General features: G+C 39.4%; 1 protein-coding gene across 1 annotated transcript; it reads right to left on the bottom strand.

Annotated features, from left to right (window-relative positions):
* Window positions 1-45865: 45865 nt before the first annotated feature.
* Window positions 45866-62815, bottom strand: LOC137725733 (hyphally-regulated protein-like). The gene is made up of 3 exons (XM_068464508.1): window positions 62355-62815; window positions 62016-62210; window positions 45866-46040 (listed from the first exon to the last, which is right to left on the bottom strand). Exons 1-3 carry the CDS (start codon window positions 62813-62815, stop codon window positions 45866-45868), a joined length of 831 nt encoding a protein of 276 aa, XP_068320609.1.
* Window positions 62816-72089: the final 9274 nt, after the last annotated feature.

The raw sequence follows: 72089 nt of genomic DNA, 5'->3' as shown, positions 1-72089 counted from the left end.
AGGCTAGCTAAGGGGTTCATCTCCATACATGTTATACTTGCATAATAAAACGATTTCCAATTGCATTTCAATAAATCTTTAATTCTCAACACTCCAAGTTAATTAGGTCCGCTTAAATTAACTTTCAAATCTTCCTAACGTTATTGAATTGGATGATTGCATACGACAACCCAAAACATTCCCCACAAGTCCCCTACATGATTGCATAATAGAGATACAAGCAAGAATCATTACGCTTTATGAAAATTATAAGTGTTGACGAGGCATTCGTTACTATGGAATACGCATGAAACTTATGCCAAGAATTCGTTTAACGCGATTGTTTATAAGCAACCTCCACTACTTGCGAATATAAGTTCGTAACTATTAGGTGAAACTCACTTATATTCTAGCGTCATATTCATGCATGAAAATTAAGCGCGCATTCTCAATAAACATACATAAATAAGTTATCAATCAAACGGTTAAACAAATTGAATCCACAACTTATGAAACGCAATTAGAAGTAATCAAATCAAAATGCAAGCATAAACATATATTTCGAATCCCCCCCTAGCCAAGGGGGGGTTTAGTTCCTCATAACTTTGAAATCAAAGAAACACCTAAACATTCCAACAACTCAAACTTGAATTGTATGAACGTTTAGGCACTCTTCTCTTCCATTCCTCATACGTACAAAACAAAGAGAATTGAATTTAAACATTGAAATCAAAGAAACACCTAAACATTCCAACAACTCAAACTTGAATTGTATGAACGTTTAGGCACTCTTCTCTTCCTCGTTGTTGTATCACAAGGTCTAAGGATTTGTAAGGAGTGATAGGCACGGCAATGGATTGTTTTTGTGGTGTTTGGATTAGTAGGGAAGTGGTGGATTTGCACGGCAAAGGGGGAGGGGTTTTGGTGAATTTCTGAATATGGAAGAATGAATGAGAATGAATGGAATGGATGCTTATTTATAGGTGAAATGGGGGGAACATGACAGCTAGGAGGGAATGTGGCTACATGTTTGAATGATTAAAGGATGCATGTGGGTTGGAAATGCATGTGCAATGAATATGTGGCTGCATGTGCAAGGGGACAATCTGGAAATGAAAAGAGAAATGCATGTGGCTGCAATAGCATGTGGAATGGATGGGAGTGCATGTGGCTTAAAGGGGGAATGCATGTGGCTGAAATGAATTAAAGAGTGGGAAGTGCATGTGCATGGCAAAGGATGTATTTTCTGGATGAATGAATGTGCATGTGAATTAAAGCTAAAGTGGAATGACAATGGCATGTGGAATGGCTGAATTGAATGATTAAAGTGCACGGCACAAAGGGATGTGTTGGTAATGGAAATGCAATCTGAAATGGGAGAGCATGTGGGTGGAAATGCATGTGGGTGAATGTGTGGCTGCATGGATTAAAGAATGGGAGTGCATGTGTTGAATGATTAAAGTGCATGTGCAATGTTTTAAAGGATGGAATGATGGAGGAACAAGTGCATGTGAATGCATGGTGATAGCATGTGCACGGTTTTGGTTGGAATGCAAGGGAATGTGCTGAAATGATGGTTTCTTTGGTGATGAATGTGGCTGCAAGGTGTGAATGATTATGGGTATGATAAGTGATAAGTGTATGGTTATAAGTGATATGATATGTGGTTATTATAAGTGATAAGTGGTGATGATAAGTGTATGATATGATAAGTGAATGATATGATAAGTGTATGATATGTGGTGAATGATATGTTAAGTGAATGGTTTAAGTGTTTAAAATAGGGAACAAAGCCCTTCCTTGCATGGCAAGGAAGGGAGACACAAGGAAACATACGATAATGTCCTAAGGTTGCAAGGAATGTTGTTTTTGTGTTCTAAAATGCGTAGGAGTCTTCAATGATGCTCAAACATGAGGTCTTTTAGGATTTAACTTTCCTACTTCAAGTCTTCAATTTCGTCCATCCTCTTGGCTCCAAGCATATGATATCCATTCCAATCTCTAATTTGCTCCAAAAGGCACCAAAAGGCATCCTTTTGCATACCTTGCCCTTAGAACCTACAAACACACGAAAATAGCTTAAAGTACTAAAATAACTAAAGAAACATAACGTAAATGCACGAGAACAAGCCATTTAAGTCGCATGAATATGCTCCTATCACTTATAAACAATCGCGTTAAACGAATTCTTGGCATAAGTTTCATGCGTATGATAGGAGCATATTCATGCGACTTAAATGGCTTGTTCTCGTGCATTTACGTTATGTTTCTTTAGTTATTTTAGTACTTTAAGCTATTTTCGTGTGTTTGTAGGCCGAAAGGGCTAAAGGAGCAAAAAGATGCATTTTGGAGACTTTTGGAGCACTTTTGGGCTAAGGATGGATAGCTTATGCTTGGAGCCAAAGTGTTGGACGAAATTGAAAACCTAATTGAAGACCAAAGTGTTGGAACCTTGTTCCCTTTAGTTTTAGGATATTTAAACCTTTCCTATATCCTTAGTCGTGCATAACATTCCAACATTCCACTCCTTCATTCACCACTTATCATATCATACACTTATCTTATCATCACCACATATCATTCATTTATTACTTATCATATCATTCATTCATCTACATATCAATAACCACTTATCTTATCACTCAACATATCATTCATTTATCACTTCACATATCATTCATTTATCACTTATCACTTCCACTCACTTATCACTTATCACTTCCACTCACTTATCACTTATCATACTCATAATCATCTACACATTTCAACCATTTAAACATATGCATTTCAACTCACATGCACACCCACCTCTTTCCACCTAATCCACATGCATTCACACACATGCACATCATTCATTCTTCTTCCTAGCCGTGCATCCCCTTAGCCATTTCCAACCACATTCTTCCACTTCCCACTTCATCATTACACCACCTAATCCACATGCACTCCCATCCATTTCATCATTGCATTCATCACCAAAGAACCAACAACAAAGCCGTGCATTACTCATCAATTCCAGCCACATTCCACATGTTTTCACAACCTAATTCACATGCACATTCAGCCACCTTTCTCCCAAAAACAGTGCACATGCATTCATTATTCATTCACTTTGCATTCCCTTTGCAATTACACCCCACATGTCCATTTAATCATTCAACCACATTCCCATTAACCACAAAACAAATCACACAACACAAATAACAAGTCTAATCCGTGCATTTCCCTTGCCATTTCCAGGTTGTCTAATTCATCATATTCAGCCACATATCCACCCACATGCACCCTTTAAACATTCAACCATAAAGCCACATGCAATCTCATTCATCCACCACACATTGCACATGCTTTCACAAGCTTTAACCAACAACAAAACCATCACACAACCTGCCATCATTCACAAAAAAAACTGACTTTGCCGTGGGCACCATTCCACATTCCAGCTTTCCCTTTCTCTTTCCAGCTCTAACTCTTCATCATTGCAGCCACAAACACCTTAAACAAACAGCCCTATGTTCCCTCCACTACTCCTATAAATACCCTAGCATTCATTCACTCCCCATTCAATTTCACACTCTTCCATACACATTTTCAGTTACAAACACCAAGCAACAAACCCATTCCATTGCCGTGAGTCCCACTTCATTTTCTGCATATTTTCTCTTCATTCCAACCACTCCAACCACTCCTCATCCCCCAAAAACTCACCTTAGACCTTGTGCTACAACAACGAAGAAGAGAAGAGTGCCTAAACGTTCATACAATTCAAGTTTGAGTTGTTGGAATGTTTAGGTGTTTCTTTGATTTCAATGTTTAAATTCAATTTTCTTTGTTTTGTAATGGAAGAGAAGAGTGCCTAAACGTTCATACAATTCAGTTTGAGTTGTTGGAATGTTTAGGTGTTTCTTTGATTTCAAAGTTATGAGGAACTAAACCCCCTTTAGCTAGGGGGTGATTCGAAACTATGTTTATATTTGCAATTTGAATTGATTACGTTTGGTTGGAATTTCATAAGTTGTGGATTCAATTCGTTTAACTGTTTGATTGATAACTTATTTATGTATGTTCATTGAGATTGCAAGCTTAATTTTCATGCATAAATATGACGCTAGAATATAAGTGAATTTCACCTAATCGTTATGAACTTATATTCACAAGTAGTGGAGGTTGCTTATAAACAATCGCGTTAAACGAATTCTTGGCATAAGTTTCATGCGTATTCCATAGTAACGAATGCCTCGTCGATGTTTATGATTTCCGTTGAACTTAATGATCTTTGTTGAATGTCTCTATCATGCGTATTCCATAGTTAGGGACTTTGATTAAGAATAATTTGGTTGTAATGCGTATTCCATTCAATCCAACGAATTTAGGGAAATCTGAAAGTTAATCTAAGCGGATCTAATTAACTTGGAGCATTGAGTTTCACAACTTATCGAAAGACCAACTGAGAATCAATTTTGTTTGCAAGTGTAACATGTGTGGAGAAGAACCCCTTGGCTATTCCATCATCCATATTTTTATCACATTCATATTTACATTTTGCCTTTAATTATATTCTGTCTTTTTAATTTAATATCGTCCAAACACATTTCCCCCATATTTCGTTGAGTCTTAATCATTCGTATTTGTTTTATTTTTGTATCTTTAAGCTTTTGGAGTCATAAACACTTGCAAATTCGTCTAAATCAAGTTCTAGCTTCTATTTGAGTCAATTTGATTGTTTTAGAGAATTTGAGTTTTTCAAAGCCATTCTGAATCATAGTAGTCTTGTTAAGAGTATTTTAATTTAGTTTTTATGTTTTTAAGTCAATTTAGAAGGTTTTAGCAAGCCCTCCTAATCCCCGGTCTAGAACGATCCCTCACTTATCCATTCTACTACAATTGTCAAACGAGGGTTTAATTTGAGTGTCAAGTTAATTTTCGCATCAGCGTATTCCATAGTAACGAATGCCTCGTCAACACTTATAGTTTTCATAATGCTTAATGATCTTTGATTGTATCTTTATTGTGCTTTTCACGTAAAGGACTTTTGGAGAATGTGGTGAATTGCGTTGCGCTAACCCATCCAATTCATTAACTTAAGGAGAACTTGACGGTTAATTTAAGCGGACCTAATTAACTTGGAGCGTTGAGAATTAATGGTTTATTGAAATGCAATTGGAAATCGTTTTATGATGCAAGTATAACATAGGTGGAGATGAACCCCGTAGCTAACTTTCCATCCATTCAATTCCATCAATTTGTTCTTTCTTTTCTTGTTTCTGTTTTCATGTTTAATTTAACTTGTTGTTCAATTATGTTAAACATGTGGAACTAATTTCTTTTTAGTTAGAGGCGAATTTGAAGCCATGGACATATGTTGGTTATGATTTGATTTACTCCAGTTATGAATTCATGAACTTTAGATGTGGTTTACTTTTCTGTTTTGATTAAGAACTTGTTTATGTATGTGGGTTGAGGTCGACACTTAATTTGCATGCCTAAACTTGATGCTAGGATATAAGGGAATTTCACCTAATCGTTATGAACTTATATTCATGAGTAGTAAAAATCGCTAGTCACGATTGTGTTTAGTAAACCCTAGGCTGGATTAACATGCGTATTCCATAGTTATGAATGCCTAGTCGATGTTTATGATTTCCGTTGAACTTAATGATCTTTGTTGAATGTCTCTATCATGCGTATTCCATGTTAGGGACTTTGATTAGGAAAATTTGGTTGTAATGCGTATCCCATTCAATCCAATGAATCTAGGGAAATCTGAAGGTTAATTTAAGCGGACCTGATTAACTTGGAGCATTGTCATTCATCGTTTGTTGAAGTCATAACTGGGAGTCAAATTATATGCTTATGTTCATGTGTGGATAAGGAACCCTCTAACTAGTTTCTCATCATTCTTCGTTTTACAATCTGTTTTGTTTCCAAGTTTTTGTTTTGTTTTTAATTTCATCCAAAACCAATCCCCCGTTTATTTTAAAGTGTTAGATTAGTTAGAAATACATTTAGTTTGTGTTTATAAGTGTTTTGATTCATTTTGTTTCCCAAATTCGTCCAAAGTACTCAAGGTGCTCAAAACTGCCCAGAAAGTGTTTTTAAGGCAGTTTCGAGTGCTTTGGGTACTGTTTGAGTCTTTTGGTTTGTTTTAGAGTTTTAAAAGTTTAATTTTGCATTCTTTGAGTCTAGTATAGTGTTTTAAACTTTATTTTACGTTTTTGAGTCAGTTTCCAAGTGATTAACAATCCCTCCTAATCCCCGGTCCAGAACGATCCCTACTTACATACTTACTACAATTGACAAAAAGAGGGTTTAATTTGTGTGCGTATAAATCTTGCATCAGAGGATTCCTACTTGAAGTAGGAAAGTTAACCCTAGGTTTCCCATTTTGGTAACCTTTCCTAATCTTAAACGTCCGTATTTTCTAGTCACTTTGAAGGCCTTGTAGGCACTTTAGGACACAAAACAAAGGCCCTAGCCCCCTTAAACCCCTTTGCCGTGGCCTCTCCCTTTCTTTCCTTCCCTTGCCGTGCAAGGGGGGGCCAATTTTGTCCTAGGTTATGCAATTAAACACATGCTCTTCTCCTAAACTAAACCCTAGCCGCACCTTGCAGCCACTTCCCTTTTAATTTCTGATTTAATTCCCTAATTCTAGAAGCCTTTGATTTAATTTTAGTTAATAAAAATAAGCTAGGGTTTTATTTTCTGAAACCCTATATAAACTAAAGCTTAGCCGCACCCTAAGGTCTTCTTTCATTCATTATTTCATATTTCAGCCACAAAACATCTGAGCCGCACCCTTTATTTCACCCTAGAGCACTCCCTTTCATTCATTCTCTTCATCATTCACCGTAAGCCCTCTAAGCCGCAGCCACCATCCCTTTCTTCCTTCAATCCGCAACCACCATCACCCTAATTCCATCTCTGCCGCAGCCTTCCCACCATTCCAGCCACCATTCCCAACCTCCTTACACCACTCTCACCCCTTGCCGCAACCCTTCACCTCCCTAAAACCATCTACAACCCCGAAAATCATCCAAACTCACCCTAAAACCCTCTCTGCCGCAGCAACAAGAAGAAGAAAGAGGAGCTTGAAACGTGCAGAAATTCAAAGTGGATTCGTTGGGCGTTCTAGGTGTAATCAATCTTTTGTTCTCTATGTTTAATTTCAATTTTGGTTCTCTTTCTGTGAACATGAGAGGCTAAACCCCTAGTTAGCTAGGGGGTGATTCAAAACCATGTTTATGCTTGCAATATAAATTGATTACCTTTGGTTGGAATTTCATGAGTTGTGGATTCAATTTGTTTAACTGCTTGATTGATAACTTATTTGTGTATGTTTACTAAGAGTGCACACTTAGTTTTCATGCATGAATATGATGCTAGAATATAAGTGAGTTTCACCTAATAGTTACAATCTTATATTCACAAGTAGTGGAAGTCGCTTATAAACTGATAGGAGCATATTCATGCGACTTAAATGGCTTGTTCTCGTGCATTTACGTTATGTTTCTTTAGTTATTTTAGTCCTTTAAGCTATTTTCGTGTGTTTGTAGGTCCAAAGGGCTAAAGGAGCAAAAAGATGCATTTTGGAGACTTTTGGAGCACTTTTGGGCTAAGGATGGATAGCTTATGCTTGGCGCCAAAGTGTTGGACGAAATTGAAGACCTAATTGAAGACCAAAGTGTTGGAACCTTGTTCCCTTTAGTTTTAGGACATTTAAACCTTTCCAATTTCCTTAGCCGTGCATAACATTCCAACATTCCACTCATTCATTTCAGCCACACTCCCACATATCATTACTTATCATCACCACTTATCACTTATCATAACCACATATCATATCACTTATCACTCATCACTTATCATATCACTTATCATAATCACTTACCACTTAACATGCACCCATCACCTAACACAAAACCTTGCAGCCACATGCATTCCCCTTTTGCACATGCTTTCCCATTTCATTATTCATTCACCTTAATCATTCCCTCACATGTTTTCCCAACCCATTGTAGCACATGCACATTCACCCTTCATTATTTCCATCCACATGCATTTATCATCTTTCACCCTAGCTTTAAGTCACATGCAAACACATTCAAATCAGCCACATGCATCTCCCATCTCATTTCCAGATTGTCCCCTTGCACATGCAGCCACTTATTCAAAGCACATGCATTTCCACCCTTTAATCACATGCATAAATCAGCCACATGCATCTCCCATCACCATTCCAGATTTCCACCACCCTCCTAGCTGTCATGTTCCCCCCATTTCACCTAGAAATAACCCTTCATTGCAGCCACAAGGGGGGGGATCCATTCACCACAGAAATAAGGCCTTTGTGCCAGAAATTCATCCATTCCATAAACACTTCCATTCCATTGTACATACCACCAACACTTCCCCCTTTGTGCCGTGAGTTTCCCTTACAATCCAAACACCATCCTTCCATTTTCACCACTCCCCAAACCATTCACACCATCAAACTATCCTTAGACCTTGTGCTACAACGAAGAGGAAGAGAAGAGTGCCTAAACGTTCATACAATTCAAGTTTGAGTTGTTGGAATGTTTAGGTGTTTCTTTGATTTCAATGTTAATTTCAATACTCATTGTTTTGTACGTATGAGGAATGGAAGAGAAGAGTGCCTAAACGTTCATACAATTCAAGTTTGAGTTGTTGGAATGTTTAGGTGTTTCTTTGATTTCAAAGTTATGAGGAACTAAACCCCCCTTGGCTAGGGGGGGATTCGAAATATATGTTTATGCTTGCATTTTGATTTGATTACTTCTAATTGCGTTTCATAAGTTGTGGATTCAATTTGTTTAACCGTTTGATTGATAACTTATTTATGTATGTTTATTAAGAATGCGCGCTTAATTTTCATGCATGAATATGACGCTAGAATATAAGTGAGTTTCACCTAATCGTTATGAACTTATATTCACAAGTAGTGGAGGTTGCTTATAAACAATCGCGTTAAACGAATTCTTGGCATAAGTTTCATGCGTATTCCATAGTAACGAATGCCTCGTCAACATTTATAATTTTCATAGAGCGTAATGATTCTTGCTTGTATCTCTATTATGCAATCATGTAGGGGACTTGTGGGGAATGTTTTGAATTGTTGTATGCGCTAACCCATCCAATTCAATAACGTTAGGAAGATTTGAAGGTTAATTAGTGCATCACGGTTAACTTGGGGTGTTGAGAATTCATGGTTTATTGAAATGCAATTGGAAATCATTTTATTATGCAAGTGTTACATGTGTGGAGAAGAACCTTCTAGCTAGCATTCATTCCATTCAATTCTATCACACATTCACATTTACATTATGCTTTAATTACAATTTGTTCATTTAGTTTAATTTCGTCAAATTAAAATCCCCCTTTACTTTATTGTCTAATTTAGTTAGAAAGTGTCTTAGTTTGTGTTTATAAGAGTTTTGAGTCATTTTGTTACACAAATTCGTCCAAATTTGTGTTTGTGCTCAAATCTGCCCAGAAAGTGGTTTTTAGGCAGATTTGAGTGTGTTTGTGTTGTTTTGAGTCTTTTGGTTTGTTTTAGTGCTTTAAAGTTTAGTTTTGCATTCTTTGAGTCTAGTATAGTGTTTTATATTGTTATTTTATGTTTGAATCAAGCCATAATCTTAAATTCGTCCAACATTGGGTTTAAGGACAAACACACTCAAATCTGCCCAGAAAGTGGTTTTTAGGCAGATTTGAGTGTGTTTGTGTTGTTTTGAGTCTTTTGGTTTGTTTTAGTGTTTTAAAGTTTAGTTTTGCATTCTTTGAGTCTAGTATAGTGTTTTATATTGTTATTTTACGTTTGAATCAAGCCATAATCTTAAATTCGTCCAACATTGGGTTTAAGGTCAGAAACTGCCTAGTTAGTGTTTTTAGGCAGTTTTGAGTCTTTTGAACTTGTTTTGAGTCCTTTGAGTCTTTGTGAACGTTTTTAACTTTGTTTTTATGTTTTTGAGTCAAATCCAAGTGATTAACAATCCCTCCTAATCCCCGGTCCAGAACGATCCCTACTTGCATCCATACTACAATTTGACAACAAGAGGGTTAATTTGTGTGCTTAACTATTTTCGCATCATAAACGATCGCGTTAAATGAATTCCTGGCACTAGTTTCATGCTCATCATAGTAACGAATGCCTCGTCAACACTTATAGTTTTCATGTTGCTTAATGATCTTTGATTGTATCTTGATTGTGCTTTTCACGTAAAGGACTTTTGGAGAATGTTTTGAATTGTGTATGCGCTGTCCCATCCAATTCATTGACTTAAGGAGAACTTGAAGGTTAATTTAAGTGAACCTAATTAACCCGGGGTGTTGAGTTTCATGATTCATCTAAAGACCAACTGAAAATCATCTTGTATGCAAGTGTGACATATGTGGAGAAAAACCTTCTAGCTAGCATTCCATCCATATTTTCATCAAATTTGTATTTACAATCTGTGCTCTTTGTTTAAATTTCTTCAAAAAACTAAATCCCCCTTTACTTTAGTGTTCAATTTAGTTAGAAAGTGTCTTAGTTTGTGTTTCTAAGTGTTTTGATTCAAGTTATAACCCAAATTCGTCCAAATTAGGTTAGGTGTTCAAAACTGCCCAGATTGTGTTTTTAAGGCAGTTTTGAGTGTTTTGTTGCTGTTTTGAGTCTTTTGGTTTGTTTTAGTGTTTTAGTGGTTAGTTTTGCATTCTTTGAGTCTAGTTTAGTGTTCTTAAGCTTTGTTTTATGTTTTTAAGTCAGTTTTCAAGTGATTTAGCAATCCCTCCTAATCCCCGGTTTAGAACGATCCCTACTTATACATATACTACAATTGTCAAAAGAGGGTTTTAATTTGTGTGCTTATATATTTCGCATCAACTGACCATGCAGCCTTGAAGTATCTTCTCACCAAAAAGGAGGCCAAACCAAGACTCATTCGTTGGATGCTCCTACTTCAAGAGTTCGATATTGAAATTAGGGACAAGAAAGGGTGTGAAAACGTGGTGGCTGACAACCTAAGTAGAATGGTGCGTGAGGAAGAGCCCATCCCCATTTTAGAAACGTTTCCGGATGAGCAACTTCTGTCCATTCAGGTAAGTACCCCTTGGTATGCCGATTTGGTCAATTATTTGGTATCTAAGCAAGTTCCTAGTGATAGGAGCATATTTAGGCGACTTACTTAGCTTGTTTTCGTGCATTTATATTGTTAATTCATAGTTGTTTTTGGCGTTTAAGCCATTTTCGTGTGTTTTTAGGTTCATGTGGCTAAGGAAGCAAAAAGATGCATTTTGGAGCATTTTGGAGCAAAATTGGACTTGGAAGGGATAACTTATACTTGGAGCAAAAGGAATGGACGAAATTGAAGAGTTGATGTCACAAGGATTCCTACTTGAAGTAGCCACACACCTTCCACATTTCAGCCACATGCACTTGTTCCTCCATCATTGCACCAACAACAACATTGCACATGCACTCCCTTTAATTAATTAACCCACATGCACCCTTTATTCTTTCATCATTCCAGCCACTCTACATCCCTCACCAAGAAATCATTCAACACATGCATCCATAATCATTTCTCCACACCAAAACCGTGCACATGCATTCCCCTTGTGCAAATCCATCATTCCACACCTCCATGGCAGCCACCAACCAACCTAGTTGTCATGTTTCCCCTTTAATCATTCAAACATTCACCCACATGCATTTCTAACCCACATGCACCCTAGATTCTAATCAGCCATTCACATTTAATATTCATTCCCATCAGATTTCTAGCATATTCACATGCATTCCATCCTTTAAAACATTGCACATGCACTCCACATGCATTCATCCTAGCTGTCATGTTTCCCCTTTCATCATTCCCTCACATTCTTTAAATCAGCCAACACATGCATCCACCTTTCTCCCATTAGATTTCCAACATTGCACATGCATTCCCCTTACAATTTCAGCCATCCTAGCTGTTTTGCACATGCATTCACTTAAACTAGCTGTCATGTTCCCTCTCCCATCCATTCATCTCCCTATAAAAACCATACACACTTCACACAACATTCACACACTCATTCACACCTCAATTCATCCCATCCTTCCACATTTCAGAATGTAGACATCAAAACTCCTTTGTGCCGTGACTCTCCCTTACAATCCAAACACCATCCTTCCATTTCCACCACTCCCCAAACCATTCACACCATCAAACTATCCCTAGACCTTGTGCTACAACGAAGAGGAAGAGAAGAGTGCCTAAACGTTCATACAATTCAAGTTTGAGTTGTTGGAATGTTTAGGTGTTTCTTTGATTTCAATGTTTAAATTCAATTCTCTTTGTTTTGTACGAATGAGGAATGGAAGAGAAGAGGGCCTAAACGTTCATACAATTCAAGTTTGAGTTGTTGGAATGTTTAGGTGTTTCTTTGATTCTCTTTGTTTTGTACCATGAGGAACTAAATCCCCTTTAGCTAGGGGGTGATTTGAATATATGTTTATGCTTGTATTTTGATTTGATTACTTCTAATTGTGTTTCATAAGTTGTGGATTCAATTTGTTTAACCGTTTGATTGATAACTTATTTATGTATGTTTATTGAGAATGCGCGCTTAATTTTCATGCATGAATATGACGCTAGAATATAAGTGAGTTTCACCTAATCGTTATGAACTTATATTCACAAGTAGTGGAGGTTGCTTATAAACAATCGCGTTAAACGAATTCTTGGCATAAGTTTCATGCAATCATAGTAACGAATGCCTCGTCAATACTTATAATTTGCATAGAGCGTAATGATTCTTGCTTGTATCTCTATTATGCAATCATGTAGGGGACTTGTGGGGAATGTTTTGGGTTGTCGTATGCAATCATCCAATTCAATAACGTTAGGAAGATTTGAAGGTTAATTTAAGCGGACCTAATTAACTTGGAGCGTTGAGAATTAATGATTTGTTGAAATGCAATTGGAAATCGTTTTATTATGCAAGTATAACATATGTGGAGATGAACCCCGTAGCTAACTTTCCATCCATTTGTTCTTTCTTTTCTTGTTTCTGTTTTCATGTTTAATTTAACTTGTTGTTCAATTATGTTAAACATGTGGAACTAATTTCTTTTTAGTTAGAGGCGAATTTGAAGCCATGGACATATGTTGGTTATGATTTGATTTACTCCAATTATGAACTCATGAACTTTAGATGTGGGTTACTTTTCTGTTTTGATTAAGAACTTGTTTATGTATGTGGGTTGAGGGTCGACACTTAATTTGCATGCCTAAACTTGATGCTAGGATATAAGGGAATTTCACCTAATCGTTATGAACTTATATTCATGAGTAGTAAAGATCGCTAGTCACGATTGTGTTTAGTAAACCCTAGGCTGGATTAACATGCGTATTCCATAGTTATGAATGCCTAGTCGATGTTTATGATTTCCGTTGAACTTAATGATCTTTGTTGAATGTCTCTATCATGCGTATTCCATGGTTAGGGACTTTGATTAGGAATGCTTTGGATTGTCGTATGCAATCATCCAATCCAATGAATCTAGGGAAATCTGAAAGTTAATTTAAGCGGACCTAATTAACTTGGAGCATTGTCATTCATCGTTTGTTGAAGTCATAACTGGGAGTCAAATTATATGCTTATGTTCATGTGTGGATAAGTGATAGGAGCATATTCATGCGACTTAAATGGCTTGTTCTCGTACATTTACGTTATGTTTCTTTAGTTATTTTAGTTCTTTATGCTTCTTTTGTGTGTTTTCAGGTTCTAAGGGCTTAGGGAGCAAGAAAGTGCATTTTGAGGCTATTTGGAGCATTTTTGGGCATGGATTGGATAGCTTATCCATGGAGCCAAAGTTTGGACGAATTTGAAGGCCTTATTTTCACTTTGGACATAAAACAAAGGGCCTAGCCCATTCTCTCTTAAACCAACCCCAAGGCCATGCATTTCCTTCCAAAACCCACAATCACTTCAAAGGCCATGCAAATCCATATTCAACACCTTAAACTACAACCATGCATCATTACACCACCTTCTCCATCTTTATTCCACATATAATTCACCTTAGCCATCACATTCACACACATGCCGTGCTTCCCCCTTTGTTCCCACCAAACACATGCACTCAAACAAAGCCAACCTAGCTAACCCTACATGCATTTTTTATTCACTCTTCATCATTGCATACATCACCAAACACTTCCATTCTTGCCGTGTATCCCTCCATTTTCTGCACCTTTCCTCCTTGCAATTCCACATGCTTTCATCATCATAACCCACTTACAATCCACCTAATTCACAAAGCTTCTCCCAACAAACAATTTCACCAAACACATGCACCAAAACCTCCATGCCGTGGGTTCCCTTGCCTTTCCAGCATTTCCCTTGTGCAATTCCAGCTTTCCACCCACTTTCCTAGCTGATTTTCACATGCATTGCAGCCACATTCTCACCCACTCTCTCCCTATATAAACCACACACACTTCATTCATTTGCATTCATTCATTCCCCATTCAAATCTCTCCATTTCTCACATCACAACACTTCACACAACACAAATACCATTCCATTGCCGTGAGTCCCACTTCATTTTCTGCATATTTTCTCTTCATTCTTCCATCTCCAACCACTCCCTACTCCATTCCACATACACCTAAAGCCCTTAAGCTCACCTTAGACTTTGTGCTACAACAACGAGGAAGAAAAGAGTGCTTAAACGTTCATACAATTCAAGTTTGAGTTGTTGGAATGTTTAGGTGTTTCTTTGATTTCAAAGTTTAAATTTAATTCTCTTTGTTTTGTACGTATGAGAAGGGAAGAGAAGAGTGCCTAAACGTTCATACAATTCACGTTTGAGTTGTTGGAATGTTTAGGTGTTTCTTTGATTTCAAAGTTATGAGGAACTAAACCCCCTTTAGCTAGGGGGTGATTCGAAACTATGTTTATATTTGCATTTTGAATTGATTACGTTTGGTTGGAATTTCATAAGTTGTGGATTCAATTCGTTTAACTGTTTGATTGATAACTTATTTATGTATGTTCATTGAGATTGCAAGCTTAATTTTCATGCATAAATATGACGCTAGAATATAAGTGAATTTCACCTAATCGTTATGAACTTATATTCACAAGTAGTAGAGGTTGCTTATAAACAATCGCGTTAAACGAATTCTTGGCATAAGTTTCATGCGTATTCCATAGTAACGAATGCCTCGTCGATGTTTATGATTTCCGTTGAACTTAATGATCTTGGTTAAATGTCTCTATCATGCGTATTCCATAGTTAGGGACTTTGATTAAGAATAATTTGGTTGTAATGCGTATTCCATTCAATCCAACGAATTTAGGGAAATCTGAAAGTTAATCTAAGCGGATCTAATTAACTTGGAGCATTGAGTTTCACAACTTATCGAAAGACCAACTGAGAATCAATTTTGTTTGCAAGTGTAACATGTGTGGAGAAGAACCCCTTGGCTATTCCATCATCCATATTTTTATCACATTCATATTTACATTTTGCCTTTAATTATATTCTGTCTTTTTAATTTAATATCGTCCAACCACAATTCCCCCCCCCTATTTTGTTAAGTCTTAATCATTCGTATTTGTTTTATTTTTGTATCTTTAAGCTTTTGGAGTCATAAACAATTGCAAATTCGTCTAAATCAAGTTCTAGCTTCTATTTGAGTCAATTTGATTGTTTTAGACAATTTGAGTTTTTCAAAGCCATTCTGAGTCATAGTAGTCTTGTTAAGAGTATTTTAATTTAGTTTTTATGTTTTTAAGTCAATTTAGAAGGTTTTAGCAAGCCCTCCTAATCCCCGGTCTAGAACGATCCCTCACTTATCCATTCTACTACAATTGTCAAACGAGGGTTTAATTTGAGTGTCAAGTAAATCTCGCATCAAATTTTGGCGCCGTTGCCGGGGATTAGCAACTTTGCTAATCCTTTGTCTTTATTTTTATATTTTTTTTTTTTTTTTGTTTTTCGTGCATTCTTATTTTAGATTCTTAGTTTGTTTATTTCCTTGTTTTTTTAGGTACTGTGTATGACTCGTCGCTCTCGGCCTATTATAGAGAACATCTCCGACTTTGACGGTGATTTTGAACGCACTTTGAGGAGAACGAGGAGTCAACAAGAGCCACCACAACCTCCACCACAACCTGGGCTTGAAGAAGACGAAGTAGGTGTAGAAGAAAAGCCCACGGATCAGATTTTTGAAGAAGAACAAGCCATGGCAGCAGATAATAGAACCATCAAGGAGCTTTCGGCCTCGGGTTTGGATAATGCATTACCTCTTTGTATCCAATACCCCACGGCTGCAGAGGGGAAGATTGAGGAATTTGAACTCAAATCCAGTTTGTTACACCATATTCCGAAGTTCCATGGTTTGTCTATGGAAGACCCCAACAAACACTTGAAGGAGTTCGAGGTGGTTTGTTCGAGCATGACCCCCGTCAATGTGGATGGGAGTATATTGAAGATGAAGGCCTGATAGGAGCATATTCATGCGACTTAAATGGCTTGTTCTCGTACATTTACGTTATGTTTCTTTAGTTATTTTAGTTCTTTATGCTTCTTTTGTGTGTTTTCAGGTTCTAAGGGCTTAGGGAGCAAGAAAGTGCATTTTGAGGCCATTTGGAGCATTTTTGGGCATGGATTGGATAGCTTATCCATGGAGCCAAAGTTTGGACGAATTTGAAGGCCTTATTTTCACTTTGGACATAAAACAAAGGGCCTAGCCCATTCTCTCTTATTCTATCCCTTATAGCCATGCAAAGAACCATCCATTCCATCAAAAACAATCCATCAATTCACATGCAAAACCACCATTAACATACATGCACCCAAACAAAGCCAACCTAGCTAACCCTACATGCATTATTTATTAGCATCTTTACAAGACATTATCATTGCATAACATTCCACTTCCACCTCTTTCCAACCTAATTCACATGCATATCAACCCTACATACATTAATTAGTCATTCTTTTCATATTACACTCAAATGCATTCACATGCATTTCAAGAAGCAAAACAACATTGTGCCGTGAGCTTCCCTTGCATTTTCAGCTTTCCTCCTTGCATTCACATGCATAACCAACCTAGTGTCACTCCCATTCATTCCCTTTAATTATTTAGCCATTATCATACATTTATTCTCCCATAAACAACCCAACAATGCCGTGAGTTCCCACTCCCATTTCCAGCTTTCCATAACTTTTCCTAGTTGTTTTATTACATACATTCCCCCTTCATTATTCCAAACACATGCACCCATAATCATTCATCCCCTCCTAGCTGCAATATTCCCTCTTTTGTTCCCCCATTTCACCTATAAATAAGCATCCAACACTCCTCAAAATTCATTCACTCTTCCATACACATTTTCAGTTACAAACACTTCCATTTTCTGTGCAGTTTTTCTCCTTCATTGCAGCCACTATCCAACCACTTCCCATCCCTCCAAAACACTTCACATAATCCCCAAAGCTCACCTTAGACCTTGTGCTACAACAACGAGGAAGAAAAGAGTGCCTAAACGTTCATACAATTCAAGTTTGAGTTGTTGGAATGTTTAGGTGTTTCTTTGATTTCAAAGTTTAAATTTAATTCTCTTTGTTTTGTACGTATGAGAATGGAAGAGAAGAGTGCCTAAACGTTCATACAATTCAAGTTTGAGTTGTTGGAATGTTTAGGTGTTTCTTTGATTTCAAAGTTATGAGGAACTAAACCCCCTTTAGCTAGGGGGTGATTCGAAACTATGTTTATATTTGCAATTTGAATTGATTACGTTTGGTTGGAATTTCATAAGTTGTGGATTCAATTCGTTTAACTGTTTGATTGATAACTTATTTATGTATGTTCATTGAGATTGCAAGCTTAATTTTCATGCATAAATATGACGCTAGAATATAAGTGAATTTCACCTAATCGCTATGAACTTACATTCACAAGTAGTGGAGGTTGCTTATAAACAATCGCGTTAAACGAATTCTTGGCATAAGTTTCATGCGTATTCTATAGTAACGAATGCCTCGTCGATGTTTATGATTTCCGTTGAACTTAATGATCTTTGTTGAATGTCTCTATCATGCGTATTCCATAGTTAGGGACTTTGATTAAAAATAATTTGGTTGTAATGCGTATTCCATTCAATCCAACGAATTTAGGGAAATCTGAAAGTTAATCTAAGCGGATCTAATTAACTTGGAGCATTGAGTTTCACAACTTATCGAAAGACCAACTGAGAATCAATTTTGTTTGCAAGTGTAACATGTGTGGAGAAGAACCCCTTGGCTATTCCATCATCCATATTTTTATCACATTCATATTTACATTTTGCCTTTAATTATATTCTGTCTTTTTAATTTAATATCGTCCAACCACAATTCCCCCCCCCCTTATTTTGTTAAGTCTTAATCATTCGTATTTGTTTTATTTTTGTATCTTTAAGCTTTTGGAGTCATAAACAATTGCAAATTCGTCTAAATCAAGTTCTAGCTTCTATTTGAGTCAATTTGATTGTTTTAGACAATTTAAGTTTTTCAAAGCCATTCTGAGTCATAATAGTCTTGTTAAGAGTATTTTAATTTAGTTTTTATGTTTTTAAGTCAATTTAGAAGGTTTTAGCAAGCCCTCCTAATCCCCGGTCTAGAACGATCCCTCACTTATCCATTCTACTACAATTGTCAAACGAGGGTTTAATTTGAGTGTCAAGTAATTCTCGCATCAAATTTTGGCGCCGTTGCCGGGGATTAGCAACTTTGCTAATCCTTTGTCTTTATTTTTATATTTTGTTTTTCGTGCATTCTTATTTCAGATTCTTAGTTTGTTTGTTTCCTTGTTTTTTAGGTACTGTGTATGACTCGTAGCTCTCGGCCTATTATAGAGAACATCTCCGACTTTGACGGTGATTTTGAACGCACTTTGAGGAGAACGAGGAGTCAACAAGAGCCACCACAACCTCCACCACAACCTGGGCTTGAAGAAGACGAAGTAGGTGTAGAAGAAAAGCCCACGGATCAGATTTTTGAAGAAGAACAAGCCATGGCAGCAGATAATAGAACCATCAAGGAGCTTTCGGCCTCGGGTTTGGATAATGCATTGCCTCTTTGTATCCAATACCCCACGGCTGCAGAGGGGAAGACTGAGGAATTTGAACTCAAGTCCAGTTTGTTACACCATATTCCGAAGTTCCATGGCTTGTCTATGGAAGACCCCAACAAACACTTGAAGGAGTTCGAGGTGGTTTGTTCGAGCATGACCCCCGTCAATGTGGATGGGAGTATATTGAAGATGAAGGCCTTTCCATTTTCACTTATGGACAAGGCCAAAGATTGGCTCTACGAACTAGCCCCGGGAACTGTGACTTCGTGGGAGAGTATGAAGCGTGCTTTCTTGGAGAAATTCTTCCCTACTTCGAGAGTGATTCTCCTACGGAAGAAAATTAGTGGTATTCAACAGAATCATGGTGAGACATTCCCGGCTTATTATGAGCGCTTCAAGGGCCTTGTAGCTTCATGTCCTCAACATCAAATGAAGGAGGAACTTCTCCTTCAATATTTCTATGAGGGCCTCCTTCCTATCGAACGTCAAATGCTTGATGCATCAGCGGGAGGAGCATTGGTGGACAAAACACCAAGGGATGCCAAGATTCTCATAGCCAACCGAGCGCTCAACGCTCAACAATATGAAGGAGTGGGCCAAAGGGAAGCCCCAAGGCAACAAAGTATAAATGAGGTGAGTGCTATTTCTGAAATTCAATCACAACTTGCTAATCTTAATTCTCTTGTTTCTCAGGTTGTGATTGGTCCAAAAGCACAAGAACACCAAGTTTGTGGCGTGTGCTCAATTCAAGGGCATCCATCCGACAAGTGCCCTCAACTAATCGAGAATGGTGGGTGGGAATCTGCCAATGCAATTGGTTTCCAAGGACAAAATCAAAACAACCCATACTCGAACACTTACAATGCCGGATGGAGGGACCATCCAAACTTTAAATGGAGGGAGCCACAACAAGCTGCCCAACAAGGAGGATTTAGGCCAAACCCCCCTGGTTTTTATTCCAAGCCGTATGCACCCCAACAATCCCAACAACCTTCGGCATCATCTCATTCAGGTACGTCTTTGGAAAGTAATCAAGCTATGCAATTACTAACCTCTATTTCGCAGGGGTTGCAAAATCAAAACAACCGGATAGAAAATAACGAGAAGGAGATGATGGATATGAAGAAACAAATAGGGCAGATTTCTGAGTTCCTTGGACAGATTAGAGAGCAAGGAAAGCTTCCTAGCTCAACCACAGTCAATCCAAAGGGAGGATTCGAATCCGCCAAGGCCATCACCCTAAGGGGTGGAAAAGAAGTTGGGACCGAGCCAAACAATCCCAAATCTGCCCAGAAAGTAGATGAAGAGAAGACACAACCTGAGGCAGATCACCCTAACTCGGCCAAATCAGGTAAATTAAGTTCGAATTCATGTACTTCACTTCCTAATCTGCCCAATGTACCTTTTCCTCGCAGGTTCATGCAAGAAAAAAAGGAAGAAAGCGAGAAGGACATTCTTGAAACGTTCCGGAAGGTGCAAGTGAACATACCGCTTCTCGATGCAATCAAACAGGTTCCAAAGTATGCTAAATTCCTCAAGGACCTATGCAATACAAAGAGAAGAAGGGCAAACAAAGAGGTAGTGAAGGTAAGCGAGAATGTATCCGCTGTTTTGCAACGTAAACTGCCTACCAAGTGCAAAGACCCCGGTAGTTTCACGATTCCTTGTGTGATTGGACATAATCGTTTTGAACATGCCATGCTTGATTTAGGTGCATCCATAAATGTCATGCCTTATTCTATTTATGCATCTATGAATTTGGGTGAATTAAAACAAGATGGTGTAATTATACAATTGGCCGATCGTTCTAACGCGTATCCAAAAGGAGTTTTGGAAGATGTGCTTGTGCAGGTGAACCATTTAATTTTTCCGGCTGATTTCTACGTCTTAGACATGGAGGATTCAGCCCATTCTACATCTTTGCCAATTCTCCTTGGTAGGCCATTCATGAAGACGGCCCGAACGAAGATTGATGTATACAAAGGCACCTTGACAATGGAATTCGATGGGGAAGTGATTGATTTTAATATTTCTGAAACTATGAGATATCCCGTTGATGACCATTCTTGTTTTTCCATTGATGTTATCGATTCTTTGGCGCAGGTATACCTTGAAGAATTGAACGAGGACGCCCTGGAAACAACCATCACTAAGGCCATAAAGTGCAAAAATGAAGGATTTTGGCCAATGCAAGGCCACGGCAAGGAGGAGGAATTCTTTGCCATGGGTTCTAGTGAAGAAATAATTGAGGTTGTGGCAGCACTTGAGTCATTGCCACAACAATATGGTAAGGTTCCACTCTCACTTTCAAATTCAGTTTCCACTAAGATGCTACCTTCTGTTGTTCAGGCACCATCGCTTGAACTTAAGCCGTTGCCGGACCATTTGAAGTATGTGTTTTTGGGAGAAGGCGAAACATTGCCCGTCATCATTTCATCAAGTCTCACGGCAATGGAGGAGGAGAAGCTTGTGAGGGTGCTGCGAGAGCACAAAACGGCCATAGGGTGGACTTTGGCCGACATTAAAGGAATAAGCCCTACCACATGCATGCACCGTATACTTCTTGAGGAGGGGGCTAAACCAACTCGAGAGGCTCAACGCCGTCTCAACCCTCCGATGATGGAAGTGGTGAAGAAGGAAATAATCAAGCTTTTGGATTGCGGAGTGATCTACCCTATCTCCGATAGCCGTTGGGTCTCTCCAGTTCAAGTCGTTCCCAAGAAGTCTGGAGTAACTGTTATCAAGAATGATGAGAATGAGCTCGTGCCTACACGCATTCAGACTGGATGGCGAGTATGTATCGATTACCGGAAGCTAAATGCCATGACTAGGAAAGATCACTTTCCTTTGCCATTCATCGACCAGATGCTCGAAAGGTTAGCCGGTCATGCCTTTTACTGTTTTCTTGATGGATACTCTGGATATAACCAAATTGTGATAGCCCCGGATGATCAAGAGAAGACCACATTCACATGTCCCTTTGGAACATTTGCTTATCGTCGCATGCCATTTGGCTTATGCAACGCACCGGCCACTTTCCAAAGGTGTATGGTAAGTATATTTTCCGATTTTGTTGAAAAGATCATTGAGGTTTTCATGGATGATTTCAGTGTATTTGGGAGTTCATTTGATAATTGCTTGGATAATCTGACCTTAATTTTGAAACGATGTGTTGAAACTAACCTTGTCTTGAATTGGGAGAAATGTCACTTTATGGTGAAACAAGGTATAGTTTTAGGACATATTGTTTCAGAAAAAGGAATTGCAGTAGATAAATCGAAAATAGACCTTGTACGTCACTTACCCTCTCCTACTTCGGTTAGAGAGGTACGTTCGTTTCTTGGCCATGCAGGTTTCTATAGGCGTTTTATCAAGGACTTCTCCAAGATGTCCAACCCTCTTTGCCGATTGCTTCAAAAAGATGTGCCATTCAAGTTTGATGAAGAGTGTAATTCGGCATTTAACCAACTCAAGGAGAAGCTAGTCTCGGCCCCCATTATTGTACCTCCAGACTGGAGCCTTCCGTTCGAGCTCATGTGCGATGCATCCGACTATGCATTAGGAGCTGTTCTAGGACAAAGAAGAGACAAGCGGCCGCATGTCATATACTATGCCTCTCGGACTCTCAATGATGCCCAATTGAACTACTCCACGACGGAAAAAGAACTTCTAGCTGTGGTTTTTGCTTTAGATAAATTCCGTTCATATTTAATTGGTACTAAAGTAATCGTTTATTCTGATCATGCAGCTTTGAGGTACTTGCTCACGAAAAAGGAAGCAAAGCCGAGGCTTATCCGTTGGATTCTTCTTCTTCAAGAATTTGATATTGAAATCCGGGATAAGAAAGGAAGCGAGAATGTAGTGGCTGACCATTTAAGCCGAATGATCCACGAGGAGCATGAACATGCCGTGCCTATCCCTGAAACTTTTCCCGATGAGCAGCTGCTATCCATTGAGGTAAGTGAACCATGGTATGCAGATTTAGTGAATTACTTGGTGGCTAAACAAATTCCAAATGAACTAAACAAGCACCAACGTGATAAGCTTAAAAATGATGCACGTTTCTATGTTTGGGATGACCCTTATTTATGGAAGTATTGCTCAGATCAAATTGTACGTAGATGTGTGCATGATTCTGAATTTCACTCAATTCTAAGCTTTTGTCACACATATGCATGTGGTGGTCATTTTGGCACACAACGCACTGCCCTCAAGGTTCTAGAGTGTGGTTTTTATTGGCCGACTATATTTAGGGATGCTAGAACCTTTTGTATGTCTTGTGATCGTTGCCAAAGAATGGGTAACATAGGTATCAAGGACCAAATGCCGCAAACCCCTGTCTTTAATGTTGAAATTTTTGATGTTTGGGGCATTGATTTCATGGGCCCTTTCCCTCCATCTTATGGTTTCACTTATATCTTGCTAGCCGTTGATTATGTTTCTAAATGGGTGGAAGCAAAAGCCACCCGTACTAACGATTCTAAGGTGGTTGCAGATTTCGTGAAAACTAACATTTTTGCTAGGTTTGGAATGCCGAGAGTAATCATAAGTGATGGAGGGTCTCACTTTTGCAATCGGACCATTGAGGCGTTGCTAAGAAAGTACCATGTCAACCATAAGGTCTCCACACCTTACCATCCTCAAACAAATGGCCAAGCCGAGGTGTCTAACCGAGAAATCAAACAAATTTTGGAGAAGACCGTTGGACCAACAAGGAGGGATTGGAGCTTACGTTTAGATGATGCACTGTGGGCATATCGTACGGCATACAAAACACCCATTGGGATGTCACCTTTTCGGCTCGTCTATGGTAAGCCATGTCATTTGCCCGTAGAGTTAGAGCACAAGGCACATTGGGCCGTGAAGATTTTCAACATGGACATAGATGCAGCGGGAGTTCATAGGAAGCTCCAATTGAATGAACTTGAGGAGATTCGGAATGAAGCCTATGAGAATGCCCGGATGTACAAAGCCAAGACCAAAGCATTCCATGATAAAATGATTCGAACCAAGACCTTCACAGTTGGGCAGAAAGTGTTACTTTTCAACTCTCGCCTACGGTTGTTTCCTGGTAAGTTGCGTTCTAAATGGATTGGCCCGTTTGTTGTTACTAATGTTTTCCCTCATGGTGCAGTGCAAATCAAAAGTTCAAGGACGCAGCAAGAATTCAAAGTGAATGGGCATCGGTTGAAGCCCTATTACGAGATGTTTGAGGAGCATGTCGTGGAGGAGGTACCCCTCCATGCCGTGGAACCTAGTCAAGCTTAAACGGAGGTACCGTCCGGCTGCAAGACGTAAAAGAAAGCGCTTCGTGGGAGGCAACCCATGCATCCGAATAGAGAAGAACTTGGAAACCCCTTTAAGAGACTTATTTTTATTCCTTTCTTTTTCTTTACTGCCTTTACTTTGCTTTCTTTCTCGTATTTGTTTATTTGCTTGCTCTGTTGTGACTTTCTGCTTAAAACATTGAGGACAAAGTTTGATTTAAGTGTGGGGGGGTAAACAATTTGTATTTGCATGAATTTCGTGGGATTTATTCACCTTTCACTTAGAATGTTGTTTCTTGCTGTTTTAAGCGTTTTTAGAGTGTTTTAGTGTGTTTTATAGTGCCTTGGTATAAAACTCCGAAAATTTGATAAAAATTTAACTAAAAAAAAAAAAAAAAAAAAAAAAAAAAAAACCTCAAATCCAGATTCCTAAAAAAATCTTCTCTTTGTTGCTATTTCGTTTCTGCCTTGTTAGGTTGTTTAGTTGTTATTGTTTGTTTGTTTATTAATTGTGTGAGTCTATGATTGTAACATTGAGAAAATGTTTGATTTATTGATAGGCACTGCTAAACAAAGAAAGATGGTGCTTCACAAAGGGTGTTTGCTTGAGGCCCCACTACGTGGCTTTACTCTTGAAGTGGAAGGCATCGGAGCGGAAGGCGTAGGAGCGGAAGGCGTAGGAACGGAAGGCATCGGAGTGGAAGGCGTAGGAACAGATGGCATAGGAGCAGAAGGCATCGAAGATAGAGCATTCCAGGCCTCAATACTTGGCCAAGCGCTGGATGAGCCAGGAAAAAGGTGCCTCTGGAGGAAAGACGAGAACCTTTGACGGTCACTGTGAATCCGACCTTCAGACTCTTGTAGCTCATCAAGCTTCCTCTTCATGCCCGTCGAATAGTTGTTTGCAAGCACGTGCAAACTTCTATTCTCATACTTCAGCTGCTGGATCTCCTGCTTGAGACTTTCCACCTCTGCCATCAATGATTCCACCTGACGGGAGCGGGCAAGCAGGCGTTGGCCCATGTTGGACACAGAACTCGCACACTGAACACTAAGTGCGAGGGACTCTTGAACGGCCAACTCATTGGACCGTCCTGACAGCAGCCTACTATCTTTCGGAGTGAGGAGGTTCCTAGCTACTATTGTAGCTGTTGTGGCGTCCTGCATCACGGAGTCTTCACCTGTGAGAGGACCGTTAGAAGAAAAGAAAGAAGGGCGCCATACGTTACCTTGACGCGGCACGCCCGTATCACTGCTAAGGCTCAATTCCAAGCTAAGGTTCGATGAGTTTGCCATTTTTCAAAAGTGTTCAGAAAGAAGGGGTGGATGGAGTTAATTCTCAAAGGGCCGGAGTCGATTTTTCAAGAATGGGATTTCTTCAGAGTGTATTTGTTGGGGTGATCGATAGCTCCATAAAAAGCCATGGCGACGCGTCCACCGATTCAGAGATCCGGATTTTCCTCCGCAAATTTCGACGACGCATTCGAGGCTTTTCAGAAAACGCGTTCAGCTTTGTCAAAAGATATCTGACAAAGCTGATAGCACGTGGAGGCCATCATCTCATTTACACGTCTTTAGCCGACAAGCGCAAAGTTCGGCGACGCTTTCTCTGCTTTTCAGAAAACGCGTGCAGCTTTGTCAAAAGAGCCGCACCCGTGACTACTTTTGCCATGCAGAAATCGAAGAGCCGTTCGTTCAGAAATCGAAGAGACGTCTGTCGACAAAGGGTAAAAGAGCAGTACCACCACTTTCTATTCAGAAAATCCCTATATTTGTCGACCTTCATCTCTTATGGCAAGGCAGACTTGAAGAAAATGCCCACCAACTCTCTCTCACCTCTGAGGGCGCACTCCCAGCAAAGCCTTTTGAATTACTCAAAATTTTCTTCTTCCCCAAAGATGATACCAGATACTTGGAGTACATATGACCCAGGAGGAAATACATGCGCTGATTCCTTCACCGCTTCTTCAAAAGCAAAGGTATCTCATATCATCAAGGTCAAAAGCAAATGTATCTCATATCATGCTCTTTCCCTGTCCTTTTCTTTGTCCTTGTTTTTACTCGCATGGCAAAGTGAAATAAGCAATCAGCCGGCACTTGGAGTCAGTCTTCCGATCTGGAGCCAACTGCCTGGACTCTATTCCTGATTGCTTACCTAGCGTTGCTCTCGAGTAGTCATCTTCAACGGTTGATACACTTCCAGAGAAGGGACCACTCCTGCACAGATTGAACAAAGAAACAGATAAAAGGGATAAGCTCAGACCTTTGGGGAAGACCAAAAGAATCCTCCAGCCCAGTAGCACAAAGGAAAATCAATGATGGGCGGAAACCAGTTCGAGAGTAAGCCTGTGGATTCATCAAGATCAAGCCTCAATGCAATCAACAAAGAGAAGAGGGAATTTACACTCCATAACCAGATTTGCGTCCCTAAACTCTTCTCTTTGTTAATTACATTCTGCCATGTTTAGTATGTTTAGTTGTTGTTTGTGTGTGTACTTATGTTTTGTGTGAATCTATGCTTAAAACATTGAGGACAATGTTTGATTTAAGTGTGGGGGGGTAACTAATGTTGTTAATGCAAATTCGTGGGATTTTATCACCCATAACTTCAAATGTTGTTCCTTGCTGTTTTAAGGTGTTTTTAAGTTGTTTTAGAGTGTTTTAGTATGTTTTGTTTTATAACTCCGAAAATCACATAAAAATTTGAAGAAAATGTTTTGAAAAGCCTAAAAAGAGTGTTTTGAGTCGTTTTTGTGTGTTTGTGTCTTAGGGTACCTTCCAACGTTATGACGAGGATTTGGTTTGTAATTGCATGACTGTTAAAAAGAATTATAAACATAGAGAAAAGTTTGATTTACTCTTGGTTTATGCTTAGTTATGGTTATAATGTATGACTTCACATGCAATCATAAAAGAAAAATTCGTTTTTGTAACATGCCTGAAGGAAGGAACTCAAACAAATGCTACAACCCTGAGAGACTTGAGCCTATAACGTTCTTTGGAGAGTATTTTCTGTGATTCTTTGTTTTCTAAAGTTGTTGCATGATCTCATTATTCCTTGCTTGGTTACTACTTAGAATGCAATTGTATCATGATACAACTAAATGCTAGAACTTATATCCGTTTCATTCAAAGCATGACATTGAATTGCATAACATATATCAAGATGAAGTTGTGTAGTTGCCACCATAACCAAATAGCCTTACTTCCCATATTTCGTATTTATTGTAAGTTTTAACCCCGTTGAGCCTCGTTTAGCCTTTATTCTTTGTTAACCCACATCAACCCTTACCTAGCCTAGAGTAGGACTTTCCTATACCTTTGTTCTTAAAGGATAGTGAGCATGACTTAATTGAATTCCTTTTTATTAATATGTTGCAGAAAATAAGTGTGGGGGAAGGGATTTTTGTGTGTATGTATGTGCCTAAGTCTTAAAGGAGGCACGGAAAAAAAAAAAAAAAAAAAAAAAAAAAAAAAAAAAAAAAAGAAAAGAAAGAAAAAGAGTGAAAATAAGTGAGAATGAACTCACAAGTGTGATTGTTGATGAAAGGGCCCAAAAAGTTTGAATATGGCCCTAAGTTTTGTGACTTCCCCTTGGGTGTTCAAAGTTAACTTCTGCGTTCTAAAGGGAATTCTAAGTGCCTAATTCAATACTTTGCTCACTATTGCTTTAAGAACGTTTGTGTACTCTACCTTTCTTTGTTAAACCATTACCCTTAGCCCCGTTACATCCCTCAACTTCTATCTTGAGTGTTATGTGTTTCAATTTGCGGAGTTTGAAATTGATATGAGCTTATGGAATCACTGGTTCTCATTCTAAGTAGTAGCATTCCATTCATGAGATCATACCTAAACATGCTTATTAACTCCAGAAATTGCTCTCTTTATGATACATATATGTGAGTGTTCGTTTTCATGTTTACATCAATCTTCTCACATATGACTAGATTAGGGTGTGTAGTTAGAAATTCTGAGTGAAAATCGAGTGCATATCTTGTAAGGAATTGAGCAAATTCTCTAAGGCATGTTACTACATTCAAAACATGGTTTTAAATGCTTAATTGTGAACTAGTATATGGTGACTATGATTAAGAATGTACTTAAGTGTGAAGATGACTAAAAATCTGTGAGAATGATGATTTTTAACATGTCATGTGCATTGGAAATCCCTAAGACGGTTGTTGGAAGGTTTAGGTTGTGTTTTACGTGTTTAGTGTCGTTTTGTTTATTTGTTTTTATTCTGTTTTGCTCGAGGACTAGCAAAAGCTAAGTGTGGGGGTATTTGATAGGAGCATATTCATGCGACTTAAATGGCTTGTTCTCGTACATTTACGTTATGTTTCTTTAGTTATTTTAGTTCTTTATGCTTCTTTTGTGTGTTTTCAGGTTCTAAGGGCTTAGGGAGCAAGAAAGTGCATTTTGAGGCCATTTGGAGCATTTTTGGGCATGGATTGGATAGCTTATCCATGGAGCCAAAGTTTGGACGAATTTGAAGGCCTTATTTTCACTTTGGACATAAAACAAAGGGCCTAGCCCATTCTCTCTTATTCTATCCCTTATAGCCATGCAAAGAACCATCCATTCCATCAAAAACAATCCATCAATTCACATGCAAAACCACCATTAACATACATGCACCCAAACAAAGCCAACCTAGCTAACCCTACATGCATTATTTATTAGCATCTTTACAAGACATTATCATTGCATAACATTCCACTTCCACCTCTTTCCAACCTAATTCACATGCATATCAACCCTACATACATTAATTAGTCATTCTTTTCATATTACACTCAAATGCATTCACATGCATTTCAAGAAGCAAAACAACATTGTGCCGTGAGCTTCCCTTGCATTTTCAGCTTTCCTCCTTGCATTCACATGCATAACCAACCTAGTGTCACTCCCATTCATTCCCTTTAATTATTTAGCCATTATCATACATTTATTCTCCCATAAACAACCCAACAATGCCGTGAGTTCCCACTCCCATTTCCAGCTTTCCATAACTTTTCCTAGTTGTTTTATTACATACATTCCCCCTTCATTATTCCAAACACATGCACCCATAATCATTCATCCCCTCCTAGCTGCAATATTCCCTCTTTTGTTCCCCCATTTCACCTATAAATAAGCATCCAACACTCCTCAAAATTCATTCACTCTTCCATACACATTTTCAGTTACAAACACTTCCATTTTCTGTGCAGTTTTTCTCCTTCATTGCAGCCACTATCCAACCACTTCCCATCCCTCCAAAACACTTCACATAATCCCCAAAGCTCACCTTAGACCTTGTGCTACAACAACGAGGAAGAAAAGAGTGCCTAAACGTTCATACAATTCAAGTTTGAGTTGTTGGAATGTTTAGGTGTTTCTTTGATTTCAAAGTTTAAATTTAATTCTCTTTGTTTTGTACGTATGAGAATGGAAGAGAAGAGTGCCTAAACGTTCATACAATTCAAGTTTGAGTTGTTGGAATGTTTAGGTGTTTCTTTGATTTCAAAGTTATGAGGAACTAAACCCCCTTTAGCTAGGGGGTGATTCGAAACTATGTTTATATTTGCAATTTGAATTGATTACGTTTGGTTGGAATTTCATAAGTTGTGGATTCAATTCGTTTAACTGTTTGATTGATAACTTATTTATGTATGTTCATTGAGATTGCAAGCTTAATTTTCATGCATAAATATGACGCTAGAATATAAGTGAATTTCACCTAATCGCTATGAACTTACATTCACAAGTAGTGGAGGTTGCTTATAAACAATCGCGTTAAACGAATTCTTGGCATAAGTTTCATGCGTATTCTATAGTAACGAATGCCTCGTCGATGTTTATGATTTCCGTTGAACTTAATGATCTTTGTTGAATGTCTCTATCATGCGTATTCCATAGTTAGGGACTTTGATTAAAAATAATTTGGTTGTAATGCGTATTCCATTCAATCCAACGAATTTAGGGAAATCTGAAAGTTAATCTAAGCGGATCTAATTAACTTGGAGCATTGAGTTTCACAACTTATCGAAAGACCAACTGAGAATCAATTTTGTTTGCAAGTGTAACATGTGTGGAGAAGAACCCCTTGGCTATTCCATCATCCATATTTTTATCACATTCATATTTACATTTTGCCTTTAATTATATTCTGTCTTTTTAATTTAATATCGTCCAACCACAATTCCCCCCCCCCTTATTTTGTTAAGTCTTAATCATTCGTATTTGTTTTATTTTTGTATCTTTAAGCTTTTGGAGTCATAAACAATTGCAAATTCGTCTAAATCAAGTTCTAGCTTCTATTTGAGTCAATTTGATTGTTTTAGACAATTTAAGTTTTTCAAAGCCATTCTGAGTCATAATAGTCTTGTTAAGAGTATTTTAATTTAGTTTTTATGTTTTTAAGTCAATTTAGAAGGTTTTAGCAAGCCCTCCTAATCCCCGGTCTAGAACGATCCCTCACTTATCCATTCTACTACAATTGTCAAACGAGGGTTTAATTTGAGTGTCAAGTAATTCTCGCATCAAGGCCTTTCCATTTTCACTTATGGACAAGGCCAAAGATTGGCTCTACGAACTAGCCCTGGGAACTGTGACTTCGTGGGAGAGTATGAAGCGTGCTTTCTTGGAGAAATTCTTCCCTACTTCGAGAGTGATTCTCCTACGGAAGAAAATTAGTGGTATTCAACAGAATCATGGTGAGACATTCCCGGCTTATTATGAGCGCTTCAAGGGCCTTGTAGTTTCATGTCCTCAACATCAAATGAAGGAGGAACTTCTCCTTCAATATTTCTATGAGGGCCTCCTTCCTATCGAACGTCAAATGCTTGATGCATCAGCGGGAGGAGCATTGGTGGACAAAACACCAAGGGATGCCAAGATTCTCATAGCCAACCGAGCGCTCAACGCTCAACAATATGAAGGAGTGGGCCAAAGGGAAGCCCCACGGCAACAAAGTGTAAATGAGGTGAGTGCTATTTCTGAAATTCAATCACAACTTGCTAATCTTAATTCTCTTGTTTCTCAGGTTGTGATTGGTCCAAAAGCACAAGAACACCAAGTTTGTGGCGTGTGCTCAATTCAAGGGCATCCATCCGACAAGTGCCCTCAACTAATCGAGAATGGTGGGTGGGAATCTGCCAATGCAATTGGTTTCCAAGGACAAAATCAAAACAACCCATACTCGAACACTTACAATGCCGGATGGAGGGACCATCCAAACTTCAAATGGAGGGAGCCACAACAAGCTGCCCAACAAGGAGGATTTAGGCCAAACCCCCCTGGTTTTTATTCCAAGCCGTATGCACCCCAACAATCCCAACAACCTTCGGCATCATCTCATTCAGGTACGTCTTTGGAAAGTAATCAAGCTATGCAATTACTAACCTCTATTTCGCAGGGGTTGCAAAATCAAAACAACCGGATAGAAAATAACGAGAAGGAGATGATGGATATGAAGAAACAAATAGGGCAGATTTCTGAGTTCCTTGGACAGATTAGAGAGCAAGGAAAGCTTCCTAGCTCAACCACAGTCAATCCAAAGGGAGGATTCGAATCCGCCAAGGCCATCACCCTAAGGGGTGGAAAAGAAGTTGGGACCGAGCCAAACAATCCCAAATCTGCCCAGAAAGTAGATGAAGAGACAACACAACCTGAGGCAGATCACCCTAACTCGGCCAAATCAGGTAATTTAAGTTCAAATTCATGTACTTCACGTCCTAATCTGCCCAATGTACCTTTTCCTTGCAGGTTCATGCAAGAAAAAAAAGAAGAAAGCGAGAAGGACATTCTTGAAACGTTCCGGAAGGTGCAAGTGAACATACCGCTTCTCGATGCAATCAAACAGGTTCCAAAGTATGCTAAATTCCTCAAGGACCTATGCAATACAAAGAGAAGAAGGGCAAACAAAGAGGTAGTGAAGGTAAGCGAGAATGTGTCCGCTGTTTTGCAACGTAAATTGCCTACCAAGTGCAAAGACCCCGGTAGTTTCACGATTCCTTGTGTGATTGGACATAATCATTTTGAACATGCCATGCTTGATTTAGGTGCATCCATAAATGTCATGCCTTATTCTATTTATGCATCTATGAATTTGGGTGAATTAAAACAAGATGGTGTAATTATACAATTGGCCGATCGTTCTAACGCGTATCCAAAAGGAGTTTTGGAAGATGTGCTTGTGCAGGTGAACCATTTAATTTTTCCGGCTGATTTCTACGTCCTAGGCATGGAGGATTCAGCCCATTCTACATCTTTGCCGATTCTCCTTGGTAGGCCATTCATGAAGACGGCCCGAACGAAGATTGATGTATACAAAGGCACCTTGACAATGGAATTCGATGGGGAAGTGATTGATTTTAATATTTCTGAAACTATGAGATATCCCGTTGATGACCATTCTTGTTTTTCCATTGATGTTATCTATTCTTTGGCGCAGGTATACCTTGAAGAATTGAACGAGGACGCCCTGGAAACAACCATCACTAAGGCCATAGAGCGCAAAAATGAAGGATTTGGGCCAATGCAAGGCCATGGCAATGAGGAGGAATTCTTTGCAATGGGTTCTAGTGAAGAAATAATTGAGGTTGTGGCAGCCCTTGAGTCATTGCCACAACAATATGGTAAGGTTCCACTCTCACTTTCAAATTCAGTTTCCACTAAGATGCTACCTTCTGTTGTTCAGGCACCATCGCTTGAACTTAAGCCGTTGCCGGACCATTTGAAGTATGTGTTTTTGGGAGAAGGCGAAACATTGCCCGTCATCATTTCGTCAAGTCTCACGGCAATGGAGGAGGAGAAGCCTGTGAGAGTGCTGCGAGAGCACAAAACGGCCATAGGGTGGACTTTGGCCGACACTAAAGGAATAAGCCCTACCACATGCATGCACTGTATACTTCTTGAGGAGGGGGCTAAACCAACTCGAGAGGCTCAACGCCGTCTCAACCCTCCGATGATGGAAGTGGTGAAGAAGGAAATAATCAAGCTTTTGGATTGCGGAGTGATCTACCCTATCTCCGATAGCCGTTGGGTCTCTCCAGTTCAAGTCGTTCCCAAGAAGTCCGGAGTAACTGTTATCAAGAATGATGAGAATGAGCTCGTGCCTACACGCATTCAGACTGGATGGCGGGTATGTATCGATTACCGGAAGCTAAATGCCATGACTAGGAAAGATCACTTTCCTTTGCCATTCATCGACCAGATGCTCGAAAGGTTAGCCGGTCATGCTTTTTACTGTTTTCTTGATGGATACTCTGGATATAACCAAATTGTGATAGCCCCGGATGATCAAGAGAAGACCACATTCACATGTCCCTTTGGAACATTTGCTTATCGTCGCATGCCATTTGGCTTATGCAACGCACCGGCCACTTTCCAAAGGTGTATGGTAAGTATATTTTCCGATTTTGTTGAAAAGATCATTGAGGTTTTCATGGATGATTTCAGTGTATTTGGGAGTTCATTTGATAATTGCTTGGATAATCTGACCTTAATTTTGAAACGATGTGTTGAAACTAACCTTGTCTTGAATTGGGAGAAATGTCACTTTATGGTGAAACAAGGTATAGTTTTAGGACATATTGTTTCAGAAAAAGGAATTGCAGTAGATAAATCGAAAATAGACCTTGTACGTCACTTACCCTCTCCTACTTCGGTTAGAGAGGTACGTTCGTTTCTTGGCCATGCAGGGTTCTATAGGCGTTTTATCAAGGACTTCTCCAAGATGTCCAACCCTCTTTGCCGATTGCTTCAAAAAGATGTGCCATTCAAGTTTGATGAAGAGTGTAATTCGGCATTTAACTAACTCAAAGAGAAGCTAGTCTCGGCCCCCATTATTGTACCTCCAGATTGGAGCCTTCCGTTCGAGCTCATGTGCGATGCATCCGACTATGCATTAGGAGCTGTTCTAGGACAAAGAAGAGACAAGCGGCCGCATGTCATATACTATGCCTCTCGGACTCTCAATGATGCCCAATTGAACTACTCCACGACGGAAAAAGAACTTCTAGCTGTGGTTTTTGCTTTAGATAAATTCCGTTCATATTTAATTGGTACTACAGTAATCGTTTATTCTGATCATGCAGCTTTGAGGTACTTGCTCACGAAAAAGGAAGCAAAGCCGAGGCTTATCCGTTGGATTCTTCTTCTTCAAGAATTTGATATTGAAATCCGGGATAAGAAAGGAAGCGAGAATGTAGTGGCTGACCATTTAAGCCGAATGATCCACGAGGAGCATGAACATGCCGTGCCTATCCCTGAAACTTTTCCCGATGAGCAGCTGCTATCCATTGAGGTAAGTGAACCATGGTATGCAGATTTAGTGAATTACTTGGTGGCTAAACAAATTCCAAATGAACTAAACAAGCACCAACGTGATAAGCTTAAAAATGATGCACGTTTCTATGTTTGGGATGACCCTTATTTGTGGAAGTATTGCTCAGATCAAATTGTACGTAGATGTGTGCATGATTCTGAATTTCACTCTATTCTAAGCTTTTGTCACACATATGCATGTGGTGGTCATTTTGGCACACAACGCACTGCCCTCAAGGTTCTAGAGTGTGGTTTTTATTGGCCGACTATATTTAGGGATGCTAGAACCTTTTGTATGTCTTGTGATCGTTGCCAACGAATGGGTAACATAGGTACCAAGGACCAAATGCCGCAAACCCCTGTCTTTAATGTTGAAATTTTTGATGTTTGGGGCATTTATTTCATGGGCCCTTTCCCTCCATCTTATGGTTTCACTTATATCTTGCTAGCCGTTGATTATGTTTCTAAATGGGTGGAAGCAAAAGCCACCCGTACTAACGATTCTAAGGTGGTTGCAGATTTCGTGAAAACTAACATTTTTGCTAGGTTTGGAATGCCAAGAGTAATCATAAGTGATGGAGGGTCTCACTTTTGCAATCGGACCATTGAGGCGTTGCTAAGAAAGTACCATGTCAACCATAAGGTCTCCACACCTTACCATCCTCAAACAAATGGCCAAGCCGAGGTGTCTAACCGAGAAATCAAACAAATTTTGGAGAAGACCGTTGGACCAACAAGGAGGGATTGGAGCTTACGTTTAGATGATGCACTGTGGGCATATCGTACGGCATACAAAACACCCATTGGGATGTCACCTTTTCGGCTCGTCTATGGTAAGCCATGTCATTTGCCCGTAGAGTTAGAGCACAAGGCACATTGGGCCGTGAAGATTTTCAACATGGACATAGATGCAGCGGGAGTTCATAGGAAGCTCCAATTGAATGAACTTGAGGAGATTCGGAATGAAGCCTATGAGAATGCCCGGATGTACAAAGCCAAGACCAAAGCATTCCATGATAAAATGATTCGAACCAAGACCTTCACAGTTGGGCAGAAAGTGTTACTTTTTAACTCTCGCCTACGTTTGTTTCCTGGTAAGTTGCGTTCTAAATGGATTGGCCCGTTTGTTGTTACTAATGTTTTCCCTCATGGTGCAGTGCAAATCAAAAGTTCAAGGACGCAGCAAGATTTCAAAGTGAATGGGCATCGATTGAAGCCCTATTACGAGACATTTGAGGAGCATGTCGTGGAGGAGGTACCCCTCCATGCCGTGGAACCTAGTCAAGCTTAAACGGAGGTACCGTCCGGCTGCAAGACGTAAAAGAAAGCGCTTCGTGGGAGGCAACCCATGCATCCGAATAGAGAAGAACTTGGAAACCCCTTTAAGAGACTTATTTTTATTCCTTTCTTTTTCTTTACTGCCTTTACTTTGCTTTCTTTCTCGTATTTGTTTATTTGCTTGCTCTGTTGTGACTTTCTGCTTAAAACATTGAGGACAAAGTTTGATTTAAGTGTGGGGGGGTAAACAATTTGTATTTGCATGAATTTCGTGGGATTTATTCACCTTTCACTTAGAATGTTGTTTCTTGCTGTTTTAAGCGTTTTTAGAGTGTTTTAGTGTGTTTTATAGTGTCTTGGTATAAAACTCCGAAAATTTGATAAAAAAAAAAAAAAAAAAAAAAAAAAAACTCTTCTCTTTGTTGCTATTTCGTTTCTGCCTTGTTAGGTTGTTTAGTTGTTATTGTTTGTTTGTTTATTAATTGTGTGAGTCTATGATTGTAACATTGAGAAAATGTTTGATTTATTGATAGGCACTGCTAAACAAAGAAAGATGGTGCTTCACAAAGGTTGTTTGCTTGAGGCCCCACTACGTGGCTTTACTCTTGAAGCGGAAGGCGTAGGAACAGAAGGCATCGGAGCGGAAGGCGTAGGAACAGAAGGCATCAGAGCGGAAGGCGTAGGAGCAGAAGGCATCGAAGATAGAGCATTCCAGGCCTCAATACTTGGCCAAGCGCTGGATGAGCCAGGAAAAAGGTGCCTCTGGAGGAAAGAAGAGAACCTTTGACGGTCACTGTGAATCCGACCTTCAGACTCTTGCAGCTCATCAAGCTTCCTCTTCATGCCCGTCGAATAGTTGTTTGCAAGCACGTGCAAACTTCTATTCTCATACTTCAGCTGCTGGATCTCCTGCTTGAGACTTTCCACCTCTGCCATCAATGATTCCACCTGACGGGAGCGGGCAAGCAGGCGTTGGCCCATGTTGGACACAGAACTCGCACACTGAACACTAAGTGCGAGGGACTCTTGAACGGCCAACTCATCGGACCGTCCTGACAGCAGCCTACTATCTTTTGGAGTGAGGAGGTTCCTAGCTACTATTGTAGCTGTTGTGGCGTCCTGTATCACGAAGTCTTCACCTGTGAGAGGACCGTTAGAAGAAAAGAAAGAAGGGCGCCATACGTTACCTTGACGCGGCACGCCCGTATCACTGCTAAGGCTCAATTCCAAGCTAAGGTTCGATGAGTTTGCCATTTTTCAAAAGTGTTCAGAAAGAAGGGGTGGATGGAGTTAATTCTCAAAGGGCCGGAGTCGATTTTTCAAGAATGGGATTTCTTCAGAGTGTATTTGTTGGGGTGATCGATAGCTCCATAAAAAGCCATGGCGACGCGTCCACCGATTCAGAGATCCGGATTTTCCTCCGCAAATTTCGACGACGCATTCGCGGCTTTTCAGAAAACGCGTTCAGCTTTGTCAAAAGATATCTGACAAAGCTGATAACACGTGGAGGCCATCATCTCATTTACACGTCTTTAGCCGACAAGCGCAAAGTTCGGCGACGCTTTCTCTGCTTTTCAGAAAACGCGTGCAGCTTTGTCAAAAGAGCCGCACCCGTGACTACTTTTGCCATGCAGAAATCGAAGAGCCGTTCGTTCAGAAATCGAAGAGAAGTTTGTCGACAAAGGGTAAAAGAATAGTACCACCACTTGCTATTCAGAAAATCCCTATATTTGTCGACCTTCATCTCTTATGGCAAGGCAGACTTGAAGAAAATGCCCACCAACTCTCTCTCACCTCTGAGGGCGCACTCCCAGCAAAGCCTTTTGAAATACTCAAAATTTTCTTCTTCCCCAAAGATGATACCAGATACCTGGAGTACAGATGACCCAGGAGGAAGCAGCATAACAAATACATGTGCTGATTCATTCACCGCTTCTTCAAAAGCAAAGGTATCTCATATCATCAAGGTCAAAAGCAAAAGTATCTCATATCATGCTCTTTCCCTGTCTTTTTCTTTGTCCTTGTTCTTACTCGCATGGCAAAGTAAAAGAAGCAATCAGCCGGCACTTGGAGTCAGTCTTCCGATCTGGAGCCAACTGCCTGGAATCTATTCCTGATTGCTTACCTAGCGTTGCTCTCGAGTAGTCATCTTCAACGGTTGATACACTTTCGGAGAAGGGACCACTTCTGCAAAGGGGAGCGAGTAAGGCAAGTGAAAATGATACATTGAAGCATGTGGAGACAAACATAGGCTGAGTTATCCTCCAACCCTTTTCAATACGAATTGGAAAAATTGAACAAAGAAACAGACCAAAGGGGTAAGCTCAGACCTTCAGGGGAGACCAAAAGAACCATCCTGCTGCCCAGTTCAAGAAGTAGCACAAAGGAAAATCAACGATGGGCAGAAACCAGTTCAAGAGTAAGCCTGTGGAATCACAAAGATCAAAGCCTCAATGCAATTACCAAGGAGAAGATGGAATTTACACTCTATAACCAGATTTGCGTCTCTAAACTCTTCTCTTTGTTAATTACATTCTGCCATGTTTAGTATGTTTAAGTGCTTTTTGTGTATTTACTTATGCTTTGTGTGAATCTATGCTTAAAACATTGAGGACAATGTTTGATTTAAGTGTGGGGGGGTAACTAAGTATATTTGATGAAAATTCGTTGGATTTTATCACCTATCACTTCACATGTTGTTTCTCACTGTTTTAAAACTGTTTCAGTGTGTTTTGTCTTAAAAATTCGAAAATCCCATAAAAATTTGAAAAAAATTGTTTTGAAAAACCTAAAAAGAGTGTTTTGAGTCGTTTTTGTGTGTTTGTGTCTTAGGGTACCTTCCAACACAATGTTAAGGATTTGGTTTATAATTGCATGACGGTTAGAAAGAGTTATAAACATAGAGAAAAGTTTGATTTACTCTTGGTATATGCTTGGTTATGGTTATAATGTATGACTTCACATGCAATCAAAAAAAAAAAAAAAAAAAAAAAAATTCGTTTTTGTAACATGCTTGAAGGAAGGAACTCAAACAAACGCTACAACCCTGAGAGACTTGAGCCTATAACGTTCTTTGGAGAGTATAATCTGTGATTTCTTGTTTTCTAAAGTTGTTGCATGATCTCATTATTCCTTGCTTGGTTACTACTTAGAATGCAATTGTATCATGATAGAACTAAATGCTAGAACTTATATCCGTTTCATTCAAAGCATGACATTGAATTGCATAACATATATCAAGATGAAGTTGTGTAGTTGCCACCATAACCAAATAGCCTTACTTCCCATATTTCGTATTTATTGTAAGTTTTAACCCCGTTGAGCCTCGTTTAGCCTTTATTCTTTGTTAACCCACATCACCCCTTACCTAGCCTAGAGTAGGACTTTCCTATACCCTTGTTCTTAAAGTATAGTGAGCATAACTTAAATGAATTCCTTTTGAGTTACATTATGCAAGAAAATGAGTGTGGGGGAGTAAAAGTTTGTTCTTACGTTTATATGTATGTTTTGAGATTCATAAAAAAAAAAAAAAAAAAAAAAAAAGTTGAATATGGCCCTAAGTTTTGTGTGACTTTCCCTTGGGTGTTCAAAGTTGACTTCTGCGTTCTTAAGGGAATTCTAAGTGCCTAATTCAATACTTTGCTCACTATTGCTTTAAGAATGTTTGTTTATCCTTCACCTTTCATTGTTAGCCAATACCCTAGCCCCGTTACAACCCTTTGACTTCTATCTTGAGTGTTATGTGTTTCAAAATGTGGAGTTTGGAATTGATATGAGCTTATGGTGTCACTGGTTCTCGCATCTAAGTAGTAGCATTCCATTCATGAGATCATATCTAAACATGCTTGTTAACTCCAGAAATTGCTTCCTTTGAAATACATATATGTGAGTGTTCGTTTTTATGTTTACATCAATCTTCTCACATATAACTAGTTTAGGGTGTGTAGTCAGAAAATCTGTGTGAAAAACGAGTGCATATCTTGTAAGGATTTGAGCAAATTCTCTAAGGCATGTTACTACATTCAAAACATGGTTTTAAATGCTTATTTGTGAAATAATATGTGGTGACTATGAGTAAGAATGTACTTAAGTGTGAAGATGACAAAAATCTATGGGACTAATGATTTTTAACTTGTCATGTGCATTGGAAATCCATTAGACAATTGTTGGAAGGTGTAGGTTGTGTTTTGTTCGTTTTGTCTAGTTTCGTGTTCTTTTGTTGTTTTGTTTTGCTCGAGGACTAGCAAAAGATAAGTGTGGGGGTATTTGATAGGAGCATATTTATGCGACTTAAATGGCTTGTTCTCGTACATTTACGTTATGTTTCTTTAGTTATTTTAGTTCTTTATGCTTCTTTTGTGTGTTTTCAGGTTCTAAGGGCTTAGGGAGCAAGAAAGTGCATTTTGAGGCTATTTGGAGCATTTTTGGGCATGGATTGGATAGCTTATCCATGGAGCCAAAGTTTGGACGAATTTGAAGGCCTTATTTTCACTTTGGACATAAAACAAAGGGCCTAGCCCATTCTCTCTTAAACCAACCCCAAGGCCATGCATTTCCTTCCAAAACCCACAATCACTTCAAAGGCCATGCAAATCCATATTCAACACCTTAAACTACAACCATGCATCATTACACCACCTTCTCCATCTTTATTCCACATATAATTCACCTTAGCCATCACATTCACACACATGCCGTGCTTCCCCCTTTGTTCCCACCAAACACATGCACTCAAACAAAGCCAACCTAGCTAACCCTACATGCATTTTTTATTCACTCTTCATCATTGCATACATCACCAAACACTTCCATTCTTGCCGTGTATCCCTCCATTTTCTGCACCTTTCCTCCTTGCAATTCCACATGCTTTCATCATCATAACCCACTTACAATCCACCTAATTCACAAAGCTTCTCCCAACAAACAATTTCACCAAACACATGCACCAAAACCTCCATGCCGTGGGTTCCCTTGCCTTTCCAGCATTTCCCTTGTGCAATTCCAGCTTTCCACCCACTTTCCTAGCTGATTTTCACATGCATTGCAGCCACATTCTCACCCACTCTCTCCCTATATAAACCACACACACTTCATTCATTTGCATTCATTCATTCCCCATTCAAATCTCTCCATTTCTCACATCACAACACTTCACACAACACAAATACCATTCCATTGCCGTGAGTCCCACTTCATTTTCTGCATATTTTCTCTTCATTCTTCCATCTCCAACCACTCCCTACTCCATTCCACATACACCTAAAGCCCTTAAGCTCACCTTAGACTTTGTGCTACAACAACGAGGAAGAAAAGAGTGCTTAAACGTTCATACAATTCAAGTTTGAGTTGTTGGAATGTTTAGGTGTTTCTTTGATTTCAAAGTTTAAATTTAATTCTCTTTGTTTTGTACGTATGAGAAGGGAAGAGAAGAGTGCCTAAACGTTCATACAATTCACGTTTGAGTTGTTGGAATGTTTAGGTGTTTCTTTGATTTCAAAGTTATGAGGAACTAAACCCCCTTTAGCTAGGGGGTGATTCGAAACTATGTTTATATTTGCATTTTGAATTGATTACGTTTGGTTGGAATTTCATAAGTTGTGGATTCAATTCGTTTAACTGTTTGATTGATAACTTATTTATGTATGTTCATTGAGATTGCAAGCTTAATTTTCATGCATAAATATGACGCTAGAATATAAGTGAATTTCACCTAATCGTTATGAACTTATATTCACAAGTAGTAGAGGTTGCTTATAAACAATCGCGTTAAACGAATTCTTGGCATAAGTTTCATGCGTATTCCATAGTAACGAATGCCTCGTCGATGTTTATGATTTCCGTTGAACTTAATGATCTTGGTTAAATGTCTCTATCATGCGTATTCCATAGTTAGGGACTTTGATTAAGAATAATTTGGTTGTAATGCGTATTCCATTCAATCCAACGAATTTAGGGAAATCTGAAAGTTAATCTAAGCGGATCTAATTAACTTGGAGCATTCAGTTTCACAACTTATCGAAAGACCAACTGAGAATCAATTTTGTTTGCAAGTGTAACATGTGTGGAGAAGAACCCCTTGGCTATTCCATCATCCATATTTTTATCACATTCATATTTACATTTTGCCTTTAATTATATTCTGTCTTTTTAATTTAATATCGTCCAACCACAATTCCCCCCCCCCCTATTTTGTTAAGTCTTAATCATTCGTATTTGTTTTATTTTTGTATCTTTAAGCTTTTGGAGTCATAAACAATTGCAAATTCGTCTAAATCAAGTTCTAGCTTCTATTTGAGTCAATTTGATTGTTTTAGACAATTTGAGTTTTTCAAAGCCATTCTGAGTCATAGTAGTCTTGTTAAGAGTATTTTAATTTAGTTTTTATGTTTTTAAGTCAATTTAGAAGGTTTTAGCAAGCCCTCCTAATCCCCGGTCTAGAACGATCCCTCACTTATCCATTCTACTACAATTGTCAAACGAGGGTTTAATTTGAGTGTCAAGTAAATCTCGCATCAATAAGGAACCCTCTAACTAGTTTTTCATCATTCTATTTCATTAATTTCGTTTTTAGAATCTGTTTTAATTCCAAGTTTCTGTTTTAGTTTAAATTCATCCAAAACCAATCCCCCATTTATTTTAAAGTGTTAGATTAGTTAGAAATACATTTAGTTTGTGTTTATAAGAGTTTTGATTAAATTTATTTCCCAATTTCGTCCAGATTCACCAAAGTGCTCAAAACTGCCCAGAAAGTGATTTTAAGGCAGTTTTGAGTGTTTTGGGTGATGTTTGAGTCTTTTCGTTTGTTTTAGTGTTTTAAAGTTTAGTTTTGCATTCTTTGAGTCTAGTATAGTGTTTCATATTGTTATTTTACGTTTTTGAGTCAGTTTCCAAGTGATTAACAATCCCTCCTAATCCCCGGTCCAGAACGATCCCTACTTACATCATTACTACAATTGTCAAAAAGAGGGTTTAATTTGTGTGCGTATAATTCTCGCATCACCTAGCACCCTAAACAAATTCCAATGTGATAAACTTAAAAAGGATGCTAGATTTTATGTTTGGGATGATCCATACTTGTGGAAACTGATGCGAGATTTATACGCACACAAATTAAACCCTCTTTTTGTCAATTGTAGTAAGTATGTAAGTAGGGATCGTTCTTAACCGGGGATTAGGAGGGATTGCAAATCACTTGGAAACTGACTCAAAAACGTAAAATAAAGTTTAAAACACTAAACTAGACTCAAAGAATGCGAAACTAAATGCTTGAAACACTAAAACAAACCAAAAGACTCAAACATCACCCAAAACACTCAAAACTGCCTTAAAAACACTTTCTGGGCAGTTTTGAGCACTTTGGTGAATTTGGACGAATTTGTGAAACAAATTGAATCAAAACACTTATAAACACAAACTAATACACTTTCTAACTAAATTGGACATTAAAGTAAAGGGGGATTTAGGATTTGACGAAAATTGAATTAACGAAACAAGTTAATAAACTAGACAGAATGTAAATATGAAATTGATGAAATGGAATGAATGGATGATAGAATAGCTAAGGGGTTCATCTCCATACATGTTACACTTGCATAATAAAACGATTTCCAATTGCATTTCTATAAACCATGACTTCTCAACGCTCCAAGTTAATTAGGTCCGCTTAAATTAACTTTCAGATTTCCCTAGATTCATTGGATTGAATGGAATACGCATTACAACCAAATTATTCCTAATCAAAGTCCCTAACTATGGAATACGCATGATAGAGACATTCAACAAAGATCATTAAGTTCAACGGAAATCATAAACATCGACGAGGCATTCGTTACTATGGAATACGCATGAAACTTATGCCAAGAATTCGTTTAACGCGATTGTTTATAAGCAACCTCTACTACTTGCGAATATAAGTTCGTAACTATTAGGTGAAACTCACTTATATTCTAGCGTCATATTCATGCATGAAAATTAAGCGCGCATTCTCAATAAACATACATAAATAAGTTATCAATCAAACGGTTAAACAAATTGAATCCACAACTTATGAAACGCAATTAGAAGTAATCAAATCAAAATGTAAGCATAAACATATATTTCGAATCCCCCCCTAGCCAAGGGGGGGTTTAGTTCCTCATAACTTTGAAATCAAAGAAACACCTAAACATTCCAACAACTCAAACTTGAATTGTATGAACGTTTAGGCACTCTTCTCTTCCATTCCTCATACGTACAAAAGAAAGAGAATTGAATTTAAACATTGAAATCAAAGAAACACCTAAACATTCCAACAACTCAAACTTGAATTGTATGAACGTTTAGGCACTCTTCTCTTCCTCGTTGTTGTAGTACAAGGTCTAAGGTGAGTTTTGGGGATTATGGATGCAATGGATTGATGGCTGAAATATGGATCGAATGGATGGAATTATGGTGTGATGGGCACTGACACACCCCGACCGAGATCAGGGCATGCTGCCCGTCACACGAAGGTGACGTAGCCATGTGCGCGTGCGAAAGCGATTAAGATAGTAATATAAAAGTACTAATAATTAAAAACCTAATAGCATACAAAGTACTAGTGTATGTGAGACACAATTCAGAGCAAGTCTACAACAGTCCAAAAGGAAAAGATACGACATATTTACACCCGAAGGTGACCCTACAATGGTGAATGTCTGTCAGAAATGCCGGGACGCCCTCTGGGATAAACCACCGAACTTGCTAGACCACTAGAACCTGGAGGGGCGCAAAAACAAAAGCGTGAGTGGGCAAAAACAAAGTTCTTTGAAAACTCTTTAGCAAAATACAATCTAACCCCTCGCCGTAAAACCTGTATACTTCCCAGAAAATGAACATATATACGTATGTATAGATATGTCAATCATGCTCCATGATATGCCATTCATGCTCCATAATATGCCACAACATAATCTCATAATCAAATATAAATGCTCAAGCGTAATTCACATCAAGAACATATAATCTGGCAGCCGGGAGTCACCTAACGTGACATGTACCGCTGCATATAGAGCTCTAATCTCAACTCAACATCTGAATCTGCACACAAGTCGGAGCCACCTAACGTGGTCTGTACGACAAGACTGGGTGTAATATATACGCTCTAGTGCAACGATCACGTGAAGACTGTGCAAATAATCGCGGGTCACCTACGAGTCGGAGCCACCTAATGTGGTCTGCACGACAAGGCTTGCACCTAACTTGGATCCAAGGCGAGCGTGTGGTGCTGGTGAACATACACGTGAAGGACTCTGCCCCTCTCTGGGCGGGAGCACTAACACCGGGGGTGCAGATATGAGCTCTCTAAACATTTCAACTACTATTGAAATACACACATGAATACCACTTACCTGGCACTTACCTGTGCGTCCACAGCACCAAACACACATGTATATATATATATGCCAATACTAATACATGCGATTATGCGTAGACAATATTCAAATGATGCATGGCATAAAACATATAACCTTTTCTATTTAATTTCTGGGAATTAATATGTATATAGGTATATACGGAAAACAAAAGCCCACTCACTGATAATTAGAAGGGTCGTAGCCCCCCTGCCTCGAGTGTGTACGCTCGTCTTCGGAAAACGAATCACCTATACGCGACAAAGTTACGAAAACATTAATTTAAAAGCACCTAAGCAACTTCTCGTAGTAACTTCTCATACATTGCTCAAAATGGACAATTGAATATACCAATGTGATCTACACAACCTCAGGATCACACACATATTTTTAGAAAAAATTTTGGACCACGCACGCGCCCCCACGCGCCTGAACACGCACGGACCTACGCGCCCCCACGTGCGGCCCACGTGCACTGCACACTGACGGCGTCAGCTGACGCCGTCAGGAATATTCCGTCAACTAACGGAATATTCCGTTAGACTTAACCGGACGCCGTTAACGGCGTCAGGAATATTCCGTCAACTTTGACGGAATATTCCGTCTCCTTCTTCAGTCTAACCCCGACGCCGGCGCCGTCGCCGTCGCCGGCGCCGTCGCCGTCGCCGGCACCGTCGCCGGAAAACCTGCAACTCACTATATCTCTCTCGTTTTTCCACCTTTTTCCACGTTTCTTGCACCAAAATGAACCTTAAAACTAGTAGAACATGATCCAACAAGTTTTAAGGCCTAAAATGTCGAGATTATACCTGTCCAAATCTCCAAAACTCGGCCAACTTCGAACCTAGCCTTCCCGACGTCCAAACTCGTCCAACGAACTACTCCCAAGCTCCTGGGAACTTCACAAACACAACTACAAGCTTAGAATCTCCTAAAACAAGCTAGATTAGGTTTGCATGAACAGTGCATAATTCGGACCACTTCGAAACGACGTGAAAATGGTAGTTTTCTTACCTGGAATTGGTTTGGTTGTGCTCCTCACAACCTCACGAGTTCAATGGTGCAATTTGTTTCCTCGATGGTTGATGTTTTGAGTGTGTTTGTGTGTGGTCCGTAAGTTTGCAGAAGGAAGAAGAAGAAGATGGATTCGGGGAGAGAGAGAGAGAGACTGAGACAGAGACAGAGAGACAAAGAGTGAGGGAATGAGGGAGGGAATCCCGGGAAAGTGAGGGTGAGGTGTGAGTGTGTGTGTGGTCCTACAACACCACACTACACAACACTTAACGTACACAAACAAATTAGGGTAAAATTGTCATTTTAAATGTACGTCTCGTTAGTTTCGGGACGGGATGTTACAACCTACCCTGCTTAATAGAATTTCGTCCCGAAATTCAAAACAACCAAAATACACCCTTACTGGTCAAAGAACAATCTAGGATACAAGTCCCTCATTCTATTTTCTGTCTCCCATGTCGCTTCTTCAACCGAGTGATTCCTCCACAGAACTTTCACCAAATTCACCGTTTTGTTCCTCAGAACCTTCTCTTTCCAATCTAAGATCGTTAACGGTTCCTCGTCGTACGTCAAATCTGGATTTATCTCTAGCGGTTGAGGAGGTATCACATGCAATGGATCAGCAACGTAATGTCGGAGCATAGACACGTGAAAAACGTTATGCACTTTAGCCAACTCTGGAGGTAACTCCAACCTGTAAGCTACCTCACCAACTCTTTCTGTGACTACATACGGTCCGATGTACCTGGGGCTCAACTTTCCCTTCTTTCCAAATCGCACAACACCTTTCCATGGTGAAAGCTTCAGAAATACCCAATCTCCGACCTCATACGTTCTGTCCGTAGCATGTCGATCTGCTAAACTTTTCTGCCTGTCTTGAGCTGCTTTCAGGTTAGACCTAATTACCTGAACATTCTGAGTAGTCTCCTCGACAATCTCCGGACCTACTAAGACTCTTTCGCCAACCTCTGACCAACATAACGGAGTGCGACAAGATCTACCATACAAAGCTTCGAATGGCGCCATGCCAATGCTCGAATGGAAACTGTTGTTGTAAGCAAATTCCATCAAATCTAACCGCTGGTGCCAAGCATCACTGAATTGTAGCACTGATGCTCGCAGCATATCTTCTAAGGTCTGAATAGTTCTCTCGGACTGTCCGTCCGTCTGTGGATGATATGCCGTACTGTAGAGTAGTCTCGTACCCAAAGCTTCTTGAAAAGCTACCCAAAACTTCGATGTGAATCGTGGATCACGATCCGAGACAATACTTACAGGGACACCATGGTACTTCACAACCTTTTAGATAAACAACTCCGCTAACCGGCTCAAAGAGTACTTCTCTCTCACTGGAATGAAATGTGCCGTCTTAGTGAGTCGATCAACGATCACCCAAATGCCATCAAAACCATTATGTGTACGCGGCAACTTGTACACAAAATCCATAGTGATATTTTCCCATTTCCACTCTGGAACGGGAAGCGGTTGCAACAATCCAAACGGCTTCTTTCTTTCTGCTTTAACCTGCTGACACACAGCACAACTGCTCACATACTCAGCTATCTCCCTTTTTATACCCGGCCAATAGTAAAATGGTCGAATAGTATGATACATTTTAGTTGCCCCTGGGTGCATGGCATAAGCCGAGATATGTGCTTCATCAAGAATTTCCTTCTTCAACTCCACATTACTAGGCACGAACATTCTACCCTCTAACATCAACATGCCATCAGAATCACGAACTCTGAGATCTCGCCTCCTTCCTTGATCTCGAGCTCGAATTAATTCTTGAATCTGTTCATCAGCTACCTGAGCTTCAAGCACCCGATCAACCAAGATTGGCCTAACTTGAAAATTAGCAAGTAATGCCACTTCTCGATCTTCTGCTTCTAACCTTACTCCTGTAGCACGCAAGTCCACCAAAAGAGGAATACGACTAGCGTACAACGCATTGATACGGCCATGTGGCTTCCTGCTAAGTGCATCGGCTACTACGTTCGCACGACCAGGGTGATAATCAATCGTGCAATCGTAATCGCTGAGCAACTCCAACCACCTCCGTTGACGAAGATTAAGTTCCTTCTGGGTGAAAAGATACTGAAGACTCTTGTGATCTGTGAAGATCCTGCACTTCTCTCCGTAAAGATAGTGTCTCCACAACTTCAACGCAAAGATAATAGCAGCCAACTCCAAATCATGTGTAGGGTAATTCATCTCATGGGTTTTCAACTGTCGCGAAGCATAAGCAATCACCCTACCATGCTGCATCAATACACATCCCAGACCATTCAAAGAAGCATCACTATAAACCTCAAAATCACCACTATCGTCCGGGAGTGCCAACACAGGTCCATTAGTAAGACAATGCTTCAACTGCTGGAAACTTTGCTCACACTTATCATTCCACTCAAACTTAACATCTTTCCTTGTTAACCTCGTCAGTGGCAAGGCAATCACCGAAAAATCCTTAACGAATCTCCGATAATATCCCGCCAAACCAATGAAACTTCTCACCTCAGTGACGGTTCGTGGTTGCTCCCAACTCTCCACAGCTGCAACCTTCTGAGGATCAACAAGAATACCTTGAGCAGAAATGATGTGCCCCAAAAACGCGACTTGATCTAACCAGAACTGGCACTTGCTAAACTTAGCATACAATTGGTGTTCCCTCAACCTCTTCAACACCAAAGTAAGATGTCGAACATGCTCCGCTTTTGACTTAGAATACACCAGAATATCGTCAATGAAGACAATAACAAATCTATCCAGGTAAGGTTGAAATACCCGGTTCCTTAAATCCATAAAAGCTGCTGGTGCATTCGTCAACCCAAACGGCATAACCAAAAACTCGTAATGACCGTAACGAGTCCTGAACGCCGTCTTAGGAACATCATCCCTACTAATCTTCAGCTGATAGTACCCAGACCTCAAGTCTATCTTAGAAAATACACAAGCACCTCTCAGCTGATCAAACAAATCGTCGATACGAGGCAATGGATAACGGTTTTTAATCGTCACCCGATTCAATTGTCTGTAGTCGATACACAGCCTCAAAGTCCCATCTTTCTTTTTCACAAACAACACTGGAGCGCCCCAAGGTGAAGTACTAGGCTGAATAAATCCCTTATCCACTAATTCCTGTAACTGCACTTTCAATTCCCTTAACTCAGCAGGAGCCATACGATAAGGAGTTAAAGAAATAGGATTTGTACCTGGAAGCAACTCAACATTGAACTCCACATTTCGATCTGGGGGTAAACCAGGTAAATCTTCAGGAAAAACATCAGGGAAGTGTCTAACCACTCTCACATCCTCAATTCTGCTAGGAACGGCCTCCTCTAGCACCACATGAGCTAGATACCCCTGACAACCTTTAGTCAACAACTTCTTTGCTCGCAAAGCCGAAATAACACCATGTCTTACTCCACTTTGCTCACCCACAAAAGTAACCTCAGGTAATCCAGGACGGTGAAACGTAACTACTTTCCCGTAACAATCAATGTTGGCACGATAGAAGTGCAACCAATCGTTGCCCAAAATCACATCAAAATCGACAATATCTAACGGGATAAGATCAGCGGACATAACAACACCCTCTACTATCACTGGACATCCTGGGTATATACGATCTACAACACATCTCTCTCCTCTAGGCATAGCGAATTCTAAATCGTACCCTAGAGGTGTGGGGCGAGGTTGCGTTACTTGAGCAAATGTATGAGAAATAACGGAATGTGTAGCTCCACAATCAATTAAGACTCTAGCAAAATAACCAAGAATGTTTAACGTACCCATTATTGATGCGAGATTTATACGCACACAAATTAAACCCTCTTTTTGACAATTGTAGTATAAGTATAAGTAGGGATCGTTCTGGACCGGGGATTAGGAGGGATTGTTAATCACTTGGATTTGACTTAAAAACGTAAAAACATAATATAAAACACTAAACTAGACTCAAAGAATGTAAAACTAAACTTTAAAACACTAAAACAAATCAAAAGACTCAAAATGCTTTTAAAAACACAAACTAAAATGCTATACTAAACTCGAAGAATTCAAAATTAAAAATAAGAAAGATTAAGACTAAGACTTTAAACAAAATATGGGGGGATTGATTTTGGACGAATTTAAACTAAAATGGATAGATTGTAAAGAAAACAAATTGTAAATATGAAATTGACGGAAATGAATGGATGGTATGGCTAGCTAAGGGGTTCTTCTCCACACATGTTACACTTGCATAATAAAAAGATTTCCAATTGCATTTCAATAAATTATGAAACTCATCACCCCGGGTTAATTAGGTCCGCTTAAATTAACCGTCAAGTTTTCCTTAAGTTAATGAATTGGATGATTGCATACGACAACCCAAAGCATTCCCCACAAGTTCCCTACATGAATTGCATAATAGAGATACAAGCAAGAATCATTAAGTTCTTTGAAAACTATAAGTGTTGACGAGGCATTCGTTACTATGGAATACGCATGAAACTTATGCCAAGAATTCGTTTAACGCGATTGTTTATAAGCAACCTCCACTACTTGTGAATATAAGTTCATAACGCGATTAGGTGAAACTCACTTATATTCTAGCGTCATATTCATGAATGAAAATTAAGCGTGCACTCTCAATAAACATACATAAATAGGTTATCAATCAAATAGTTAAACAAATTGAATTCACAACTTATGAAACGCAATTAGAAGTAATCAAATCAAAATGCAAGCATAAACATTTATTTCGAATTACCCCCTAGCTAAAGGGGGATTAGTTCTTCATAACATTGAAATCAAAGAAACACCTAAACATTCCAACAACTCAAACTTGAATTGTATGAACGTTTAGGCACTCTTCTCTTCCATTCCTTATACGTACAAAACAAAGAGAATTAAAATGAAACATTGAAATCAAAGAATCACCTAAACATTCCAACAACTCAAACTTGAATTGTATGAACGTTTAGGTCCTCTTCTCTTCCTCGTTGTTGTAGCATAAGGTCTAAGGATAGTTGGTTTGGGGGAATGGAAGTGTGGAATGGAGTGAGGAGTGATGGAAATGGAAAGATGGTTGGTGTTTGGATTAGTAGGGAGGGGGGACTCACGGCTAAGGAAAGAATGGGAGTGTTTGAGGGGTGTTGTGTTGTGAATGAGATGTTTTGAATGATGGGAATGCAAGGGTATTTATAGGAGGAGTGGAGATGTATATGGCTATTTGTTTAAGGTGTTTGTGTGGAGGAATGATGGAGAATTGCATGTGGAATGGCTGCAATGATGAAGAATGAAAGCTGGAAAATAAAAGGGAAAGCTGGAAATCTGAAAATGCAAATGGGAATCCTGAAATGCAAAGGTGGCCACGGTTTTGATTGTGTTTTGTGTTGGAAATGCATGTGAATGCATGTGAATGTTGTTTGTGTGAAGTGTGTGTGGGTTAAAGAGTGAATGGTGGTGTAATGATGAAGTGTGATGGCTGAAAATGTCAAGGGAAATGCATGTGATTGCATGGCAAAGAATTGATTATGGATGCATGTGTTGAATGATTTCTTGGTGAGGGATGTGGAGTGGTTGAATGTGGTGCAATGATAATGTTTTGTGGCTGAATTGGTGGTGGAATTATGATGGGAGTGCATATGATTAAAGAGTGGGAGTGCATGTGGGTGAATGTGAAGGGAATGCATGTGTTGATGACTAGGTTAGTGGGTGGAAATCTGAAAATGGCATAAGGGAATGGGAGCTCACGGTTTTGAGTTGTTTGTTTGTGTGAAGTGTGTGTGAATGCATGTGAAGATGCTAATAAATAATGCATGTAGGGTTAGGAAATAAAATCATAACTTAAAGGGAGATGATTAAAGGGTGTTGAAAGGTTTGAAATGCATGTGTTGAATTGGTGGTTGAATGATGAAAGAATAAGTGAATGATTATGATAAGTGATAAGTGAATGATTATGATAAGTGTATGATATGTTAAGTGATAAATGAATGATATGTTAAGTGATAAATGAATGATATGTGGTGATAAATGAATGATATGTGGTGAGTGATAAGTGAATGGAAGTGATAAGTGATAAGTGAATGGAAGTGATAAGTGATAAGTGAATGGAAGTGATAAGTGATAAGTGAATGGAAGTGATAAGTGAATGATATGATAAATGAATGCTTTAAGTGTTTAAAATAGGGAACAAAGCCCTTCCTTGCATGGCAAGGAAGGGAGACACAAGGAAACACACGACAATGTCCTAAGGTTGCAAGGAATGTTGTTTTTGTGTTCTAAAATGCGTAGGAGTCTTCAATGATGCTTAAACATGAGGTCTTTTAGGATTTAACTTTCCTACTTCAAGTCTTTAATTTCGTCCATCCTCTTGGCTCCAAGCATATGATATCCATTCCAATCTCTAATTTGCTCCAAAAGGCATCCTTTTGCATACCTTGCCCTTAGAACCTGAAAACACAGAAAAGAAGCATAAAGGACTAAAATAACTAGAGAAACATAACGTAAATGCACGAGAACAAGCCATTTAAGTCGCATGAATATGCTCCTATCAAATACCCCCACACTTAGCTTTTGCTAGTCCTCGAGCAAAACAGAATAAAAACAAATAAACAAAATGACACTAAACACGTAAAACACAACCTAAACCTTCCAACAACCGTCTTAGGGATTTCCAATGCACATGACAAGTTAAAAATCATCATTCTCACAGATTTTAGTCATCTTCACATTGAAGTACATTCTTAATCATAGTCACCATATACTAGTTCACAATTAAGCATTTAAAACCATGTTTTGAATGTAGTAACATGCCTTAGAGAATTTGCTCAATTCCTTTCAAGATATGCACTCAATTTTTACTCAGATTTTCTAACTACACACCCTAATCTAGTCATATGTGAGAAGATTGATGTAAACATGAAAACGACACTCACATATATGTATCACAAAGAACGCAAATTCTGGAGTTAATAATCAAGTTTAGATATGATCTCATGAATGGAATGCTACTACTTAGACGCGAGAACCAGTGACACCATAAGCTCATACCAAGTTCAAACTCCACAAATTGAAATACACAACACTCAAGATAGAAGTCAAGGGTTGTAACGGGGCTTGGGGTATGTGGATAAAGAAGGGATATGGAAAACAAAGGTTCTTAAAGAAATAGTGAGCAAAGCATTTTAATCAACTTAGAATTCACTTTTGAATGAAAACTCAACTTTTGAACAAAAAGGGAGAATTTAGACAATTTACGCCCAGAATTGGTGTTTTGGAACCTTTCTTCAATCACTTATTCTTTTCTCTCTTTTTTTTTTTTTTTTTTTTTTTTTTTTTTTGAATCTCAAAACAAAAACACTTAAACATTCTCTCCCCCACACTTATTTTCTTTCATAATGTAACTCAAAAGGAATTCAATTAAGTCATGCTCACTATCTTTTAAGAACAAGGGTAAGGACGGTCATATTCTAGGTTAGGTGAAGATAAAGTGGGTAAACAAAGAACATGGGTTAACATGGCTCAACGGGGGTAAAACTTACAACATATACAAAATATGGGAAGCGAGGCTATTTGGCTATGGTGGCAACTACACAACTTCATCTTGATATATGTTATGCAAATCAATAACATGCTTTGAATGAAATGGGCATGAGTTCTAGCATTTGGAACTATATGATGAAACGCCTTCTAAGTAGTAACCAAGCAAAGAATAATGAGATCATGCAACGATTTTAGAAAACAAGAAATCACAGATTATACTCTCCAAAGAACGTTATAGGCTCAAGTCTCTCAGGGTTGTAGCGTTTGTTTGAGTTCCTTCCTTCAAGCATGTTACAAAAACGAATTTTTTTTTTCTTTTATGATTGCATGTGAAGTCATACATTATAACCATAACCAAGCATATACCAAGAGTAAATCAAACTTTTCTCTATGTTAATAACTCTTTCTAACCGTCATGCAATTATAAACCAAATCCTTATCATTGTGTTGGAAGGTTCCCTAAGACACAAACACACACACAAAAACAACTTTAAAACAACTCTTTTTGGGTTTTTCAAAACAATTTTTCAAATTTTTATGGGATTTTCGAATTTTTAAGACAAAACACACTAAAACAGTTTTAAAACAGTGAGAAACAACATGTGAAGTGATAGGTGATAAAATCCAACGAATTTGCATCAAATATACTTAGTTACCCCCCCCCACACTTAAATCAAACATTGTCCTCAATGTTTTAAGCATAGATTCACACAAAGCATAAGTAAATACACAAAAAGCACTTAAACATACTAAACATGGCATAATGTAATTAACAAAGAGAAGAGTTTAGAGACGCAAATCTGGTTATAGAGTGTAAATTCCATCTTCTCCTTGGTAATTGCATTGAGGCTTTTGATCTTTGTGATTCCACAGGCTTACTCTTGAACTGGTTTCTGCCCATCGTTGATTTTCCTTTGTGCTACTTCTTGAACTGGGCAGCAGGATGGTTCATTTGGTCTCCCCCGAAGGTCTGAGCTTATCCTTTGGTCTGTTTCTTTGTTCAATCTTTCCAATTCGTATTGAAAAGGGTTGGAGGATAACTCAGCCTATGTTTGTCTCCACATGCTTCAATGTATCATTTTCACTTGCCTTACTCGCTCCCCTTTGCAGAAGTGGTCCCTTCTCCGGAAGTGTATCAACCGTTGAAGATGACTACTCGAGAGCAACGCTAGGTAAGCAATCAGGAACAGATTCCAGGCAGTTGGCTCCAGATCGGAAGACTGACTCCAAGTGCCGGCTGATTGCTTCTTTCACTTTGCCATGCGAGTAAGAACAAGGACAAAGAAAAGGACAGGGAAAGAGCATGATATGAGATACTTTTGCTTTAGACCTTGATGATATGAGATACCTTTGCTTTTGAAGAAACGGCGAATGAAGCAGCACATGTATTTGTTGTGGTTGTCTCCACATGCTTTGATCGACCGTTTCCTTCTGCTTCATTTGTACTCCAGGTTTCTGGTATCTTCTTTGGGGGAGAAAAAATTGAGTATTTCAAGAGGCTTTGTTGGGAGTGCGCCCTCAGAGGTGAGGGAGAGTTGGGCATTTTCTTCAGGTTTGCCTTGCCATAAAAGACGAAGGTCGACATATATAGAAATAATATCAAGTGGTGGTACTGTTCTTTTACCCTTGTCGACAAATGTCTCTTCGATATCTGAACGACGCCTCTTCGATTTCTGAGCAGGCGCCCCTTCGATTTCTGAACGACGCCCCTTCGCTTTCTGAACGACACGTGGTAGTGCAGATGCGGCTCCTTTTGACAAAGCTGCACGCGTTTTCTGAAAAGCAGAGAAAGCGTCGTCGAACTTTGCGCTTGTCGGCTAAAGACGTGTAGTTGCGATGATGGCCTCCACGTGTTTTCAGCTTTGTCAGAAATCTTTTGACAAAGTTGAACGCGTTTTCTGAAAAGCCGAGGGAGCGTCGCCTAACTTACGCCGGAAAATCCGGCTCTTTGAATCAGTGGACGCGTCGCCTTGGCATTTTATAGAGCTATCGATCACCGCCAACATACACACTCTGAAGATTTCCCATTCCTGAAACTCGACTCCGGCCCTTTGTGAAATTTTTAACTCCATCCACCCCTTCTCTTTGAACACTTTTGAAAAAAATGGCAAACTCATCGAACCTTAGCTTAGATTTGAGTCTCAGCAGCGATCCGGTTGCGCCCCGTCAAGGTAATGTATGGCGCCCTTCTTTTTTATCTTCTAACGGTCCTCTTTCAGGTGAAGACTCTGTGATGCAGGACGCCACAACAGCTACAATAGTAGCTAAAAACCTCCTCACTCCAAAAGATAGTAGGCTGCTGTCAGGACGGTCCGATGAGTTGGCCGTTCAAGAGTCCCTCGCACTTAGTGTTCAGTGTGCGAGCTCTGTGTCCAACATGGGCCTACGCCTGCTTGCCCGCTCCCGTCAGGTGGAATCGTTGATGGCAGAGGTGGAAAGACTTAAGCAAGAGATCCAGCAGCTTAAGTACGAGAATAGAAGTTTGCATGTGCTTGCAAATAACTATTCGTCGGGGATGAAGAGGAAGCTTGATGAGCTGCAAGAGTCTGAAGGTCGGATTCACAGTGACCGTCAAAGGTTTTCGTCTTTCCTCCAGAGGCACCTTTTTCCTGGCTCATCCAGCGCTTGGCCAAGTATTGAGGCCTGGAATGCTCTATCTTCGATGTCTCCCGCTCCGATGCCTTCTGCTCCGATGCCTTCTGTTCCTACGCCTTCTGCACCGATGCCTCCCGCTTCTATGCCTTCCACTTCTGCTCCTCGTAGTGGGGCTTCACGCAAACAACCTTTGTGAAGCTCCACCTTTCTCTATGTTTAGTATCTTTCTTTTTTTTTTTTTTTTTTTTTTTTTTTTTTTTTACATAAATAAAATCAAACGGCATGGAATTTATCTTTGAATGGGCGGTGATACTTGAAATGATCCGGTAATAGTTTAAATTCCAGATTGGGTGCCTGAATCATTAACCACATGTTAGTATAAAAGAAAATTGAAATTCGGGGAGGCGGCTTACCTGTGTGCTCCAAAATGAACTCCAGAATAAACACCCCTTCGAAAGTTATGACTTGTCCCGTGTCATAAAATCCAACTTCCTTGGGAATTGTGGTTTCAAATATGTCCTCTTTGATGCCTTCTACATCTTCTCCAGCCACTACCTTCTCTTGAATCATTCTTCTTGGTGTACAAAGTCCTTTGAAGAATTCAACACCATCTAAAACTTGCTGTGTTGCACCAAGAATTTGAATAGCATTTTGCACCTTTGGGAAGGCTTCCACGATGTCCTTTTTACTCTCTTCTTGGTTGGGAATCAAAAACCTGCTAGGAAAAGGGACATTGGGTGGAATAACGTCAGAATAACATGGAATTGGGACGTCCTTACTGGTGGTGGGTGGTTTAGAGGGCTTAGGGGGCTGCGGCAAGGGTTGTTCTACCCTTGCCGTGTGCATGTCTTCTTCCTCCTCCTCAATTAGCAGCTCTTCATCCACTTCTAGGCTATGTTTGGACATTTTTAGGTCAGCTCCAACCTCCATAGCACTTCCCAAAGTGATAGCACTTCCCAAAGCTCCAACCTCGAGTTTTCAATAGTTGAGTTGGAAAGTTCACTTTGCTCTTGAATTTGTTTCATGAACTCCATAATCTGCCCAAATTGCTCGTCCAATTTACCCAACTTCTTGTCTTGATTTTGTTCGTCCTGCGTCAAAGAGTTTAGTAATTGAAAATTTTTATCATTATCCATGGACATACTTGAACTTGATTGGAATTGTTGTGGGGGAGGTTGTGGTGGCTGCATAGGTCTTGAATAGAACTCCTCATATGGTTGCCAATATGCTTCACGTTGAACTTGTTGATCTTCCCCCCATATTTCGTTTGAATGATCCCTCCAATCTCTTTGTGGACATTGATTGGCTTGAAATCCTTGCCTATATGAAGCACCAAATGTAGGGACACTCTGCATTGTGGTCCTTTCGGCATACGGCGACAATTTAGAAGTAAGATTTGCCAATTGAGCTTGAATGCTAGCAAAATCCATATCTTACTTCTCTAGTACCTAAAATCAAAGAAAGAGAACTAAATCAAATATCAAAAGTAACAACAAACAAAGAAAACAACACTAAGTTTAGAAACTAAAACGAAAACAACTAAACAAAAAAAAAGAAAAGAACCAAGGGATTAGCAAAGTTGCTAATCCCCGGCAACGGCGCCAAACTTAGCATACAATTGGTGTTCCCTCAACCTCTTCAACACCAAAGTAAGATGTCGAACATGCTCCGCTTTTGACTTAGAATACACCAGAATATCGTCAATGAAGACAATAACAAATCTATCCAGGTAAGGTTGAAATACCCGGTTCATTAAATCCATAAAAGCTGCTGGTGCATTCGTCAACCCAAACGGCATAACCAAAAACTCGTAATGACCGTAACGAGTCCTGAACGCCGTCTTAGGAACATCATCCCTACTAATCTTCAGCTGATAGTACCCAGACCTCAAGTCTATCTTAGAAAATACACAAGCACCTCTCAGCTGATCAAACAAATCGTCGATACGAGGCAATGGATAACGGTTTTTAATCGTCACCCGATTCAATTGTCTGTAGTCGATACACAGCCTCAAAGTCCCATCTTTCTTTTTCACAAACAACACTGGAGCGCCCCAAGGTGAAGTACTAGGCTGAATAAATCCCTTATCCACTAATTCCTGTAACTGCACTTTCAATTCCCTTAACTCAGCAGGAGCCATACGATAAGGAGTTAAAGAAATAGGATTTGTACCTGGAAGCAACTCAACATTGAACTCCACATTTCGATCTGGGGGTAAACCAGGTAAATCTTCAGGAAAAACATCAGGGAAGTGTCTAACCACTCTCACATCCTCAATTCTGTTAGGAACGGCCTCCTCTAGCACCACATGAGCTAGATACCCCTGACAACCTTTAGTCAACAACTTCTTTGCTCGCAAAGCCGAAATAACACCATGTCTTACTCCACTTTGCTCACCCACAAAAGTAACCTCAGGTAATCCAGGACGGTGAAACGTAACTACTTTCCCGTAACAATCAATGTTGGCACGATAGAAGTGCAACCAATCGTTGCCCAAAATCACATCAAAATCGACAATATCTAACGGGATAAGATCAGCGGACATAACAACACCCTCTACTATCACTGGACATCCTGGGTATATACGATCTACAACACATCTCTCTCCTCTAGGCATAGCGAATTCTAAATCGTACCCTAGAGGTGTGGGGCGAGGTTGCGTTACTTGAGCAAATGTATGAGAAATAACGGAATGTGTAGCTCCACAATCAATTAAGACTCTAGCAAAATAACCAAGAATGTTTAACGTACCCATTATTGATGCGAGATTTATACGCACACAAATTAAACCCTCTTTTTGACAATTGTAGTATAAGTATAAGTAGGGATCGTTCTGGACCGGGGATTAGGAGGGATTGTTAATCACTTGGATTTGACTTAAAAACGTAAAAACATAATATAAAACACTAAACTAGACTCAAAGAATGTAAAACTAAACTTTAAAACACTAAAACAAATCAAAAGACTCAAAATGCTTTTAAAAACACAAACTAAAATGCTATACTAAACTCGAAGAATTCAAAATTAAAAATAAGAAAGATTAAGACTAAGACTTTAAACAAAATATGGGGGGATTGATTTTGGACGAATTTAAACTAAAATGGATAGATTGTAAAGAAAACAAATTGTAAATATGAAATTGACGGAAATGAATGGATGGTATGGCTAGCTAAGGGGTTCTTCTCCACACATGTTACACTTGCATAATAAAAAGATTTCCAATTGCATTTCAATAAATTATGAAACTCATCACCCCGGGTTAATTAGGTCCGCTTAAATTAACCGTCAAGTTTTCCTTAAGTTAATGAATTGGATGATTGCATACGACAACCCAAAGCATTCCCCACAAGTTCCCTACATGAATTGCATAATAGAGATACAAGCAAGAATCATTAAGTTCTTTGAAAACTATAAGTGTTGACGAGGCATTCGTTACTATGGAATACGCATGAAACTTATGCCAAGAATTCGTTTAACGCGATTGTTTATAAGCAACCTCCACTACTTGTGAATATAAGTTCATAACGCGATTAGGTGAAACTCACTTATATTCTAGCGTCATATTCATGAATGAAAATTAAGCGTGCACTCTCAATAAACATACATAAATAGGTTATCAATCAAATAGTTAAACAAATTGAATTCACAACTTATGAAACGCAATTAGAAGTAATCAAATCAAAATGCAAGCATAAACATTTATTTCGAATTACCCCCTAGCTAAAGGGGGATTAGTTCTTCATAACATTGAAATCAAAGAAACACCTAAACATTCCAACAACTCAAACTTGAATTGTATGAACGTTTAGGCACTCTTCTCTTCCATTCCTTATACGTACAAAACAAAGAGAATTAAAATGAAACATTGAAATCAAAGAATCACCTAAACATTCCAACAACTCAAACTTGAATTGTATGAACGTTTAGGTCCTCTTCTCTTCCTCGTTGTTGTAGCATAAGGTCTAAGGATAGTTGGTTTGGGGGAATGGAAGTGTGGAATGGAGTGAGGAGTGATGGAAATGGAAAGATGGTTGGTGTTTGGATTAGTAGGGAGGGGGGACTCACGGCTAAGGAAAGAATGGGAGTGTTTGAGGGGTGTTGTGTTGTGAATGAGATGTTTTGAATGATGGGAATGCAAGGGTATTTATAGGAGGAGTGGAGATGTATATGGCTATTTGTTTAAGGTGTTTGTGTGGAGGAATGATGGAGAATTGCATGTGGAATGGCTGCAATGATGAAGAATGAAAGCTGGAAAATAAAAGGGAAAGCTGGAAATCTGAAAATGCAAATGGGAATCCTGAAATGCAAAGGTGGCCACGGTTTTGATTGTGTTTTGTGTTGGAAATGCATGTGAATGCATGTGAATGTTGTTTGTGTGAAGTGTGTGTGGGTTAAAGAGTGAATGGTGGTGTAATGATGAAGTGTGATGGCTGAAAATGTCAAGGGAAATGCATGTGATTGCATGGCAAAGAATTGATTATGGATGCATGTGTTGAATGATTTCTTGGTGAGGGATGTGGAGTGGTTGAATGTGGTGCAATGATAATGTTTTGTGGCTGAATTGGTGGTGGAATTATGATGGGAGTGCATATGATTAAAGAGTGGGAGTGCATGTGGGTGAATGTGAAGGGAATGCATGTGTTGATGACTAGGTTAGTGGGTGGAAATCTGAAAATGGCATAAGGGAATGGGAGCTCACGGTTTTGAGTTGTTTGTTTGTGTGAAGTGTGTGTGAATGCATGTGAAGATGCTAATAAATAATGCATGTAGGGTTAGGAAATAAAATCATAACTTAAAGGGAGATGATTAAAGGGTGTTGAAAGGTTTGAAATGCATGTGTTGAATTGGTGGTTGAATGATGAAAGAATAAGTGAATGATTATGATAAGTGATAAGTGAATGATTATGATAAGTGTATGATATGTTAAGTGATAAATGAATGATATGTTAAGTGATAAATGAATGATATGTGGTGATAAATGAATGATATGTGGTGAGTGATAAGTGAATGGAAGTGATAAGTGATAAGTGAATGGAAGTGATAAGTGATAAGTGAATGGAAGTGATAAGTGATAAGTGAATGGAAGTGATAAGTGAATGATATGATAAATGAATGCTTTAAGTGTTTAAAATAGGGAACAAAGCCCTTCCTTGCATGGCAAGGAAGGGAGACACAAGGAAACACACGACAATGTCCTAAGGTTGCAAGGAATGTTGTTTTTGTGTTCTAAAATGCGTAGGAGTCTTCAATGATGCTTAAACATGAGGTCTTTTAGGATTTAACTTTCCTACTTCAAGTCTTTAATTTCGTCCATCCTCTTGGCTCCAAGCATATGATATCCATTCCAATCTCTAATTTGCTCCAAAAGGCATCCTTTTGCATACCTTGCCCTTAGAACCTGAAAACACAGAAAAGAAGCATAAAGGACTAAAATAACTAGAGAAACATAACGTAAATGCACGAGAACAAGCCATTTAAGTCGCATGAATATGCTCCTATCAATTATCAAGTCCGGGTTGTTCTGAGCATCTTGCAGGGAAATATTGTGAATACGCCCCTGGCCCTGCTGTCGTCCGCCGCGACCTCTGTTCGCTTGAACACCGCGACCTTGAGCTCCACGTCCCTGACTGGATTGACCCATCTGTCTTGAAGACCCTGCACTACTAGTGGCATTCTCACCCTGTTGATACTGTCCTCCTTGGTACCACTGAGAACCACTCGTTGGAGCTGGAGGATACGGCATGTAGTTGCTGGGATACGGGGGATAACCACTTTGTGAATACGGGTCCTGGGGGTACTGATACGGTCCCGGAGCATAGGGAACAACATCACCCTGATAGTGATAGGCACCACCTCTACCTGCTTGACCATAAATACTCGGACCCTGGATTTGCCGAATCGGTGCAGGTGGCGGCATAAAGGTCTGTTGCGGCTTCTGCTGCTGACCCTGGGGACAATTCACAGCTATATGTCCCATCTGTCCACATGTGAAACAAACACCGCTGCCACGTCTGCACTCGCCGAAATGTCGGTTATTACATCTACGGCAAAATGGGATTCGGTTTCGGCCACCATCACCTTGTCTCTGGCCTCGAGCACCTCCATAAAACCTACCTCCACGTCCTTGTCCAGAGGCACTGAAACCACCACTAGACGAACTCGAACTAGCACCACCCCTTTTAAAGTTCTGAGTTTGGCGAGGCCCAAGTGATGTTTGACCTTTTCCTTTGTCGTCTTTCTTCTGATTGCCGTTTTTCTCTTCGTCACTGTCACTTGACATATTCTCTGAGTCCTCTATCCTCAACAGTATCTCGTAGAAATCCTGGTAGGACTCACAGTGAGTCGTAGTGGCCATAGAACGCCATCTTTTTCTAGTGCCCAAGCGAAAACGACGAAGCATCTCCGCCGGATTACCAGCGACATCAGGATAGTAACGAGACAAATCAGTAAACTTACGATAATACTCGTTAGCCGTCATCTTTCGTTGTTTCAACTCAGTGAATTCCTGTTTCTTACGGTCAATATACTCAGGGGGTACAAATCTCCTCTGAAATACATCCTTGAAAACATTCCAATCGGTCCTCTGAGCTGGAGTCAACCTACGAAGTTCTTGCTCCCACCAAGCTGCAGACTCCATCTCCAGGAACCAAGAGGTCGTCTCAACCCACCGTTCCATAGGAAGGTTCCCCTGGTTATGCAACACACGAAAAGTCTTCTCTATGTGTTCTAACCAACGTTCTGCGCCTTCGTGACCCTCATTACCTTTAAACTTATCCAACTTCAGGTTATACATAGTTTCCAGAGGAGTCCTCTGGGGAGGGCGCATCACTGTTTGAAGGGCTGTAGCAATCACTTCCCCCAACTGAGTAAGATCAGGGAAACTAGACTCATCTGAGCGACGTGGTTCCCGACGAGGCGGCATGATTCTGACAGAAGACACCAACTATTAGAATACTCACAAAGACACAGGACTGCCAAACCTAGGCTCTGATACCAAGCTGACACACCCCGACCGAGATCAGGGCATGCTGGCCGTCACACGAAGGTGACGTAGCCATGTGCGCGTGCGGAAGCGATTAAGATAGTAATATAAAAGTACTAATAATTAAAAACCTAATAGCATACAAAGTACTAGTGTATGTGAGACACAATTCAGAGCAAGTCTACAACAGTCCAAAAGGAAAAGATACGACATATTTACACCCGAAGGTGACCCTACAATGGTGAATGTCTGTCAGAAATGCCGGGACGCCCTCTGGGATAAACCACCGAACTTGCTAGACCACTAGAACCTGGAGGGGCGCAAAAACAAAAGCGTGAGTGGGCAAAAACAAAGTTCTTTGAAAACTCTTTAGCAAAATACAATCTAACCCCTCGCCGTAAAACCTGTATACTTCCCAGAAAATGAACATATATACGTATGTATAGATATGTCAATCATGCTCCATGATATGCCATTCATGCTCCATAATATGCCACAACATAATCTCATAATCAAATATAAATGCTCAAGCGTAATTCACATCAAGAACATATAATCTGGCAGCCGGGAGTCACCTAACGTGACATGTACCGCTGCATATAGAGCTCTAATCTCAACTCAACATCTGAATCTGCACACAAGTCGGAGCCACCTAACGTGGTCTGTACGACAAGACTGGGTGTAATATATACGCTCTAGTGCTACGATCACGTGAAGACTGTGCGAATAATCGCGGGTCACCTACGAGTCGGAGCCACCTAATGTGGTCTGCACGACAAGGCTTGCACCTAACTTGGATCCAAGGCGAGCGTGTGGTGCTGGTGAACATACACGTGAAGGACTCTGCCCCTCTCTGGGCGGGAGCACTAACACCGGGGGTGCAGATATGAGCTCTCTAAACATTTCAACTACTATTGAAATACACACATGAATACCACTTACCTGGCACTTACCTGTGCGTCCACAGCACCAAACACACATGTATATATATATATGCCAATATTAATACATGCGATTATGCGTAGACAATATTCAAATGATGCATGGCATAAAACATATAACCTTTTCTATTTAATTTCTGGGAATTAATATGTATATAGGTATATACGGAAAACAAAAGCCCACTCACTGATAATTAGAAGGGTCGTAGCCCCCCTGCCTCGAGTGTGTACGCTCGTCTTCGGAAAACGAATCACCTATACGCGACAAAGTTACGAAAACATTAATTTAAAAGCACCTAAGCAACTTCTCGTAATAACTTCTCATACATTGCTCAAAATGGACAATTGAATATACCAATGTGATCTACACAACCTCAGGATCACACACATATTTTTAGAAAAATTTTTGGACCACTGCACACTGACGGCGTCAGCTGACGCCGTCAGGAATATTCCGTCAACTAACGGAATATTCCGTTAGACTTAACCGGACGCCGTTAACGGCGTCAGGAATATTCCGTCAACTTTGACGGAATATTCCGTCTCCTTCTTCAGTCTAACCCCGACGCCGGCGCCGTCGCCGTCGCCGGCACCGTCGCCGGAAAACCTGCAACTCACTATATCTCTCTCGTTTTTCCACCTTTTTCCACGTTTCTTGCACCAAAATGAACCTTAAAACTAGTAGAACATGATCCAACAAGTTTTAAGGCCTAAAATGTCGAGATTATACCTGTCCAAATCTCCAAAACTCGGCCAACTTCGAACCTAGCCTTCCCGACGTCCAAACTCGTCCAACGAACTACTCCCAAGCTCCTGGGAACTTCACAAACACAACTACAAGCTTAGAATCTCCTAAAACAAGCTAGATTAGGTTTGCATGAACAGTGCATAATTCGGACCACTTCGAAACGACGTGAAAATGGTAGTTTTCTTACCTGGAATTGGTTTGGTTGTGCTCCTCACAACCTCACGAGTTCAATGGTGCAATTTGTTTCCTCGATGGTTGATGTTTTGAGTGTGTTTGTGTGTGGTCCGTAAGTTTGCAGAAGGAAGAAGAAGAAGATGGATTCGGGGAGAGAGAGAGAGAGACTGAGACAGAGACAGAGAGACAAAGAGTGAGGGAATGAGGGAGGGAATCCCGGGAAAGTGAGGGTGAGGTGTGAGTGTGTGTGTGGTCCTACAACACCACACTACACAACACTTAACGTACACAAACAAATTAGGGTAAAATTGTCATTTTAAATGTACGTCTCGTTAGTTTCGGGACGGGATGTTACAGGCACGGCCCCAAGGGACCAATTTCTGTGGTGTTTTCGAATATGGAAGAGTGAATGTTGTGTATGAATGCATTGCATGGTTTTATAGGGAGAGAAATGGGTGAATGTGCATGTGGCTGATTTGTGGTGCAATGATGAAAGGCAAAGTGCATGTGGCTGATTTGTGGTGAGTGAATGTAAATGCAATCTGAAATGGGAGAGCATGTGGATTAAAGGGGGAATGCATGTGGGTGAATGTGTGGCTGCATGGTTGAATGATTAAAGGGTGCATGTGGGTTGGAAATGCATGTGGAATGGCTGGAATGAAGGGTGAATGTGCATGTGCTTTGACAGCTAGGTTGAATTAATTAAAGGGAGTGCATGTGTTGGCTGTTTTATTTGTTGGGAAAGCATGTGAATTAAAGCTAGGGTGAATGATGATGAATGCATGTGGATTAAAGAGTGAAAGGTGGCTGCCAAGTGAATGAATAATGAAATGGGAAAGCATGTGCAAGGTTTTGGTGTGAATGATTGAATGTGCATGTGGCTGATTTATGAAGAGTGAATGCATGTGGCTGCAAGGTGTGAATGATTATGGGTGCATGTGGCTGCAATGGATTAGGAATCCTTCAATTTCGTCCATTCCTTTTGCTCCAAACATAAGCTATCCATTCCAAGTCCAATTTTGCTCCAAAATTGTGGAATATAAGCAACCTCCACTACTTGCGAATATAAGTTCGTAACTATTAGGTGAAACTCACTTATATTCTAGCGTCATATTCATGCATGAAAATTAAGCGCGCATGGAAGAGTGAATGTGGAAGAGTGAATGTTGTGTATGAAAGAGTGAATGTGGAAGAGTGAATGTTGTGTATGAATGCATTGCATGGTTTTATAGGGAGAGAAAGGGGTGAATGTGCATGTGGCTGATTTGTGGTGCAATGATGAAAGGCAAAGTGCATGATAGGAGCATATTCATGCGACTTACTTAGCTTGTTTTCGTGCATTTATATTGTTAATTCATAGTTGTTTTTGGCGTTTAAGCCATTTTCGTGTGTTTTTAGGTTCATGTGGCTAAGGAAGCAAAAAGATGCATTTTGGAGCATTTTGGAGCAAAATTGGACTTGGAAGGGATAACTTATACTTGGAGCAAAAGGAATGGACGAAATTGAAGAGTTGATGTCACAAGGATTCCTACTTGAAGTAGCCACACACCTTCCACATTTCAGCCACATGCACTTGTTCCTCCATCATTGCACCAACAACAACATTGCACATGCACTCCCTTTAATTAATTAACCCACATGCACCCTTTATTCTTTCATCATTCCAGCCACTCCACATCCCTCACCAAGAAATCATTCAACACATGCATCCATAATCATTTCTCCACACCAAAACCGTGCACATGCATTCCCCTTGTGCAATTCCATCATTCCACACCTCCATGGCAGCCACCAACCAACCTAGCTGTCATGTTTCCCCTTTAATCATTCAAACATTCACCCACATGCATTTCTAACCCACATGCACCCTAGATTCTAATCAGCCATTCACATTTAATCATTCATTCCCATCAGATTTCTAGCATATTCACATGCATTCCATCCTTTAAAACATTGCACATGCACTCCACATGCATTCATCCTAGCTGTCATGTTTCCCCTTTCATCATTCCCTCACATTCTTTAAATCAGCCAACACATGCATCCACCTTTCTCCCATCAGATTTCCAACATTGCACATGCATTCCCCTTACAATTTCAACCATCCTAGCTGTTTTGCACATGCAATCACTTAACCTAGCTGTCATGTTCCCTCTCCCATCCATTCATCTCCCTATAAAAACCATACACACTTCACACAACATTCACACACATTCATACACAATTCATTCTCATTCACTCTTCCATATTCCAGAAATTCGTCAAAACCTCTCCACACCCTTGCAGCAGCCACCAAAACACTTTTCTCCTCCATTGCAGCCACTCCAACCACTCCCCAAACCATTCACACCATCAAACTATCCTTAGACCTTGTGCTACAACGAAGAGGAAGATAAGAGGGCCTAAACGTTCATACAATTCAAGTTTGAGTTGTTGGAATGTTTAGGTGTTTCTTTGATTTCAATGTTTAATTTCAATACTCTTTGTTTTGTACGAATGAGGAATGGAAGAGAAGAGGGCCTAAGCGTTCATACAATTCAAGTTTGAGTTGTTGGAATGTTTAGGTGTTTCTTTGATTCCAATGTTTAAATTCAACTAAACCCCCCCTTGGCTAGGGGGGAATTCGAAATATATGTTTATGCTTGCATTTTGATTTGATTACTTCTAATTGCGTTTCATAAGTTGTGGATTCAATTCGTTTAACTGTTTGATTGATAACTTATTTATGTATGTTTATTGAGAGTGCACACTTAATTTTCATGCATGAATATGATGCTAGAATATAAGTGAGTTTCACCTAATAGTTACGAACTTATATTCACAAGTAGTGGAGGTTGCTTATAAACAATCGCGTTAAACGAATTCTTGGCATAAGTTTCATGCGTATTCCATAGTAACGAATGCCTCGTCAACACTTATAATTTTCATAGAGCGTAATGATTCTTGCTTGTATCTCTATTATGCAATCATGTAGGGGACTTGTGGGGAATGTTTTGGGTTGTCGTATGCAATCATCCAATTCAATAACGTTAGGAAGATTTGAAAGTTAATTTAAGCGGACCTAATTAACTTGGAGCATTGAGAATTCATGGTTTATTGAAATGCAATTGGAAATCATTTTATTATGCAAGTGTAACATGTGTGGAGATGAACCCCTTGGCTAGCATCCATCCATTCTATTCTATCACAAATTCATATTTACATTCTGTCTAGTTTATTAATTTGTTTCGTTATTTCAATTTTCGTAAAACCTAAATCCCCCTTTACTTTAATGTCAAATTAGTTAGAAAGTGTCTTAGTTTGTGTTTATAAGAGTTTTGATTCAATTTGTTACACAATTTCGTCCAAATTCACCAAAGTGCTCAAAACTGCCCAGAAAGTGTTTTTAAGGCAGTTTTGAGTGTTTTGGGTGATGTTTGAGTCTTTTGGTTTGTTTTAGTGTTTTAAGCGTTTAGCTTCACTTTCTTTGAGTTTAGTTTAGTGTTTTAAACTTTATTTTACGTTTTTGAGTCAGTTTCCAAGTGATTTGCAATCCCTCCTAATCCCCGGTTAAGAACGATCCCTACTTATACTTATACTACAATTTGACGAAAAGAGGGTTTAATTTGTATGCGTATAAATCTCGCATCAGTGCATGTGGCTGATTTGTGGTGCAATGATGAAAGGCAAAGTGCATGTGGCTGATTTGTGGTGAGTGAATGTAAATGCAATCTGAAATGGGAGAGCATGTGGATTAAAGGGGGAATGCATGTGGGTGAATGTGTGGCTGCATGGTTGAATGATTAAAGGGTGCATGTAGGTTGGAAATGCATGTGGAATGGCTGGAATGAAGGGTGAATGTGCATGTGCTTTGACAGCTAGGTTGAATTAATTAAAGGGAGTGCATGTGTTGGCTGTTTTATTTGTTGGGAAAGCATGTGAATTAAAGCTAGGGTGAATGATGATGAATGCATGTGGATTAAAGAGTGAATGGTGGCTGCAAAGTGAATGAATAATGAAATGGGAAAGCATGTGCAAGGTTTTGGTGTGAATGATTGAATGTGCATGTGGCTGATTTATGAAGAGTGAATGCATGTGGCTGCAAGGTGTGAATGATTATGGGTGCATGTGGCTGCAATGGATTAGGAATCCTTCAATTTCGTCCATTCCTTTTGCTCCAAACATAAGCTATCCATTCCAAGTCCAATTTTGCTCCAAAATGCATCTTTTTGCTTCCTAAGCCATATGAACCTAAAAACACACGAAAATGGCTTAAACTACTAAAACAACTATGAATTAACAATATAAATGCACGAAAACAAGCTAAGCAAGTCGCCTAAATATGCTCCTATCAGAAACACTGCCCAGATCAGATTATAAGAAGATGTGTGCATGAATCAGATTTTCATTCAATTTTAAGTTTTTGTCACACATATGCTAATGGGGGTCATTTTGGCACCCAAAGGACAGCTTTAAAAGTTCTTGAATGTAGTTTTTATTGGCCTACTTTGTTTAAAGATGCAAGAACCTTTTGTTTAGCTTGTGATCGATGCCAAAGGACAAGTAATATAGGCCAAAGAGATCAATTGCCGCAGGTACCCATTGTTGTTGTTGAAATTTTTGATGTGTGGGGAATTGATTTTATGGGTCCGTTTCCTTCATCTTTTGGTTTCAATTACATATTACTTGCAGTTGATTATGTTTCAAAGTGGGTGGAAGCGAAAGCCACTCGAACTAATGATTCTAAAGTTGTGGCAGATTTTGTGAAAACTAATATCTTTTCAAGATTTGGGATGCCTAGGGTGCTAATCAGTGATGGGGGGTCTCACTTTTGCAATCGTACCATTGAAGCCTTACTCAAGAAGTACCATGTGATGCATAAGGTTTCCACACCTTACCATCCCCAAACCAATGGCCAAGCCGAGGTGTCCAATAGAGAGATCAAACAGATTTTGGAGAAGACCGTTGGGCCAAATAGAAAAGATTGGAGCTTGCGTTTGGATGATGCTCTTTGGGCATATAGAACAGCGTACAAAACTCCCATTGGTATGTCTCCTTTTCATCTTGTTTATGGTAAACCATGTCATCTTCCGGTGGAATTAGAACATAGAGCTTATTGGGCTACCAAAACATTCAATTCGAATGTGGACCAAGCTGGAATTCATAGGAAGCTTCAATTATGTGAACTTGACGAAATAAGGCATGAAGCTTGATAGGAGCATATTCATGCGACTTAAATGGCTTGTTCTCGTGCATTTACGTTATGTTTCTTTAGTTATTTTAGTACTTTAAGCTATTTTCGTGTGTTTGTAGGTCCAAAGGGCTAAAGGAGCAAAAAGATGCATTTTGGAGACTTTTGGAGCACTTTTGGGCTTAGGATGGATAGCTTATGCTTGGAGCCAAAGTGTTGGACGAAATTGAAGACCTAATTGAAGACCAAAGTGTTGGAACCTTGTTCCCTTTAGTTTTAGGACATTTAAACCTTTCCTATATCCTTAGCCGTGCATAACATTCCAACATTCCACTCCTTCATTTCAGCCACACTCCCACATATCATTACATATCATTCACCACTTATCATTCACCACTTATCATATCATTGATGCGAGTTTTATACGCACACAAACTAAACCCTATTTGTGACAATTGTAGTAATGATGTAAGTAGGGATCGTTCTATCCGGGGATTAACTAGGGGTGCTAATCTATTTTGAATTTACTTGAAAACACAAAAACTAAATGTAAAGACTCTTAACAAGACTACTATGACTCAGAATAGCTTTGAAAGGCTTAAACTGCTTAAAACAATCAAATTGACTGAAATAGAAGCTAGAACTTGATTTAGACGAATTTGCAAGTGTTTATGACTCCGAAAGCTTAAAGATACAAAAATAAAACAAATACAAATGATTAAGACTCAACGAAATATGGGGGAAATGTGTTTGGACGATATTAAATTAAAAAGACAGAATATAATTAAAGGCAAAATGTAAATATGAATATGATGAAAATATGGATGATGGAATAGCCAAGGGGTTCTTCTCCACACATGTTACACTTGCATACAATATTGATTCTCAGTTGGTCTTTCGATAAGTTGTGAAACTCAATGCTCCAAGTTAATTAGGTCCGCTTAGATTAACTTTCAGATTTCCCTAAATTCGTTGGATTGAATGGAATACGCATTACAACCAAATTATTCTTAATCAAAGTCCCTAACTATGGAATACGCATGATAGAGACATTCAACAAAGATCATTAAGTTCAACGGAAATCATAAACATCGACGAGGCATTCGTTACTATGGAATACGCATGAAACTTATGCCAAGAATTCATTTAACACGATTGTTTATAAGCAACCTCCGCTACTTGTGAAAATAAGTTCATAACGATTAGGTGAAATTCACTTATATTCTAGCGTCATATTTATGCATGAAAATTAAGTGCGCATTCTTAATAAACATTCATAAATAAGTTATCAATCAAACGGTTAAACAAATTGAATCCACAACTTATGAAATTCCAACGAAAGTTAATCAATTCATATTGCAAATATAAACATAGTTTCGAATCACCCCCTAGCTAAAGGGGGTTTAGTTCCTCATAACTTTGAAATCAAAGAAACACCTAAACATTCCAACAACTCAAACTTGAATTGTATGAACGTTTAGGCACTCTTCTCTTCCATTACAAAACAAAGAAAATTGAATTTAAACATTGAAATCAAAGAAACACCTAAAGATTCCAACAACTCAAACTTGAATTGTATGTTTAGGCACTCTTCTCTTCTTCGTTATTATGGCA

Source organism: Pyrus communis, chromosome 1 (assembly GCF_963583255.1).
Source record: "Pyrus communis chromosome 1, drPyrComm1.1, whole genome shotgun sequence".
Classification (NCBI taxonomy): domain Eukaryota; kingdom Viridiplantae; phylum Streptophyta; class Magnoliopsida; order Rosales; family Rosaceae; genus Pyrus; species Pyrus communis.
The sequence above is the reverse complement of the archived record's forward strand: the minus strand, read 5'-3'. Positions and strand labels throughout refer to the sequence as shown.

Coding starts and splice junctions, on each gene's coding strand:
- LOC137725733 (XM_068464508.1), bottom strand. CDS start 62,815: ATGGCCACTACGACTCACTGTGAGTCCTACCAGGATTTCTACGAGATA. Junction 62,211..62,354: donor CCGCCACCTGCACCGATTCG/GCAAATCCAGGG, acceptor CCCGTATCCCAG/CAACTACATGCCGTATCCTC. Junction 46,041..62,015: donor GGACGACAGCAGGGCCAGGG/GCGTATTCACAA, acceptor ACGTGGAAAAAG/GTGGAAAAACGAGAGAGATA.